At 63.0% G+C, this 68,931-nt stretch overlaps 1 long non-coding RNA gene across 1 annotated transcript; it reads left to right on the top strand.

Annotated features, from left to right (window-relative positions):
- Positions 1-42,626: 42,626 nt before the first annotated feature.
- On the top strand, positions 42,627-45,230 carry LOC123278030 (uncharacterized). Its single transcript, XR_006515280.2, has 5 exons — positions 42,627-43,930; positions 44,014-44,139; positions 44,219-44,340; positions 44,422-44,550; positions 44,632-45,230. It is a non-coding gene; the product is annotated as an uncharacterized lncRNA (long non-coding RNA).
- The last annotated feature ends 23,701 nt before the right edge of the window (positions 45,231-68,931 follow it).

Genomic DNA, 68,931 nt, shown 5'->3' with positions numbered 1-68,931 from the left:
TCCCCTCATCTCAGGGCCCAGCGCCCCCCAGGACCACCTGCCCTCCCTCTCCTGCAGGGAAGGGGCTGGGACGCCACAAGCGTCTATGCTCTCCGGGCTGCATGGGACCAGGCCTGAGCTGCCTACCTCTCAATAAGGAGTGACACTGAGAGGCTGAGATGAGCACTGGGGAGCCCAAGGGCCCCTCATGTGGAGGGCAGGCCCTTTCCCCGGCCCCTCTGCCTCCCTCTCCCAGGGGATGCTCTCTTAGGGGCTTCTCAGTTCCGTGTAGCACCAAGACCACAGATGACACCTCTTGGCTGGCCAGCAGCTGAGAACAGATGGGGAGTCTGAGGCCCAGGAGAAGAAGGGTGTGAGGGGAGCTGGGAGCACTCTGTGGCCCCAGGGAAGCGGCCTGGGGGGCAGCCTGAGGCCTCCGCCAGTGATCCTGAGACCTGAGTCTGGGGCCTGGCCCAGCAATGGCCGCAGGAGCCGATAGACTTCAGTTCCCTCTGCGGTGCCTTCCTCGCCTGGGGAGAGCGGGGCTGGCAGAGCATGGGGGAAGCCAGAGTAAGTCCGGGAAGCGTCTGCTCAGCCCCAGTGTACTGAGTCTGCCTGGGACAGCTGTGCAGCGTTGGCTTCAGGACTGACCTGCGACACACTGAGGAGGGCTGAGGTGGGCTGGTGTGGGGATAGAGGCCTGGGGGTGGTGGGTGGGCCAAGCCCTCAGACCGAGCCTGTCTGGCCCAGGTCCTTGAAGTCCCTCCGGCTGGCCTCCCTGCCTCTGGTCTTGCCCATGCCCTTGCTGGGCAGCCTTCTCTGGCTCCCTCAAATGCAAATGCGGAGGGGCCGTCTGCTCAGCTCCTGCCTCGAGACTTTGGGGCTTTAGCACTGCAGTCCATCACTGCCCCCTGACCCTGGCCAGTCTTTCTTTCTACCCCAAATCACAGCACCCAGGCCAGAAGAGGGAAGGGGCTTGCCACCCACCTGGTACTGTCTCACCCAAGGAGTCTTCGGCAGCCTCTGGGGAGGCCCCCATAGGAATGGGGACCCCGGGGCAGAGGCTGGCCAGTGCTGGGAGGAAAGGACATCTGCTTAGGAACCTGGGCAGTGCCCTGTGGGAAGGCTCTGCAGTGGCAGCTGAGTCTGAAAAGCCCAGGAGTGGTGGGTGAGCCGACCCCCTGGACAGGCCAGCCAGCTCTGGGAGCCCGCCAGAATCTGGGGACAATACCTTGGGGACCCCTCCCTGGTAGAACGACCCTCAACCTTCCCATCTAGCTTCTGGCAGCGCTGCCCTTGCTCAGCAACCTTCTGTAGCTCCCCAGGACCTGGAGGAAAAGGGTCTGCACTTGTCCCTGCTCCACGCACCAGTCAGCCACAGATCCAAGAGCCCATCTCCCCTGCCACTCCCGCCACCCCCTGGAGTGTCATTCTCTCCAGCTGCTCCTGGACAGCTCTCCTGGGCCCCCTCTGAAGGGCCCTGGATGTGGGGACCCTGCTGAGTACATCAGTACCCCACTGCCCTTCCCGGGACCCCCTCCCACATGGCTCCAGCCCTTGCCCCATTACACCTCCTGAACATCCCAGAGTCCTCTTGCCCACTTGGCCCCAGGGCCCCCTGCCTGTCGCTGCCCTGTTTGCCTCTTGATTCTGCCATCACCTGTCCTGCCACCCTCCCTACCGAGGGCCTCCACCCAGCTGTGGGGCCCTCCCCACCCAGCCTCTCCCCTGGCAGCCTCTCCCAGGCTCCTGGCAGCCGCCACACCCCCTTCCTCCCAGGCCTTTCCCAGAGCTGCCTGGTTCCCCTCCTTTCTGCCCCCCAAACTCCACCTCAGGGTGCCCCTGTAGCTTCCTCCCTAAAAGCATGGACTGCCCGGAGCAGCTTGCCTGGGGTCGGGGGCCTCAGTCCCCAGGGGAAAGCTGAGGAGGGGAGGGGTGAGCCCAGGGGGAGGGAGCCCACTGGTCAGAGACCAGTGGCTGCTTATCAGGAAGCCCTGGGTTTGGGGAGCAGCTGAGGGGATGGGCTGGGAGGATCGGGCAGGGCTTCTCATCTTGGGGAGAGACCTGGGGGCCCCCCATTAGCCGGCTCAGCCCGTAAGGCTCGGGCCACAAACCGTCTTCCTCTGTGAGTGGCTGAAATTTCGTTGTCTCCTGCGCCCCCTTGAGGTCAGTGGAGATCATGACACCCACCTTGGACACTGAGGTGGGCCTTCTGGGGGGGTGCAGGTAGGAAGGACCTCGCCCCGCCTCCCCACCGCCCCCCCCCAGGCCGGACCCTCCCTTCTAGTTCCTCTGTCCAGGCTTCCCAGGGGCCTGAGAAGAAGCTGCATCTTTCCTGCCTCCCTTCCCTTCCCGGAGACCAGGACTTTCACCCCTGCAGAGGGAGGCCCCTCGGCTCCTGGGTCCAGCAGACCTGCCACTTAGGCCCAAAGGGAGCCCCCAATTTGACTTCAGCAGGACCCTAACTCTGACCTCAGGTCATGCCCCAGCAGTCCCCTGCCCTGCTCTGGGCTCTCACGTTTGCTAAAGGTTTCGGGGGACACAATGTTCCTCCTGGCCTCACTGGAAGCAGACCCTGGGGTCTTTAGCACTCAATGAATGAACCTCTAAGCCAGGACCCACGAGAGGGGTCCCCCAGGGAGCTGCACCCTCCCAGGACCCCTACTCAGCGGCAGCAGCCCCCACAGAGTCTAGACAGCTGACAGCGATAAGAGAAGGCACAGCCAGGAGGCACAGACTATCCTCCGGCAGCATCCCAGCTCTCCTGGCCTCGTGGCAGGGATGGCCCAGGAGGGGCTGCCCAGCTTGCTGGCCACTCCACCCCAGCCGGCAGGCAGGGCCGCGCCTGGAGGGCCTGGGGCCCCCGGGAGCTCTCTCCATGGGCCCCGGGGCACGGAGTGCAACTCAGAGATCTGCAGATCCAGTCGTGGTTCTTGGGGTTCACTGGGGAGAAAGTGGGAGGACAGGTGTCCCAGGCTCTGATGAGCTGCCGGAAACATGCTGAGAGCTTAGGGGGCAGCGCCTGCAGGAGCAATGGGCAGGGGGCCTTCTGAGAAGCCAGAGGCCAGAGGTGGACTTCCCAGGACAGCTGGTGGCTCACTGTGGGGCAGGAAGAGTGGCTCCGAGCAAAGGCAGAGGGTCTGGCTGGGGTGCTGGTCACAGACGTCCACCTCCTCCAGCCACGAGACGGACAGACATGTGGTTTCCCTGTGGCATGAGGGGTGGGAGGTTCTGGAGGCAAGGACCGCAGCCCCTTCATCTCTTGGGGTCGCCTGTTGTCACCAGAAGAGAAGGGGCCTCAGTCGCCCTCCCACCCAGCCCGCTTCTGGCTCGGAATGCCTTTGGAGAAGGTGCAGAAGGCTGGGTGCTGGCTGGGAGGAGGGGAGAGGCAGGGGTTCCTGGGGAGGTGTGTGAGGTTCCGAGGAGGGGCTGGTGGGAGGCTCAGAGCCCCTCGAGCTGACCCTGGGAAGCAAGGCCATTGGAAGCCTCGTGACCCTCCCGGAAGAGAGGCTCTCTGTCTCCTCCCCAGGCCTGGCCCTGCAGAGGAGACAAGTGCTCAGATCTGGCCAGGCCAGTGCTGGGGTGGAGGAGGGGGCATGCAGGGAGCCCAGCCGGAACCGCAGACAGGCCTGGGGTCTCTCCTTTCCCTTGCCTGCCCGCTATGGGGAGCTGGCCGGGGCTGGGACCAGAGGAGACTTCCTCCAGTTCTCTCTGCAGCCAGCATGCAGCCCCCAGCTTGGAATCCAGGGGTGGCTGAGGTTTGCCTGTCCCACTGTGGGACACAGGACACAGACCCGGGAGGGGGCACCGAGGGAACACGGGGGTGCTGGGAGTGCCTCTGAGCTGGCCAGGACCCCTTGTTTCACTGCTGTCCCCCCCTGAGGCCTGGGAGTGAGTGTGGGGACCCCGATGGAAGCAGAGGCCGTGTTCTCTGAGCAGCTGTGGGGCTCAGGGCTGGGCAAGTGAGCAAGGGATGGGTGCTGGGCTTCTTGAGGCTTCCAGCAGGGAGGGAGGCCAGCGAGTCCTGCTCCGCCCTCAGTGCTGGGCAGTGACCAGAGGCCAGCTCCGCTGCAGGGCTGCCAGGAGGAGCAAGGCCCCAGACAAGGCCCCCTGACACAGGCAAAGGCCCTACTTGCCTCCCAGCGGGCAGAGGGAATCTCCGGGCCTGTGGACACTCTGGTTCCACGGGGCTGGGTGGCAAAGTGGCAATCTGTGCTGGGCTTCCCTGTCCCCCCGTGGTGTGGCCAGCCTCTGCTCCATGGCTGCCCCAAGAAGAGTAGGCCGTGCAGGGGAGATCACCACTGCAACGTGCACCATGAAGGGGCTGCAATCCACTCGCCACCCCATCCTCACCTCCGTGAGGTCCCTGGGGCATGCGGAGGAAAACCCAGAGCCCATCCTGCTAGTGCCGCCCGTGCTCCCAGGGACCTCACATGGTATCTACGACGCGAGCGGCTGGGGTTCCCATGCAGAGGGCTGTCCCATGTAGGCCTGTCCTTGAACACTCTGGGCCTCAGTTTCCCCACAGGCCAGTGTTGGGAACACCTGCCTTGCTGACCTCAGGGGCTTGGAAAGGCTTTGGACAAATAGGCATGGTGGGAAGGCCGGCCCGTGCTGGCCAGCATGCCAGGGTCACCTTCTCTGGAAGGCCCAGGCTCGCCCAGCCCAGGACAAAGGCTGGGAAGTGTGACGTCGGGGGCTCCAGCGTCCTGCTTCCAGACCCTCCTGCCTCCCCTGCAAGGAGACTTTTTTGGTTGGAGGGGAGGTGGGACCATGACCCTCAGACGTGTGAGAAGTGGCTTGGTCATGGCTGGGACCAGAACTGGGGCCTGGATCAGGCCCTGCCTCCCCGCCTCCAGTCCTGGCCATGTCCCAGTCCTCCAAACGCTCAGGATTCAGTCCTTGGTCCGAGTAGTGGCTCTGTCCTGCCCTGGGTCTAGCCAGCCTCGGGGGCTGGGCTGTCCCTCCTCAGATGCCTGGTCCCGTGGCAGAGCCTCAGGGAGGTGAAGGGGACCTGGGGGCACGGCCCTCCAGCCCGGGTTCCAGGCATCGCCCAGGGGTCAGCTGCAAATCACCCGATGGCAGCTGCCACTCACCACTGGAGAAGCCAGCACCCTAGACCTCCTGTCACCCTTGGCTTCTGCAGGTCTTGGAGGGTACCTCCCCACTAGCACCCAGGAGTCCCTCCGTGGCCCTACCGCCCACACACCTCTCCAGGGCCCCATCTGCCCACTGTCAGAGTTGGACTGGCTCACGTGGCTGCAGCCTCGGGCCTTATCTGGCCCCCAGGCCCGGCTGCATCCTCCAGGACCTCCACTCTCCCTCTGGAGCCCCAGCACCTGGCTGACTCCCTGCCAGACCTGCTTTTCCCTCAGAGGTCCCCACTAATTGGGACTTGAAATGGTCAAGAAGCCATTATCTGACTGCGGACCCAGCCCAGCCAGGAGCCCCTTTGGCCTCTGCCTGAGGCGGGGGACCACCTGAGAGGCTGCGGGCTCGTGAGGACCCTCCAGCCCTGAGCCGCACCCTGGTGAGGAGGGACCCACCTGGCTTGGAGCCAGAGTCCCCCAGGAGTCCGCCCGGCCCTCCTCCCTCAGCGCTGCAAGCTCCTCACACCCCAGACCCTCCCCTTGGCGACCCTGGAAGCCCTGAGCCGGTGAAGGGTCCAGAAGCCCTCTGACTTGAGGTAGCTCCCCCATCGGACGCTGTCACTTCCCTGGTGGGCTTGAGCAGTACCCAGGCATCTCTGAATCTGCTATAGGGAGAATAGTGGGGACCCCGGAGTGGCATTTAGAGGGAGGGCCTCCCCACACTTGCCCTGAGGGGTGCTCTGGCTGGACCCCTGACTAGAGGCCGCGAGAGCCCCCAGGGGCCTGCCCCATGTCGGTCCTGCAGAATTCTGCAGCCCTGAGGCCATGGGGACTGAGCAGGCCCCTGGGGCCTCAGGTGGAACTCAAGCCTTGGGGTACTCAACCCTGATATGCAGGCACTAGGGCTGCCAGCCTGAGACCCTCGATGGCACTTCTCCCATCCAAGCCCGGAGCTCCAGCACCCAGATGACAGCCTGCGCCTTCAGGCCGGGGGTCCTCAGTGGCCTGTCCTGGGCTGGCTACTCTCCCTGCCCCATGCATTCTGTCGCGGTCCTGACTCCCTGCTGTGCCCTGTGGACCTCCCCAGTGCTGCCCAAGCCTCAGTTGCCCTCTCTGTGTGGGGGCATCTCCCTCCTCTCCTGCCCTGTCACTTCCTCGTCTCTTGCACCTCCAGGTCCCTCCTGCCCTGTCAGCCCCTCCCTGAGACCCCAGAAGGCCCTGAGGAGTGGACCTGTGCCAGCTGCTCCTCGGCCTCCCCCCACCCCCCAGACCCTCCCTCCCATGGCCCCCGAGGCGGCTTCCTTCTCGGCCCAGCAGGATAAACACAGGAAACAGGATTCATGAGGAAGGGAAGCAGGGCCCCCTGAGAAAGTCTCTCCGGGGCCGGGGTCGGAAATACCTGCCCCTGAGAGAGCGGTCCATGCAGCCTGGACCCCTGACACCCTGTGCTCACCCACACTGCTGGGAGGGGCAGGGTGACTGCGCTCGAGGTTGGGACGCTAGTCAGGAAGGGACGGGGTGCAGGGACATGGGGCCCTGGCTGGGCAAGGTGGAGCCTACTGCAAAGCAGGATAGGAGTGAGGCTTGGGGCGTGTGTGCCCGAGGGGTGACGAGAGCACACAGGAGGTAAAGAGGGGTGACCCCTCCCCAGCGGGACAAATGGCAGCTGTAGGGTGTGGAGGTTGCCGTTCTGCCCGGAGACAGGGACTGGTCCAGGAGGAGGCTGGGGGTCTGCAGCAGGAAGCTGGAGAGGCCTGGGAGAGAAGGGGCTCCCTTCACCACGAGCTGTCCCGAGGGCAGCCGAGGCCCCCTCCTGCCCCTGCCCCAGCTCCTCTGGAGCCTCTGGGACAGCACACAGGGCTGCTGGCTCCCTGCAGCCGGGACTCCAGCGCTGGCCTCCACTCCCATGTTCCTGCTCCCCAAGGCCCAGGGCCCTACGTCCGGCCGAGCGCACCGGCCGCCCTCCATCCATGTGGTAGGTGGGGGACTCTCCCCCAGCCCACGGCAGCTGCTCTTCCCACCCCGGGGCCAGTGTGGCCCTCAGCTGCCCTGGGCTCCTTCTCTCAGCCCCCACCCGCATTGCCTACAGTTTCTCTTGGGTTGGGGTCTGGGCCTCGCGGGTCCTAGAGGCGTGGGCCCAGCCTCACCTGAGTATGAGAGGCCTGGGCACCTCGACTGGCTGCCCAGCCCCCTGAGTCTCCTCCCGGCAGCCCCCAGAGGCCTGGGCCCAGCCCTGGACTGTCCCTGGCGCCCCCCTCCCACCTGCAGGGAGACTATTTGCCCCTCACACCCTGAGAACCCGGTGGGGCCCACCGGTCAGCTGGCCCCCCGGCAGGGACCTCAGTGGCCCTTAGCAGGAGGCAATGGGGGCACTGAGGGGCAGCCATGGTGTTGGGGGAGCTGCAGGCCAGTGTGCCCACTGTCCAAGTGGGAGAGGTGACTGGAAAGTACAGGTCGGAGAAAGAAGAGGGGAGACTGATGGTGAGAGAATGGGGGGAGGAGGTGTGCTCTGGGCAAGAGAGCCCAGCACTGCGTCCTTAAACCCCACACACCCCTTGCCTTGGAGGGGTCCCTGGCCAGTTGCACAGGATACAGACCACGGATGGGGTACCTTTCCACTTTCTGGGGCTCCTGGAAGCTCTGGCCTCAGCCCCTCCTGCCCTGCTTTCCTTGGGGCATCGCACCGGCCGCCTGGCCCTGGCGGGAAGAGCGGGTGCTCCAGGCCGGGCAGCATGAGCCGGGGTGGAGTGGGGGTGGCTCCGCGCAAACCTGCTTGTGGTTTCCACTGGCCCCGCGGGCTGGCCCAAGGCTCAGGCAGGTACACACGCGTGTGTGGGCTTCTGTGGATGTGTGTGGGGCAGGCTCTGCTCCCCTGCCGTCACTTTTTCCCCCTGCCCTAATCCCGGGGCTGTGCTGCTCCAGCCATGCAGGCCCACTTGGCCTGGCGTAGGGGCAGCAAGAGTCGGGGCAAGGGGGAGCAAGTGCGGAAGTGGGGTTTGGGGTGCTACTTTGGGGTGTGGCTTGGAGAGCTCTGGCGCCCAAATGTGGCCAGTGTGGGGTCCCCAGAAAGTCATCTCTGAGGCTGGCCGGAGCTAAAGGCCTCCCTCCGTCGCCAAAGCCGCCTGCTCCCACTGCCGGCCGGCCCGGAGGAGGCCTGGCTCCATCCTCCCCGGCCTCCTCTTCCTTCGAAAGATTTTGAGGGATTTCTTAGAAAGAGCAATTAGAGAGAGCGCAGGCCCGTGAGGTCCAGGAGACTCCAAGGCCGGCCCAGCCCGCTTCCTCCCCGCCAGGAACTCAGGGTCCCAGGGTGCCAAGGACGCAGGCTGCCAGCCTACCCAAACTCCGGCCATCGCCCAGAAGAGAGGAGCTGGCTTCCTCTCTGGCTCGCAAGAGGGGAACCAAGTGCTTGGGGGAACCAGCCTGGGGGAACCAAGGCAGGCCAGCAGGGTCCAAGCTGGCAGACCAGCGTGCCCAGACTAAAGGGGGCTTCATGGCTGCCCCCGCATCGGCAGCCCACATTCTGCACCTCCAGGTCCCCAGCTGACTGTGAGGCTCAGGGCCCGGCCCCAACGGCCTTGGCAGGAGGTAGGTCCTCCTTGGGATAGGCCACTGCCAGCGGTTGACTCCAGCAGTGGGAACTCAGACATCTGGGGGCTTTGGCTTCTCCTAGGTGGCAGAAGCCAGCATGGGGCATACCCCAAAGCTGGAGGGAGCAGGGGGGCATCCTGGAGGAGGGACAAGGGGGAACCTCCATGCCAAAATGTGCTGGGAGAAGGGAGGCCTGCCCCAGAGAGCCTGGGTGTGGGTGAAGGTCTCTGAGCACAGTGGGGCAGGCCTGTCGGGTGGAGGGGCAGGGCCAGGCAGGGTAGCCGGAGTGAGGACCAGTGAGGTTGTGGGGCCGGGGACTGCCCCCTGAAGCTTCCCAGGTGTGGGGTTCCCTTGGGGTGGGGCTGGGAGGGGTTGGCAGGAACAGACAGGAAGCACTCGGAAGCAGGGCAGCCATGGTGCTCCCTGCTCCGCCCCGCTCTCCTCCCGTCCTCTAGCCTTCGAGGACCCAGCCAGGAAAGGGAGTGTGCCCCATGTGTGACATGGCCGGTCTGCAGCTGGACAGGGCTGGACCATCTGCCTGCACCTCACGTCCGCAGGTACCCGTGAAGCCTCACGTGCTCCGGAGCCCGTGGTGCACAGGGTGCTGTGCAGGCCAAGACACCTCCCAGCTCCGACCGCTGGGGTGGTGGACCCAGGGTCCCCAGGCCGCTCCCTTGTGCCGGAAGTTGAACTTCCCTCCTTGGCTGGCAAGACCTCCAGACCCCACTTGTCCCCCGACACCAGCCCTGCAGGTAGAACCCCACCCAGAACAGCACCCCCAAAATCACCACCTTGCCCACACAGCCGCCCTGTGCGAGGGCCTGGTGGGCCTCAGGGTCAACAAGACGGAATTCAGAGGCTGGGCAGACCCTGGCAGAGCTGCCTGCCTCCTGGGGAAGCTGTTTATCACTCGGAGGCTGCAGGGCTGTGGTCAGCGGCCCCTTGCCGGGGGATCCTGTCACCGTCCACCCTCTCTGCTTTCTGCTGGCCCCAGTTTCTTGGCCCCAGAAGGATCCCCAGCCCCCTGTGCAAACCAAAGACCCTGAAACCTGCGTGTGCTCCCCCAGCTGCACGCTGAGCCCCGAGGAGGAGGCCTCACAGGCGAGGCGGCCACTTGAAGAAAACCTGGCAGATGGACCCCTGTGCCCACAGCACACGGGGCACGGGAGATAAGTTATTTCACAGAAGGGTCTGAGCTCCGCATGACACCCCCTACCCCCCGCCTCGCCTCCGGGCATTTCAAGTGAGGTCTTGTTGACACAGCTTTTCAGGAGTGCACCTCAGGCAGACACGGGGCCAGTGTGCCCTGTGCACGGGGCACGGCTGCGGACACAGTGGGCTGTTCAGCAGCCGCCAGGGGAGACACTCCGGCCTGGGCACCTTTGGCAAGGCAGCCACTTCCTGGCGGGGACGTGTCTGGGCACCACACACTCCTGGGCTCTGGGGACTGAAGGAGCTCAGGCCAGGTGGCCCTGCCCAAGACTGTGGCTTCCAGGTGGGCAATGGGGACGGACCCCCACCTTCCTATCCTGGCCTCCCCTGCCCATTCCTGGGGGAGCCTGGGGCTGAGCGTCTGCCCTACAGACTGAGGAGTGAAGACCCAGATGGATGAGGAACAGAGCTGGCTCCCCTCCTTGTTTCCTGGGACCCTCTCTGGGGTGGAGACCCCAGAAGGACTACTAGGAAGGGGCCTGTCCCTGCCCACCCGGGACCCAACCCCCACCGTTTCCCTCCTTGCCGTCTGCCTAGCCTGGGTCTCACCTGCTTGGGGCAGGTAGCTGGTGGGGGACAATCAGCAGCTGTGGTTCTCTGCCCCGCTCCCACTGAAGGCCCTGTGGGACCCCCCCGGAACTCCTCACAATAGTCAGTGCCCCACAAAGCGCCAGGCTGTGTTGGCTCCAGCCCCTCCCCCACATCCCAGCACTGGCCCCTTCGTGGGCCCTGCATCTCTCCCCACTGGGCCTGGCATAATGGGAAGGGCCTCGGGGGCCTCGGGGGCTAGAGAGCTGGGAGGATTTGGGGAAGAGAGGAGAGTAAACCCAAACCTCCATCTTGCCCCGAAGAGGAGGGTGGGGTCTGGGAGCAGCCTTGCAGCCCCAAGGTCGTACCACTCGCACACCGCTTCCTGGGGGCACGGCCAGGGCCGAGTGTGTGCAGCCAGCTCTGTGGCCCCAGCCTGTCTGATGCTGGGGCTGGAACCTCTGGGCTCAGCCGTCACTGGCCTCTGCCCTTCCTGCCCCAAGACCCCTGGCTCACTCTCCTTGCTTCATTGAGAGAAATGTAGGGGCACTGCCAGACCCCAAACTGGAGGCTTGGTGCCCCAAGAAAGGGATGTCTCCTCTCTGCTGGCGCTACACTGCTTGGCTGGACGTCCTCATCCAGCTGGGCTGGCATCCTCCCAGAGAGACTGCAAGCTCCCTGTGGGCAGAGCTACCGCTGGTCCTAAACCAGAGGCTCCTCAGAGCTGGCTGGTGCTCCCGCCTGGCCCTGGGAGCCCCCTGAATCCAACCTCCCAAGACCCCACCCCAGCTGAAGCTCCCCAAAAGGGCTGCAGCTTGGTGGACAAGCCTCCTATCCCCACTCCAAGGTGTATGTCAGGAAGTGACAGACCCCAAGGGTTGAGCCGAACTTTAGCTCTGCTGTGCTGGCTGCCCCCTAGTCCCCCACCCCCCGCCCCCCGCCCCCACAGTGGGCTTAGCTGACGGTCCACTGGCTTGATGAGAGCCCCTGGCCTCTGGTCCCCATCATAGTCAGAGGGCGGTGGGTGGGTATGGCCAGGTGGGGGTGGAGTCCATGGGCTGGGGCAGCTCTGACCGGACTCCGCCCTGGAGGTGGCCTGCCAGCCCCTGCTCTGTTTTCGGGGGCCTCAAGCCAGGGCCCGGGTAACCTGTCTCTGGGGCATCCGTGCTCCCAGCTGCCTGGCGAGTGCCCACGCCAACCACGGTGCCTCAAGGCAGGAGCAGTTTGGCCACCTCTATAAACTCTGCCCATTTTGCACAGTGTCCTGGAAGGAAAACAGGCTGCCCACAAGCGTGTTCTCAGGAGTGCTCAGCCCCAGGAAGCACTGTCCAGGGCGTCTCCCGCAGGAGACACGGGCCCTTGGAGCGAGCCCCAGCCTCTGGAAGCTCACAGGAAGCCGGCCTAGTGGCATCCTCCATTTTGCTGAGCTGTCCTTCCACCTCTCTTCCCCCATGCCGTCCTCGGCCGGGGGCACAGGCTCTGGACAGCAGCCTGGGGTGTGTGCTGGCCGTGCACTGATGGCCGAGCTCCCTGCAGGCCTTTGGCCGGCCGGTGGCCCTTGGGACAGGCCCGCTTGGGCTCGCTCTGGCTGTCCCGGGTGCTGACGGTAGGTAAAGAGAGCAGACACGTTGGGCGGGGCAGGACGGGTCACATTTATTGTCACAGGCCCTTCAGGAGAGCTCGGCAGAGCGCTGTGTGCAAGGTGCTGTCACACTTTCGGGACTCTGAGTAGCCTGGCGAGGCCCAGCACTTCTAAGAGGCTCCACAGCTCAGCCTGATCTTGTGCCAGCGTGTTGCCCGCCAGCTGGCGGATGAGGTCATTGTCCTTCAAGACCTGGCGAGCCCAGCCCTAAAGCCAGGCCTTCATGACGGGGCGCCGAGAGCCAGGTGGGCCACCAGAAGGGCCTGAGGACCCTGGGGATCATCAAGGGGGCAGAAGTCTGCTGGGCGCCCCCACCCTGGAGCTGGGAGAAGGTGCTGCCCCCTTGTCTGCCACTTCAGCTTGTGTGACCTTGAAGGGTCCAACTCCCAGACCCTCCCTGGACGTGGCTTGTGGGGAGGTGGTGATGCCGGGGACCTTGAAACTTCCAGGGTTGAAGCCTGGGAGCTCAAGAGCAGAAAGGAGAGCTGGGCGGCCGAGCTGACCTCTCCGCCCCGGGCCTCGCTGCCCTTCTTGGGGTCTCAGAGTGCCCGGCTGGCGCCTGTAGGGCGGGGTGTCCGCATTCTCTTCCTCTTTGGGAAGAGGACAGGGAAACCAACACCGGGCCTGAAATAGCCGCTGTCCGGTGGCCTGCGTGCCGGCGTAGACAGCCACGCTGATTGGCCTCCCCTTGGTGGGCTTGGGTGCCCTACCGTGAACAGGCCCAAAAAAGGCCGACGGCCCCTCCGAGCGCCCTGCGCCCGGGCTGAGCGGGAGGCTGGCGGTGGGCCACGGCCAGGATCGCTGCGGCAGCTGGGGCTGCCACTCACTGCCAGCGGAGACAGGAGGGGACAGCTGGTAAGAAGGGCCTGAGGACGTCCCCTGGTGAGGGCAGGACTTGAGATGGGGAAGAGGATGCCAGAGCCCACACCTAGGCCGCTGGCCCCCTCCTGGCCCCCACCGTCAGATGAAAGCTGGGGTGGTCCCAGCTGGGCCCAGGGGTGAGCCTGGCCCCCTTGGCTTAGCACGGGGAGGGGCCCCGGGCTCCTCAGAGCAAAGTCGTTGGGGATTCATGGGCAAGGGAGCGCCTCAGCTGCCCGGCACCCCAGTGCCCCGCTCAGACCCGCACACATTCTGTGTGCAGCACCACAGTGACAACCCTGGTCTGAATCCCCAACCTCTTCCCCTCCCAGGCCTGAAAGCTGAAGGCCAGTGGGCAGGTGCGGGGCAGTGGGGAGCCTGGAAAGCGGGGCTGAGCGACGAAACCCAAGCAGACTGCCGCCCCACCGTTCCCTCTTGCCATCCCGTCAGCAGAGCATGCCTCTTGGGGTCTTGGAGTGCCAGTCTCAGCTGTCCCTGATGCTCACATTCCCGGCCTCTTTGGGAAGAGGAGGCGTGAGCTTAGAGGCTGGAAATAGCTGTGCCCTGAAGTGGCCCTCAGGGACACCTGGGCGGTCAGGGGGCTGGCTGCCCCCATCAGGAGGCCCTCCAGAAACACCCTCCCACCCTCTGGCTCTGCCTGTCCCTCGGTCCCCTTCTCGCCCTGCCGAGGGTCTGTGGGCAGGCAGAGGCGGAGTCCCCAGCTAGAGCCCCGGGTGAGGGTCCTGCCTCCTTACTCCTTGCAGATGGTGGGGGCCTCATGGGACACGGGGGCTGCTGCCTGGGCTGGGCAGGCTGGGCTGGGGGCTGGAGGTGGGAGCAAGGAGGGTGGCCAGGGGAGAGCCCAGCACGAGGGGCCACAAGGAGCAGCAACAGCCAATGGGAAGAACATGGCGCCGCGGGCGTCCTCCGGCAGGGGTGGCGGCCCCCTGCCATTTTTTGCACGTGATGTCTCTCTCCTGGAGGCCCTTGGCCTCGCAAGCTCTCACTTGCTAAAGTTTCTCACTTTCCACTGCTTCCCGTGTTTGCTTTCCTTGGTCAGAGACGAGCGAGTGGCCAGGGAGCCCGCTCCGTGCAACTTGGCTCCTTCTGAAAGGAACACTTGGCAGGTCCGCTCTGGGAGCCGTCCTGCCCGGCCTCCCCCTCACCCCGGCCCAGTCCTGCCCCAGTGTTGGCACCCAGTGGGCAGCAGCTTGAGGGGCCCCTGACTGTCATGGTTGCGGGGGGCACCTTGCCTGTTTTCCTGGAAAAGAAACCAAAACAGACATCCTCTCCAGAAGAAGACACAAGAACAAGGTGGTTTTGCCCCGGGAGCTTTGCTGTGTGCTGTCCTCATTAGCTCTGTGGTCTCCCTCTCTGGGCCTCGATTTCCCCATCTGTCAAGTAAGTGGCAGGACTGGCCCCCACCCAGTTCAGGGATGGGAGCCTCTGGTCCTCCAGGGTGCAGATGCCAGCACAGGTCACCCTTCCTCTTCTTCTCTCCAACCACTGTTTGGGGTCCCCTCCTCTTGAAGCCCTCTGCCTGTGAGGACCCAGCTCCGTGTCCATCCACTCACCCCCCTGTGCTGGCCAGCCCTCCCAGCCTGTGTGCCCACACCCAAGCTCAGCTCAGCCCCATTCCTTCTCACTGGTCCTCCGGCCATCCTCTGGGGTGGGCACACAGGGGGCATTTGGGAGGGGCCTGCTCCATGATGGGGCTGACACCTCTCTACCCACTGGTGCCAAGTAAATGTGCACCTGGCCTACAGCTGGTCAGCTGGTCAGCCCGATGGGGCAGCTGCCCTTTATGCTGGGCAGGGGAACCTTCCCGAAGCCGCCTGCCCACTGGACTCCAGGGAGGAGTGTGGGCTCTGCTGCTGGAGCCCCAGCCCGTGCTTCCCAGGACGGCACCCCCATCAGGAGAGGTCAGGGCCCCCATCAGCCGGCAGCCACCTGGGGACAGGAAGGCAGTCTCCCAGAAGCAAGGGGTCAGGGCATCAGAGTGGGGAGGGAAGACAGGGTGTCAGAAGATACCCTGGGGTTCCTCGTGGGGCCCCTTTGGGTGGTGGGGTCATTGTGCCCATCCAGGTGGCGGGGACTGGAGGACAGGGAGGAGGGTGAGAAGATGGGTCACGCCCACCCTGGGAGATGACGGTCCACCCTAGTGCTGCCAGCAGGGATGGGCCGGCTCTCCTGCACCTGATTGTGCTCCGTAGGCAGGCTCAGGGGCACCCTTTCTGGCCCAGGAGGCCGAGTGGGGGAGGAACTCAGGAAGCTCCGAAGATGCACCCCACAGATGCACAGATGGAGTGTGGGTGAGCCGTGGGGTGGCAGGCATGCACAGGATGGGCTGGACCAGTTGTCCACAGACAGGCCGAGGCTTTCTGCCCGCACAGCCCGCCGGAGCCTCCACTCCGGTGGGCATCCCCGGGGTAAGATGGTCTGCAAGAGCAGGGCGGGCAGACCCATAGTCCCCCATGGGCATGAGCAGAGCAGGCAGGGGCTCAGAGCCCCAGGACGCTGCTGCCCTCTTGGTCAGGCCTCTAAAATGTGCCTGTGGCTGAAGACGGGGAGTCTGGGGAGGCAGAGCTCCTCGGGGAAAGGAGCCTCCAGGGGCCTCCACCCTCGCTGGCCCGTGCACACCCGGTGCCCAGGAGGACCCAGTAACAGGCGAGGGGGTGTTGGGGGTCGGGGGGGACTGGGATGACAGAATGACGGAGGGAGGGTGCAGGAATGGGGAGAGGCCATTGGGGATGGAGACGGGGAGGAGGCAGGCAGAGGAGAACAGACGCCCCAGGTCTTGAGAGGTGGCTGGAAGGCCATGCCAGTTGTCTGCTGGAGGCGACCCTGTGGGGGGCGCTGGCCAGGTGGCCCCCAGTCTGAATTGAGCACCCTGGGGAGCCCCCTCCCTCCTCCAAGGGGGTCTCTGCTCAGCCCTGCCACTGACTGGTTGGCCAGCAAGCCCCTGTCCCAGGCCCTCCCCAGAGGCTGCTCGTCCACACGTGCCCACCTTGGGCTCCTGCTGCCGGCATCCTGGACTCCCCGTCCCGCAGGAGCAGGTCCCGGGGTGCAGTCCCAGCTCAGGGCCCCAGGCTGCCTCGTAGGGAGGGGCGGCTGCCCTGGGTAGGGAGAGAGGGGCCCTGTCTGCCTGGTCATGCTGGCAACCCCGCCAGGGGTCCCCAGCCCTGGGAGGGTCCCTGTCTGGAAGGCACATAAAGAAAAATGGAGCCTGGAAATTTTTTCTTTGAAAAAAAATAAAAAAGGAAAACTTGTTCTAAAAGGGGAAAGATTGATGTCCTCCTTCTTTCCCACACTTGGTCTGGGGCCAGAGAGGTGGTTTCAGAAGAAATTCTCCTCTCCCTGTGTTAAACGCAACCAAACACGATTAACGTTTGCAAATCACGCCCGGCCCTTCAGACAGCAGAGCGCAGGAATCCGCCTGCCAGGCCCGGCCAGCACACACAGGCTTCTCATCCTCCGGCCGGGGCTGGGGGCCGGCCTGGGGCCCAGGTGGTGGAGGGCAGGGGTCCTCTAGGGCCCAAGTGTCAAGAGGTGTCCCAGATGAGGGTGCAGCCTGCAGGCAGGGGCCAGGGCCCGCAGGAGCCCAGGGGGAGGATGGCAACTGGGCAGCCACGGTGGGTCAGCTAGCTGGCATTGAGTGACACGCCTGCCCCTCTTGGGGGGCCCTCGACTCCCCAAACACTTGATGAGCTGCCTACCTGCTTGGGAGAGCTGAGAGGCCAGGAAGGGGACCACAGGGTGCTGGGGACGCTCACAGAGTCCCCCTTGTTCCCAGGCCAGGTCAGGAAGCCCCAGTTGTGTCTTGGCCTTAGCCCCGGCCCCAGGCTAGTCAGCCCCCAACAGCATGTTTTGATCTGCAGACGTGGCCCACCATCCTGCGCCGTCCCCATCCCGCAGCATCCCTGCCTCCCCCAAGAGAAGGGAAGAAGCTGCTGCATCGCAGATAGGGGACCAAGGCCAGGCCCTGACCCGGGGGCTGAGGAGCAGGTCTTTGTGCTTTTGCCATGGCTCAGAAGGGTGGCACGTGGGGACGGGGCATTGCTCACTGGAGGGGTGGCCCTCGTCCTGCCTCTTCCACCAAAGGCTAGGTTCTGCCTTCTGGACTTTCTGGCCCCATCCCTTGCTTTTCCTCAGAAAGCACATAAGCACAGGTGTGCACAAATGCACCTGCATACAAACGTGTGCACACGCGTACACACACTCATGTGCATGGATATACATGTGCACATGCAAATATATGAACACCCGCACACACGGCACACATGTGTGCACACGCTGAGGCTCACTCTCCTATCCAGAAGTGTAGACCTTGCCAGCACAGAGTCAGGAGCTTGCAGCCCCCGACCCCCTCTCCGTACTGCTCCACACCCCTCAGGACTGCTCAGACAGAACTGGAGCCTCAGAGAGAGTGTGGAGTCCTCCCAGGACACCCCGTCTTTCCCGGGGCCCCAGGCCCAGTGGTGCAATGGGACAGAACCAGAACCCGGCCCCCATTTAGGGGGCTGCCAGAGCCACGTCCCGAGCTCGGGAGGCCCAGAGGAGTAGCCCCTCTGCCTGTCAGCCCCCCGCAAGAAGGACATTCTTGGACTCTGGGGGCCCAGAACCCTGAGCAGGAGGACCCTGCCACATGGCTGCATGGAACAGAGGCCAGGGGTACCTCCTCCTGCCTCCGGTCGGCTGTCTGGACACAGAGCAGCAGGACCAGCATCCCACAAGGAGGACGGGAAGCAGGTAGAGACGGGGCAGATGAGGAGGAGGATCCCAGGACGTGGTGTCCACTGCCTTCCAACAGCCCGGACAAGCCTCCATCAGTCGTCGAGGGCCACCTGGAGGCCTGACGGTGGCCTCCCCACCAGCTGCTCCGACCGCCCATCACATGGTTAGTCTGGACCCAGGCTGTCTGGCTGCTGGAGGACCAACTTGCAACTTGCAGGGCGGCCAGATTAGCCAATGAAAACACGGGACGCCTGGTAATTTCAGACAAAGGACAAATAATTGTTTGGCATATATATATGCCCTCAAGTGTCCCGAATGTGGCATGGTACTTACTCAACTAAAAACATTAGTTGTTTCCCTGAAATTCAGACTTAACCGGTCACCCTGCGCTCTCTCTGACAGCCCTACGCTGAAGATCAGACAGCGGCCCCCCCATGCGAGTATGGCCGCTTCTCCCATTCCACTTCTGCTCGAATCCGCCCCATTTCAGAGGCTCTGGGCTGGACAGTGCAGATCTAGAACATTGCATACTGGAAAGTTCTATTGGACGGTGCGGGTTTGCGTAGAAGCTTCTGCCTGTAGCCTGAGGGGTGGCCTGGTCTGACCGGAAGGCCTGACTTCTCACCAGTCTGGCCTTTCCGCTGAAGCCCCTCCTCAAGCGGCACCCTTGTCTCCCTGTCTCTGAAGGATGCTCTGCCACTCGGGTCCCGACCTCATCCAGCTGCCTCCAGGACCCTCAGCTCTACTCCTTGCACCCTTCCTAGGTGCCCCCAGGTCCCCGTGTCACAGGCCTCAAAGCTGAGCCAACCATCCCGGCTGTGGCAGGCTCAGCCCACAGCCAGCAAGGCAGGGCTCAGAAATGCTGCAAAGGAGGTGGTCAACAGAGGTGACCACTGTTCTCTGGTCCCTGCCCAGCACTGTCCCCTCGATGCTCTCTCAACATGGGGGGGCGGGGCAGAGGGAAGAGAGGTCACCTGGGGTGGCCACTGATCCTCCTCACGCAGAGCAGGTCCTTGTCAACACTGGCCATGGAGTGATGGGAGGCCAAGGAAGGATGGGAGGGACCAGAGAGCTGTGCTGGGGCCCATCGCAAGGCCCAGGCCATGCAGAGGGCGCCTACTGTGTGCAAGGCCCAGAGCCAGGGCTGCGGGAGGCAGAGCAGAAGCCAGGTGTGAGGTGAGGAGAGCCGGGCATGGGGGTGGTGGCAGGAAGGAGGAGAAGGGGCTTGGAGCCCGTACTGGAAGGCTGCCAGTGCCGGCATCAGCCCTGCCCCTTCCTGCAAGAGCCCTGAGCCCCCCGCCCCGGGGCTCCTCTCACCAGAACCGCAGGGCGTCATTCTTACTTGTGGACGGTACAGGGTGTTGAGCAGGGAGGTGAAGGCCCGGCTGACCCTAGACTACCCCCAGACCAGAGACACACCTGCTGTGCAGCCAGCGGAGGCCACATTAGGCAAAGGCGGCCTGAGCTGCTGGGGTCTGGCTCCCCTGTGCCCACCCCAGGTCCCGTCCTCTGAGCTTCCCCGAGGTTGGAAGCGGTCTCTCAGGTGGGAGTGGGCAGAGAGGTGCGGGACGCCCCTGTGCATTGCTCTGGCCGCATGCGGGAGGCGGTTTTGTTCTCAGGTCCCTGATGGGACACCAGCGCAGCTGGGATCGCCGTGATGGGAACTGAGTCTTGGGGAGCCCCCAGGCCTGCCAGCTGCCTGTGGACACCGGGACGGTCCTGCCTCCAGACCTGGGGTCCTGCCCCACAGAAGGTCAGCAGCAGAGGGTGCCGAATGTGTCTATTCCGCAGTGACGTCCTTTCTCTGTCAGGCTTCGTTTACTCAAGGGGGGCTCTTCTCTGCCTCCGGGAGTGCGGGGCCAGGAAAGGTGGTCCAGGTGGGAGGGAGGGAGCTGGGGACAAACCAAAGGGACCCTGGACATGGGGAGGGCAGCAGAGGTGGGAGAGAGCCCTCGGACAGTCTTGCCCCCGAGAGTTCAGAGCCTGCGAGGTCCCATGGAAAACTCTCTCCTCTTTCGATTTGCTGGGGTAGCAGTGCCAGGCCGCTCGCTCGGCTCTCCCCTCTCCTCTGTGCTTGGGGACGTCTGCCGGTAGCTTGAAAACCTGCCGTTAGGGGAATATTTACGCCACGGTGGTGGGCAAGCCCCACGAATCTGGGCGTCCTTCCTCCTGTGGAGGCAGGTGCAGAGCTTCCCCAGCACACCAGCACTGAAGCCACGTTTCAAAGCCGTCGGCTCCTGTCTTTACAGAACGGCTCAGGACCACGCCGTTCCGGGAGAGGGGATGTTCCCGAAAACCAGAAACTGGCGATTCTTCCCAAGAATTTCATTAAGGGGAAAACATTCGCTTCGAGTTCAACAAGGACAGGAGGTCTGACACGAGGGAGGCAGTCTGTCCCTTCGTCGATGAGTTAGGGGCCGGGACACTCCATAAAAGTCACACTCGAGACTCCCCAGCCCAGGCCGGTCCCCGCTACCTGTCCCTACCTGTCCCGAGGCCGGTGTTTGCTAAGGAGATGGGACAGCTCATGAACCAGCCACACTGCAGGCCCCCCACGCCGTCACTCCGGGCCTGGCACCTCCTCCCCTGCCCCGTTTGTCTGCCTCTGGGGGGGCTCAGGGCCACAGCCATCTGTGGCCTGGAGGGTCAAGTGGAGGACGGGGGCACAGTGTGGAGTGAAAGCCTTCCCTTTGGCAGCTACAGGCCTGACACCCCTCCCCACAGCTGGGTGCCCAAAAGTCAGATGGGGAAACTGAGTCCCATGGGTAAGAGATGTGCCACGTAGAAGGGAGAAGCAAAGAACCACAGCCCCACCTCACTTATGCTCAGGAGGCTGGCCACAGGAGCCATTGGCATCCCGAACCAAGAGCGACGTGCTGGCAGGTGTCTGTCTGGGGTGAGTGCCCTGTGCTCTCTTTTCCCCGGTTCCCTCCTGGGTCACAGAGCTGAGGGGTTTCCGGTCCAGTCCCTGGGTGGGCCGGGCACGGCCAGTGTCTGGGGCAGTCTCCCCCTCCCTGCCTGCCCCCCACTCCTGAGTGCCGAGGGGCACTGCTGCAAATGCCATTATTACCAGGAGCCATTTACTTTGTACACATGCAGGGTTTACAATCCCTTTTATTAGTCATAAAAATGGGAGGTTGAGAAGGCTCCAGCCGTGTGTTGGAACTGGAGCGGCAGCTGTCTCCTCGGCCGGTGAGGGCAGGGGCTGGCGTGATGTCTGCCCCTCGGGCCCTGCGCCTGGGGGGCGGGGGCAGGCGACAGCCCGATGGCAGGCCCCTGAGACTCCTGCCTGCGGGTAGATGACAGGGCCCGAAAAGCCCGCCACATAAGCTTTCTAGGGCAGAGGCCAGGGCCTGTGAGTCTGGGCTATGTCTCCGAGGGGACCCCTCTACTGAGCTCCCTTCCAAGAACATGGATCTCCCTGTTGCCAGGCCCCCCACCTTGCTGTGTCTCACCTCCTGCACCTCCCCTCGCTGGCGCCCGTCCTGGTCCTCCACTCGCAGCCCTAGGGAGAAGCCCAAGGCCCCGAGGCTGGAGAGACGTGCAGCATCACACCGTCTCCAGCCCACCCTGCCACACGTGGGGCTCCTTTGTGCCATCCTGTAGCCCAGATCAAAGTTGGGGCCAGGAACTGCCCCCTGAGCCCCTCTCCCCAACCCCATCAGCAGCCCCCAACCTCAGGAGTGGCTGATGGAAATGAGAACTGGAGGCAGACCCCCGGCGGCCCCGGGTGAGGAGATGCCTTCCTGGTTCCCTCCTCATCCTGGGAGAATGTGACCTTCCCTCTCCTGAGCTGGGCCACTCCGAGCTAGGGACGGCAGGTCTGGGGCTGGAGACAGGACACATAGCCGCATATGATCCACCTGGACCCGGAACGGGAGGGCAGCCCCCGGCCACAGATACGCACAGGGGGCCTTCATCTGGGGCGGCTGGCCTGTCCGACCAGGGGCTGACTGGCCCAGCACCCCTCCTTCCGCAGCCATCCTCTCGTCAGCTCCCCAGACTGAGCCCCAGCTTTTCAACTGCCCAGTACCCTGGCTTCTTTGGGCTCAGGAGGCCAGGGATGGTTCCTGGTAGCCCCAGCAGGTTGTCGGGGGGGGGGAGGGATGGGAGGTTTGTCTTGGCGGCTGGGAGACCTGGATATCCCCATGATGGCTGGTGGCCCCTGGTGGGGACTTCAGGAGGCTTGAGGAAGCCAGGCCAACAGGCTTCTGGGGGGTCCGTGATGAAAGTGACCCCCGTGGGAGCATCCCCTCGAAGCGGTTAACTGCCCTTTCACTGAGGGAGGAAAGGAGGCGGCCCCCTCGGGATGAAGGATTGGGTTCTGGTGCAACTCTGGCAGCACCCAGCCTCCCGGCCCAAGGCACTGGCCGACACTGGCCTCAGAGATCACCAGCGCCAGTCTGATGGGTGAAGAAAGGCTGATGCCGGGAGCCTGGGGGTCGCTGGTCTGGGTCAAGCATCCCCCTAGCCACAGAGGCAGACCACAGATGCCTCCAGGGCTCCTCCTCAGGGGTCTTCACAGGCCGCCACATGTAGAGGCAGTGGAATAGGGCTCAGGGGTCTAGGCCCGCCCAGGCCCGGCGGCATCTTCGCTGCCTGGACCTCCTGCTCAGCACCAGCCCACGGGCCCCGGGTGCACTGCTGTCCCCTGCACACCCACTACCCCCCAAAGGCTCGGGGCCTCAGCTCAGGTCTTGCTGGAGCAGGGCTACCTCCCCCCTCAGACCGGGGTCTCGCCGGGGCAGGGGGCTGCCTCCCCATCACGAGGTAGGTTTCGGTGGGCAGGAGGGGCCGGGGCTTCGGTGTCTGCCCAGTGGCGCCCAGTGGGCGGCCCCCCAGACCCAAGATTCCTGGAGCTGAGGCACGGCCTCCCCCACCGCCGTGGAAATTTAGCCTAATCAATAAGGCCGCCCGCGAAATAAATCACTCGAGGGGCTTAGAGCATGTTTTTGCAGCGGCTGTAATAATAATATTAATAACAATGCCCCTCAGAAACCTGGCAGAGGCTGGACTCTGGGTGGGGGGCGCGCGGAGGGCCACGCTGGCGTCCCTGGGCCTGCAGCGCCCCAGCCCCGGGCCACCCAGCAGGGCCTGCAGCCACCCAGGGCCCGGCCAGCCCCCACCCCCGGGGACACACAGGTTCAGGGGCACGAGGGGGCAGCCCCTGGAGTGCCCTGGCCGCAGCGGGCCAGAGTGGGCAGGAGTGAGCCAGGAGATGGTGAGCGGGGGTGTGGGGGCAGCGAGAGGGGCCAAAGGGAGGGGGTGGGCAGGGGGCATCTGGGGAAGGGTGGGTCGGGAGACAGAGAAACAGGGCTGTGTCCAGGGTTGGGTGTGGAGAGTCTCCACCCACCACACTCTCCCCAGGCTACCTAAGACCAGTGGAGCCCACCGCTTGGTGCTGGGGATGGAGAGGGCCTGGCAAGGCTTGCTGTCTCCCCTCCGTTAGGTGGGGTGTGGAGGAAACCCTGAAAACGTGCCCTGGACCTGGGCGGATGTGCTGGCGGGTAGGAGCAGGGGCCAGGCTCCCGAGGGGTTGGGTGGTCCGTGATGGGAGGGGCCTCAGAAAGGCTGCCCCTGGAGTCTGATGAGCCTCAGTGTGGGGCCGAGGAGGCCGAGTGCTGGCCAGGCTGACAGGCAGCCCTGGGTCGGGGGGAGCTCTGGCTTCAGAGAGTGGCAGCCGAGGGCAGAGGGGAGCCTGGTGTCCCTTCAGGCATCTGTGTGCCCAGCCCAGGATGGCACAAGGAACCGTCCCATGGTGGACCTCCAGGGAGAGGCAGGACCGAGCCTTGCCCGATGGCCACCTCTGCTCCCTGGAGCTGTGGACAAGAAGGCCCAGTTGTCCCTTCTCCGGCCTCCGCCTCTCCTTAGCTGAAGGGTTCTGCCAAGTCATACCGGTGGAATCTCCAGCCTGTCAGCCTTGCAGGAGTCCCTCGGCCCACGTGCCACCCTCTGAAGCCCCCTGTGGGTTCCATCATGGGGCAGCCCAAGGAGGCAGACGGGGGCAACCCCCAAGCTGAGAGCAGAGAGGCCACCAGGGCTGCAGGTCCCCTGGAGACAGTCGGAGAGGAGGCAGGCCCACGGGCAGAGGAGGCAGTCTGGTGGGGTGCCTGGAGAGGTCACTTGAGGACCATGTGTGGGCCCAGGGGACAGTGGGCAGGGGGTCTGGGGGGCAAGGAGAGAGGAGGGTGGGCGGTCGAGCTCCAGGCCAACTAGGGGAGATGGTCCCTGGCTTATTTGCGGGGCCGATTTCTGGGGACCAAAGGGCAACTGCAGAGAGCTGCGCCCCGGGACCCCGCTCCCAGGGGAGGGACCTTTGTCCAGCGCCTGCCACGGGCGGCTGCCCCCTGCGCTGGGAGAGAGTGACTTGGTGGTTGGGGTGGCAATTAAGATATCAAAGCCTCGCCTGACTTCAAAGTGTCGGAGGGCAAAGGTCACGGGCCCCGGTTGCCCTCTGTTTAACCTCAGCCTCAAAAAGAGGGAAAAGGGAAGTGAAGGGGGCAAATAAAGACCCCAGCCTCTCCTCTGCCCCCCGCCCCTCCTCCTCCTGCTGCTGCTGGCCTTCAGCCTGGGAGCCCCGCTCCCCCATGGTGGCCGGGGGCTCGTGCATCCTGGGAGCGCATGGAGCCCTTCCAGACAGGCTGGGCCTCACGTCTGTCCAGCAGAAACTCTGGCCAAGCTGCAGGCTCCCCAGGCACAAGGAGGTGGTCCCACTCCAGGCCCCAGGCCGGTGCTTCTCCCCCAAGGCCCTCACTGGGAAGATGTGGCGGTGGGAACGCTCGGAAAAGGGGTGGGCGGTGCGGCGGGGCTGCTGCGGGGAACGTGGTCACAAAGGCAGCCTGACTACAGACCTTGCACAGAGCCAAGTGGCCCCCACGCAGGGCCGGGCGTCCCCAGCACCACCACAGACCCCCTGTGCAGAGGAGGACAGGCTGAGAAGATCAACGAAGGCCACCCCGTGGGAATGGCCGGAGCGGCCAGATTGCATGGAAAGGCCTGGGGAGAGGGGCCAGGCTGGGAGGCATGGCTCAGGGACTCCGCCCGGTGCTCTGAGTTGGGAAGCTGGCCTCTACCCCCGTTCCCTCAAGGGCACTGGGCTGGAGTGAGGGGCTTTGGGTGCCTTGAAGACATGTGGGGAAGGAGAGCCTGAGGGCCCTGGCCTGGCCCCTGTGCACCCGAGTCTCCTTTGAGAAGAGAGGCGCCTGCTGTCACACACCGGCTCAGGCATGGAATGAATCGGGGAGGAATGTGGACAGCGGAGGGGGATCCGGGGCCGTGTGGTGCCCGGGGCCAGCCCCAGGCAGAGGCGCCAGGCTGGACGCTGCGTGACAGTGGATATCCCCTAAAGCCATCGTGGGCATCCATCTGCTCATCCCAGTCCAACCCTCCAGCCAGGGCGTGGTGGGGATCACAGGCCCACCGTGGCTGCTGCCTGAGGGGGCCTGAGCTCGCCCCTCAGGTGGAAGGAGGAAGAAGAGGGCAGGCGGGGAGGGATACGCATGGTCAGCGAGGCTTCCTGTGGCCGTGGGCCTTCCCCGTGGGCCTCAAGGTCCTTGTCTGTGTAACAAAGGGCCTGACCCCTGGAAGGGCCTCGGGCTCTGAAGGCAGCCCCATCCAGGCCCAGCAAGGCTCCAGCAGGGTGCCAGGATTGGGGACCCCCAGGCCTCCTTCCCCCAGAGCAGGGGGAGCTTAGGGCAAGACTGTGGACGCTGCTTCTGGGTGGTCTGGTGGGCTGCCTGGGCATCAGAGCATGGAGAAACCCTGGGAGGCCGAGGGGCATACTTAGACACCCCAGGGCGGGTTCACCAAGAGCCTTTGAGGGCAGGTGAGCCCTAGAAGGTGAGTCCCATGAGGGGCCCTTTCAACTGCTGGGGGTGGGGGTGATGTGCCAAGAAAATTGAGCAGTCTGGCCAAAAGATGGTAGAGAAACTGAGGCAGAGCAGGACTGTCTCTGTACGGGTCAGCTTGGGCTGCTGTAACAAAGTCCCATAGAAGGGGCAGCTTTAAAACAGACATTCAGTGTCTCCCGGTCCTGGAAGCTGGACGGCCAAGGTCCAGGTGTGGGCAGGGCTGGTTTCCCCTGAGGCCTCTCTCCTTGGCGTGTAGATGCCATCTCCTCCTCGTGTCCTCACAGGGTCGTCCCTCTGTGTGTGTTTGTGCCCTGATCCCCTATTCTTATAAGGACCCCAGTCACATTGGATTAGGGCCCTCCTGATGACCCCATCTTACTTTAATCACCTCTATAAAGACCCCAGGTCTGAATACAGACACATTCTGAGTGCTGGGGGTCAGGACTCCAACACATGAATTTTGGGAGACACAAGCCAGCCCGTCACAGTCACCATTCCAAGAAACATCACCACAAAAGACAGGAGAGGCTGCCACAGGGACACAGGAAGGGGACACAGGGGCATATTTGCAGAGCTTTGGGAAATGGCGGGGCTTGGAAGTGCCCCAAATAGAGAAGGGGTGAGAGATCTCGGCCTCAGGGCTGGGGGTGGTCACCCACTGGCTGGGAAACAAGTCCCACGCTCAAGTGTGCAGGCCATGAGGAGAGGGGAGCAGAGGGGAGGGGCTCCATCACGCCCAGGGGTTCGAGTTGGGGCCATCGCCCGTAGAACGAGGGCCAGGGATGGGGTAGTGGGCCCCAGGGTTTGGGTGGGATGACAACGGCGAGCATTTCCTCATTCAGGGTGATGGATGGAGTTGGGGGCCCCGCGGTGGGAAGCGCAGTGTGGGAAACGGCTTTAGCCAGAGCCGGATGTGAGAGAGGGCCCCGGGGAGGGACCTGGATGGTTGCAGAGCTGGGCTGCACGTGCAGAGACAGCCCCCACCTCCTCGGATCCAGGGGAACACAGACCCCTGACTCACAGTCACGCCAGCATCCCGGCGGGTGGGGACCGGCCCCAGGAGTGGGGCGAGATAGAGTATGTGGCCAGGCCCAGCCTGTCCCCTGCAGCCAGCTCCCTACATCCCCGTCTTTCTGCCTCCCTAATTGTCCCCGCATGAGCTTGGATGAGGGAAGTGAGTTAACACAGAAGTTTCCTCCAAAATAACTCATCAACAAAGCCCAGATGGAAACTCCGCCTCCACGGAGCACTTTGGGATTGGAAATGATTGCTTTCTGGAAATATGTAGTGTGAGAGGTGAGATAAAGGACAGGCTCTGCACGTTCCTTAAGACAGAGACCGTGGAGTCCGCACGCCACCGGCCCTTTCTCCTCAGGTCACTCACCTGCACACATTCCTCCCCGCCTCTCCTCCTGGCTGCCCTAACTCTCCGTGGCATGTCTCAGAGCTTCTGGGCTGCTCAAGGACTGAGGTGGGCTTGCTCTATCCCAGACCAGCCGAGGTACAGAGGCTGGTGACCTCCAGACCATGGTCCTCCTGTCCCCGTGTGATCCAATCTTGACCCCACCATGTTTGCTGCTCATACATGTGCATTTCTGCTGCTGTTACCACTCAGTCGGGGGAAAGGGGGGCTCTGCTCCAGGCCTCTGTGGGACCCAGGCTCCTACCCTCTTGTGGCTCTGCGCTGCTCAGAATGCTGGATATCCTCCCTTTCCACCTGAGGATAGAGGGAAGAGACAAGAGTGGAGGGTCCATGTGGAGATTTTGTTTATTTATTTTTGTGAGGAAGATTGGCCCTGAGCTAACCTCTGTTGCCAATCTTCCTCTTTTTGCTTGAGGGAGATTGTCCCTGAGCTAACATCTATGCCCATCTTCCTCTATTTTGTGTGGCTGCTGCCACAGCATGTCTTGATGAGCGGTGTGTAGGTCCATGCCTGGGCTCCAAACCAACAAACCCTGGGCCGCCAAAGCAGAGCACGAGAATTTGACCACCATGCCACCAGGCCAGCCCTCTTCTGGAGATTTTTATGGGCCAGGGTGGGAGTAGCACAATCACCTCTGTTCACATTTCCCGGGTCAACTCCTTGTGGCCACATGTACCCTGCACGCTGCACGGGGGCTGAAAGACATAGTCCCTAAGACTGGCCCTGGTGGCAGCAGCTTGTCCCTATGCTCTCTGGCCAGCCCTTCTCGCAGCCCCATGATGCAGCTTCCTGGTTTTTGCAGGTGGGCAGACCCCACTTAGGGCTCATGAATGCAGTCGGCCCTCCCTCTGGCTCCAAATTCTCAGATGGGGCCCGGCTCCACTGACAGGGCACCTCCTTTGCAGAGTCTGTGCTCAGGGAGCTCATAGTCTGGGTGGGAGAAAGGACTCAAGTGGGGACAGATAGGTCTCGAGGGCGGGGAGAGGGGAGAAGGGTAAGAAGGAGGCAGCCCCCACCTCAGGAGGCCGCTTTGACAGGGCCTGGGGCTCCAAGGGCAGCCTGAGGCAGCCTGCTCAAATCAGGCCCCGAGAGCCGGGGGCATTGGACAGAGAGGGACCTCGGTGGGGGAAGAATGGAGCGGGCAGGCCCTGGCAGGGACTTTGAGAAGGGAGACAGGACGAGCACCCCATCTCCCGGGTCAGCCCCAAGGGGCGAGCAGGACGAGGGTGGAAAAGCCGAAGAGATGCTAAGCCACAAGCTAACTGTGGACCTTTCTGGCCTCTCCAGCTCCAAACCCCCCGATGTATAGCCTCAGCCTTCAGGAATGTCCTGTCCATGGCGGGAGCTGCCAAGGAGAATGGACAGGGCCCAGGAGCGGGGGCCCAGGCAGGTGGCCGGCGGCTCTGACACTTTCCTGGCCGAGGTCTGCATCCCCCACGGACGCTGCTGTGAGGTTTTGGTGGGCTTATGCATCTGGGGGTGTGGGAGAGTGTCCAGGCCTCTGGCCCATCTGCTCAGGCCCCCACTTGGAGGGCTTGTGTTGAGATGTCTGAAATATTTGTTTTCTAAGGGATTAACATCCAGATGATTCTAGAAGGGGCCAGGAACAATTGCCGTGGCTGGAGCAGGAAGGCCCTTATTCCCTCTTGGACTCTGAACCAGGAAAGCATTATCTGTACCTTGAAAAGATCAGGCCACACTCTTTTCTCTTCTTTAAGCAACAGCCCATCCACTCATTCATTCATTCATCCATTCATTCATTCAACAAACATCTCAGTAAAGACCAGACCCGTGGCCAGAGGCTTAAGATCCCACTTAGTCAAGGACCCCTTCCTTGCCAAGTGGAGAGCAAGGTGGCCACAGCTGTGGGCTCCGCGCTGCCTCGGTCCTGGCATTCATAGCTCTCTCTTCTTCCTGTGCCCTCTCTCACATACACCCCATAAATCCTGGCACCTGTCCCCACAGAACTGGGGGACACACAGAGAGGGATGACCCTGTGAGGACACAGGGCCAGGCCACTCCCTCCATCTACCCCCTCCCTTCTGATCGCCCCCGTAGGGGTCTGGTGGGGAGGGGAGAAGCTTGGCTGCTGTGCAGGGGGTCTCCATCCTTCCTTGGTTGGGCCCACTGCTGTTTGTGGTCACTCGCTGAGATTCAAGATGGCGGTGATCCCTGTGGGTGGAGGACAGGGGTCAAGGAGAAGAAGGCCGCCTGGACCAGCCAGGTGGGGACCAGTCTGCAAGGGTGGGGGAAGACGCCCAGAGGGTGACTTGTCTTGGGGGGGCGTATGGTGGGCTCTGTGTATTGGGGGGTGGTGAGCAGGTCAGGGCCGCCTGCCGACGAGACTGAGCTGTCTGAGGATTCTCCTGCTGGTGTCAGACGGAGCCTGAAGAGGGGTGGCCAGGGGGCCACCTGGAGAAAACTGGGGGCAGGGAGGTTGGGGGACATGGAGGCTCCAGGGTGTGGGAGGAGGTGAAGGGGGTGCCCCCTGTGGGGTCTCTGAGAACAAGAGGGAAATGTCTTGAAGCAAAGGCTGGAAATCAGGGCTGGGAGAGGCAGGAACCCAGGGGTCCTGGGTCCCAGCTTGTAGGCAGGAAGTGGCAATTGTGGGACAGCCCAACAGACACCCCACAAACCAGTGAGGGCCCTCCTGTGGTCCCTGAGCGAGAATCCGGATCTCATGGCAGACATCGACCATCCTCGGCCCAGAAGTAACCGCTGAGCCCTCAGGCCCAGCACAGGGACACAGGGACGCCGGTGCCGAGTAAGGAGGGGAACCAGGCCCACAGGAAGGGGTGGGGGAAGGACCGAGGGCCAGACATTGAAGGGGCAGCCAGGGGTCAGCAGAGGCTGGGCAGACGGGTGGCAGAGGAGCGACGAGAGGCCAGGAGCTGGTTGCACACTGTGGCGACAGTGAGGGGAAGATGGAGCATGGGCGTCCTCGAAGGGGAGGACAGCAAAAGGGACCTCAAGAAACCTTCGGGGCCTCGGGAGACAGGATGAGGTCACCAGAGACACTCGGCTCCCTCAAGCCCCAGCACCCAGACGTCCAGGGGCCCAGGTGGACAGACCCCGGTGTCTGCTGGCCCTCAGGGAGCCCTGTAGGTACTGCCCATGGGAGCCAGGCTCCATCCTCTGCCTTCCTGTCCCCAGCTCTGAACCTCAGGCGGTGAGCGGGTGAGAGCTGGCCAGGCCAGCAGACCACGCCAGGAGCTCAGGCCGGATGAGCAGCCACACAGCCGGCCCCAGGGCCCCTGTCCCCCTCTCCCACTGGCTGCCCAGTGCCCAACACAGGCCATTACTGCCAATGGCCAAAGGGCCTCAAAGGCTCAAGCTTCTCCCCTCTGGGTCAGCCCAGCTTCCAGTAAGGTCTGAACAATACTGAGAGGGTGCTTGCTTTCTCCTCGCTGAGTGTCAGGAGAGCAGAGCCCGAATACAGGGCGGGAATCCTTCCGGGAGCACAGTTGGCCAGTGACCCTGCTTGGAGGCCCCCTGTGACTTAACTGATGGCTCCAGGGGCCCGTGCTTGTGGATCCACCTCCTCAATGCCCCAGGGAACCTGTCCCAGGGCCACCTCTAAATCTTTATGGGGGTGCATCTCCTCTTGCACCTCAGTTCCTGCTAATGCAACTGGTGGGGGTGAAGTGACCTGATTTCTCAGGACCCCGTCATTCCCGTGACTACCCAGCAAGTCGCCACACACTCAGATCTCCCCAGAAGTTCTGCAGGACTGTCCCTCTTTTGTCTTCACCAGATTGCGAGGCCCGACCCCCAGTGTCGTTTCTTTTGGACCCCAGTTAGTGAGTTTGGTTAACTCATGCCCAGCGTGCCTGATGTCCCCCGGCAGAATTCAAGGGAGAGAAGTCCAGGAGAGGAAGAGAACGTGGCAGGAAGGAATGCAACAGGGATGGCGCTGGGGAGCCCGGGCGCATCAGCCGTCCATCGCTACGTGATGACCCTCTCCAAACCCGAGGGCATGAAAACAAGGACCATTCAGGTCACTCGCAGATCTGCAGGTCAGGAACCAGGGCAGCAGTTGGCTAGGGGATGGCTTTGTCCCTGCGTGATTGACTGGACTTGGACACTTGGATGCATTCTCCTGGCATCTGGGCTCGGCTGGCTGTTCCAGGATGGCTTGGCCCCGTGTATGGTGCCTCGGTGCTCCCTCTGGGGCCTCTCTCTCTGCACGACCACCTTGGGCTCCCTCATGGCATGGCCGTCTCATGATAGCGGGATTCTTACAGGATGGCTAGCTCCTCATGGAAACCAAAACCGTGAGGCTTCTTAAAGCTCAGCCTGCGAAAATCACACAGCAACACTTCCGGTGCACGTTGTTGGTCAAAGCGCCCCAGATTCAAGGGGAGGAGACAGACTCCCTCTCCTGACATGAGGAGCCGCAAAGTCGCGTTGCAAAGACCCGGGGAGTGAGGAAGGCTGTGTTTCAGCCATCTTTGTAACTGGTGGACCACAGCATCATAGAGACAGGAGGGCTCAGGCCGTGGGTTGATGACCTGGGTGTGTGCAACAAATTCAGAGAAGTGGACTCAGGGAAGGGGCACCGGAAAAGCTGTCTGTCCAGCAACACGCAACACAGTCTCTCGACTCTGTCTCCCCTTGGGATTGACTATCCCGTCTTATCTCCATTTGGGGAACCGTTTAGGATCCAATTAGAGAAGCAGAACTACCGATCGACGAAAAACAAGGGAATTTTGAAGGGGTTAGACCTTCTGCAGCGATGGAGCTGGTGCACTGCCCACGAGATGCTGCTGCCTCTCGTCTGGGCTGGGCCTGAGGCCAGCAAGGCAGGTGCTCAGGAAAGAAGATGGACAGGAAGAGGAGAGGTCAAGGGCCACCCGGATGCCATGAGGATACACAGGGACTCGACTGGACCATCTGGAGCCTACGTCTGTCTCTCGCCACCTTGTCTGGGTTAAAGAGTGTCCCCTCAAAATCCATGTGCACTCGGGACCCGTGAGTGTGACTTTATTTGGACAAAGGGTCTTTGCAGATGTAATTAAGTAAAGACGAGGTCATACTGGAGTAGGATGGACCCTAAGGCCAATGACTGTGTCCTTATAAGAAGAGGGACTTTTGGACACAAAAACACAGACACAGAGGAGAAGTCATGTGAAGACAGAGGCAGAGACAGGAGTGATGGATGCACAAGCCCAGGAGTGCTGGGAGCCCCAGCAGCTAGAAGAGGCAGGAAGGATCCTCCCCCAGGCTCTTCAGAGGGAGCGTGGCCCTGTGACACCTCAATTTCGCACTCCTGGCCTCTAGAACTATCAGAGAGTCCGTTTCTCTTGGTTCCATCTGCTCAGGTTGTGACAACTTCTCACAGCAGCCGTGGGGGCAGTGAATGCGCACCTCAGAGCCGAGGACTCGGGGACGCCCAGGATGAGCTGGTGGCCTCACCCAGGCAACTGTGCCCGCACCTGGCCCAGGACCCGGGGAGCTGGAGGAGGAGGCGTGGCAGAACCAGGGGAGCCCGGGTGCCAGCATGCTGAGCGCCCGGTGACAACTTGCACAAGCTGGACCAGGCCTGCGCCCTCCTTCTGAACACAACGTGGCCGCTGCTCTCCTCCTACCACCCGGATCTCAGCTGTCTGAGTCAACTCAGGCCACCATCACAAGTCACCATAGACAGGGGACTTGACTGCAGACACTCATTGTCTCCCGGTCCTGGAGGCTGGACGTCCGAGGTCCAGGTGTCGCGGGGCTGGTTCCCCCTGAGGCCTCTCTCCTTGCTGTGTAGACGCCATCTTCTCCCTGTGTCCTCACATGGTCGTCCCTCTGTGCATGTCTGTGTCCTCATCTCCTCCTCTGAGGACACCGGTCATATTTGAATAGAGCCTACCCTAACGACCTCATTTAACCTTCATCACCTCTTTAAAGACCCTCTCTCCAAACACAGTTACAATCTGACGTCCTGAGGGTCAGGACTCCGACATATGGATACTGGGGGACGGAACTCAGCTCACGACATCAGACAATGTCCTCATGCAGCCGATTCACCCCAGATCCGTCCAGGAACAGGAATTTTGGAGGATGCAGCTCCAGCTTTGCTTGGTGGACACAATAGAAAGCAAACTCTAACCCTCACCACAGCTACGCGACCCGCATGCTATGTCGAAGCTCCCAGAATGGAAAGCTGTGAAGAGTGAAGACAAAGACGCCTGCGGGAAGGACCCCTCCGAGCCGCGCTTCAGGGGTCACGGACATCGGCCATTTCTGCAAGTCCCGCGCCCCTCCCCCGGGCGCAGGGCACGGGATTCAGGCCAGCCTGATCCTGCCCCCTGTGTCCAGGATTGTGACATACCCTTGCCAGGTGAGAACTGGATTTCCGGGCCACAGGGTTGATGCAGGGTGGCCATGTGACCTGAGCTCGGCCACGGGCTCCATCTCTGGGGCCTTTGCTGGGACCTGTAGGAAGGAAGGCATCTTTCCACTATCAGGCCACATCCATTTCCTGGGGCGGCTGGAACAGGTGACCACACAACAGGAATTTCTTTTCTCCCGGTTCTGGAGGCCAGAAGCCTGAAATCGTGGTGTCGCTGGGCCGCACTCCCTCCAAAGGCTCTAGGGGAGCACCCGTCCTGCCTCTTCCAGCTCTGGGGGGCTCCTGGGCTTGTGGGGGCCTCACCCTAGTCTCTGCCTCTGCAGTCACCGGACCTCCTCCCTGTGTCTCTTCTTGGCTTTTCTCTTATAAAGATACTGGTCATTGGATTTAGGGCCCACTCCGGTAATCCAGGATGCTCTCGTCTCGAGAACCTTGACAGAATAGAGCTGTGAAGACCCTTCTCCCAGTTAGGCCACATTCACAGGTTTGGGGTCGCCGGATGTGGACACCTATTTTGGGGGACCACCATCAGCTGGCTGCAGATGCTTCAGTGGAGGATTGTAAACCTGGGGCTGCCAGCAGCTGCCGTGTCACGGCCTGGGGACAGATGGCCTTCTGAAAACCAGCATAAGTGAGCATGGGTGCCGAGAGCTGCCAAGGGACATCTGGGTACAGGGGTCTGGGATCCAGCCTGTTCGCTGAGGCCAGTTTGAGAGGAGCTACAGCCACTTGCAGCCGAGTCCTGTTGGGTCCCTGCGTTGGTCACAGTGGGAGGAAGAAAAGGATGAGTGGGCCTGGCTGCCTGGGAGAGGGTCCCGGAGAGACTGTGCAGGTCTCCTTCTGCCCCAGGAGGACCTGTCCAACGTCTCGTCAGGCCACCCCACCAGCAGGACGCCAAGCATGGGAACAAATGGCTTTTTCTGACTGTCAGTCTAGCCCCAGCTTCTAGGATGGACCAGGCCCAGTGGAGCAAGGGGGACAGATTCCAACGCGGCTGGCCTGTTCTTAGTTCGGCCTCTTCGCCTGCTCTTGGCCTCAGAAAGGCCCTGCCAGGCACGAAGCTGGCTCCTTCTCCCCGGGGACACCCTCAGCCCCTCTCGGTGGCAGCCCCCAGCACTCCTCATTGTCCCCCAGGTGCCTCTCCCTTCAGGATCCTACAGCCAGGGCCCAGCCACCTCTGTGTGCCCCCAGTGCCCCGTCCGGAGCAGTCCTGTCAGTCTAGACGGAGGTGCAGCCGCCATGACGGAGAACCCCAAGCAGCCCTCAGCCAGGCCCAGTCGGCTGCTCTCGGCTGCAAAGTCTGAGGGTGGACGTCACAGGGCCAGCCTCCTGCTGTCTTGCTGCTCTGCCCCCTCCACAGAGGTTCCATCTTGGGGTCTGTGATGGGCTGAACTGTGTCCCCCCGCCAAATGCATATGCTGAAGTCCCAACTCCCAGGACCTCAGAATATGACCTTATTTAGAAATAGGGTGGTGACAGAGATAACCGGTGAGGTCCTGGAGTGGGGAGGTCCTTTAATCCAATAAGCTGGCACCCACACAAGAAGAGGAGAGAGACACAGGGGGAGGAATGCCGTGCGAAGACCCAGAGACCCGGGAAGAACCTCTTGCGAAGATGGAGGCAGAGACGAGAGAGATGCCCCACAAGCCGAGGTTTGCGGGCCACCGCCAGACGCGGGAGGCCAGCCTGGAACGGATTCTCCCTCAGAGCCCGCAGAAGGAACCGACCCTGCCCACACCCTCGTTTTGAACTCCTGGCCTCCTTAACCGCGAGAATAAATTCCTGCTGTTCTGATCCACCCAGTTCGTGGGCCTTAGAGATGGGAGCCCTGGGGAACCGGAACTGGGCCCACGCTGGCTGCCCCAGCTCATGCCATCTGTGCACGTCCCCCAGCCAGGGAAGAGGGAACAGAGGCTGGCACCTCTGGACGCGTGGCCAGCAGTCACGCACAGCACCTGTGCTTTTGGTCAGAAATCAGTCACACGGCCACACTTAGCAGCAAGGGAGGCTGGAAAATGTAACAAAACGACACTATAGCCTCTAGAAGCTTCTAACAGAAGCTTCCATTGGTATGTAAGGAGGGGAGCAGAGGGAGGGGACAATTAGCAGTATATGGCATAAGGGGCTAGAACAAATGTCTGGGGGGGTCCACCCACACATCTGTCCCTCGGCCCAGCTGCAGGTGGTACACACTGAGGCCCTTTGAGCGTTCTGGGAGGGCAGCGGCTCTGGGCTCCTGCTGCTCCCTCAGGGCAGGCCGAGGCGGGTCGGACCGTCCCTGGGCACTGGGTTGTTGGGTGTCAGACAAGAAAGTTTGGGTTTGCTTAAAGAAAGCCCTCATGTTTCTGGCGTGAAATGTGCATGCTACATGGCCCTGCCGGAGGCGGTGGGTGCATTTCACAGCCAGGATGTGGAGGAGTGCTGCGGTGGGTCTGACGGGCGCTAGGGACCCAGGCTTCTCCAGGCGGCAGCTGAGGATGAAGAGAGAAGGTTTCTAAGCAGGAGTTGAAGGAAGCAGCGGACAGGGGTCAAGGAGGCATTGGAATGGCCCCCAAGCTTCCGCCGGGACGCAGGTTGCCCTGGCGCCCACACGGACAGCGCGGGGATGGTTTGTGCCATGACAGTTTGTGCCAGCCAGGTGCGGGGCGAGGCAGCAGCTCCAGGCTCAGATGACGGCAAGCGGTCAGCTGGAGTGGACAGGATTGGACCCAGTGCTGGAGAAGGACGGCGGCTTCCCAGGGACCCCAGAGGCCTGGGCCTGGGGGAGTGCGTGACCTTGGCTGGCTCGCTCAGCTTCTCACTGCTGTGTTGCCAGCTCCTTCCTGACTGTGCGCTGGGCACTCAGGTGTGGCATCCTCAGGGTTCCCAGGAGGAAGATGCACAGGCTGGCACGGCACAGCCACACAGGGGCGGCACAGGGGCTGTCTGGGTGCTGAGGAAGCTGGCCAGGTCTCCCTAGGGAGACCTGGAATCTGAGTGGGAGGGGGCTGGATGATGTCTGGAGTAAAGGGCACGGTCAAGGCCCAGAGGTGAGAGGAGCCAGAGTGAAAGAGGGCAGATCCTGGAAGCTTTGGCCAACTACAGTGAGAAGGGAGGGAAGGAAATATGTGTGTGCGTGTATTTGAGAGGTTAATACCCAGGTAGAAAGTTGGTACGCAGGTGAAAGGTTGGTACCCTGGTGGAGGTTGGTACCTGGGGGGAGGATGGTCTCCAGATGGGAAGCTGGGACCTGGATAGGAGGCTGGTACCCAGGTGAGAGGTTGGTCCCCAGGTGGGAAGTTGGTACCCAGGTGGGAGGCTGGTATTCGGGGGGAGGCTGGTACCTGGGGGGAGGCTGTCACTCAGTCCTGCTGATAGATGCAGCCCTGGGGCTGGCAGGATGGAGGGAGAGGGTGGGGGGATGGCCTGGCTATCAGAGGTAGAAGTGATTATCTTGTGACTGATTAGATTTGGAGGGTGAGGGAGAGCCAGCCTCAGGGCGATGAGGCCAGGAGAGCCATTTCTAAGGGAGGAACACTGAGGGAGGCAAGGTTGGGGGAATGGCTGCTGGACTTGGGGCAGGCAGAGCCATGGGCACATGGAGCTGCCAGGGGGATGCCGGGCACTAGATAGGCCTTTGCTTTGAGTGGGAAGGTTTCGCTGGGCCGGGAGTCAGAGGCACAAGTGCTGGGAGCAGCCGTGTGTGGGCAGAGGAGCCCAATGGGGTGACAGCAACAAGCCAGTGCCCGCATCGGCCGGGCACCCCACTCTCCATGGCCCCGTGAGACCTGTGCCAACTGCACTCTTGAGTGTCCCACGGCCTGTGACACTAGTTCATCACCCCATCTGGAACCCTCCGCTCCTCTCCTTGCTGCGCCATGCCTGGCTCTCCACGCGTTGCTCCTGCCTCTGCCTCCCCTCCTGACTCAGTGGTGCTCCTGGAGCTCTGACGGCCGACTTCTCCCTGGCTCCAGGCTGGACCTCTCCACGTTTCCTTCCAGGGCAGTGCGTTCTTGGTGCTCCTGAGGTCCAGAGCAGCCTCTGTGATTATCCAGTCTTATTTCCTCCTGAGCCTAAATGGAGCCCGGGCTCCCCCACCCCCCGCCCCCACCCCAGACTCGGAACTCGGAGCTCCAGGGGCCATTCCCAGCTCCACAGAGACATCTGCAAGACGAGTCAAATTGCCACACTGTACCCTCCAGGCATGGCTTCTGTTCTACAGAGATGCAAATGGTGCATTAGGATGCAAACAGCCTGAGGTCTCAGATCTCTGGCAAATACCTCCCAATCCTCCCCAGGGGACTCAGGGAACAAAAGAGGGTGCCCATCAACCCTCGGGAGTGCATCGATACTGGGAGGACTTCTGCACCCAGCACTACAACCAGTAATGGCGATTACCAACGGGAGAACTGAAGGTCCGCCCGGGAGCCCATACACTGCCGGGAGCCCAATGGCAGGCATGGCACAGCTGACCTGGCTCCTGTGTCACCTGGACCAAACGGAAGGTGACAGCAGACACTTGGAGGCACGAGGGGTCTCCTGTGGCCTGGGGCACACAAGACTGGGAGCTCAGGGGACAGAAGTCAGGGACAGGAGCCCAGGTACAGACGGAGACCCTTCCTACAAGACCCTCAGCAGCACCAGGGGCCTGGGGCTGGCTTGCCGGGCACAGGAGGATTTCGGGGCCAACCCCAGAGCTGGTCCCACAGCCTCAGCAGTGCCGAGTCGGTTGTGGGTGTGTAGACAGCAGCGGCCGCGAGGCGGCAGTGCAGACCCGCACGCCACTGCCCGAGGCGGCTGAGGCCAGGTCCACCGGCGCAACGTCCCAGGTCCACCCGGGTCCGGTACCGCAGTGGTCCACGAGGGTCGTCAGGAGACCGGGCGCTAGTCCGAGCCACCCCACATCAGACGGCCACCCCATCTGAGGCACCCCCGGCCACCACACGGTTGAAGTTGGGGAGATGGGAGGGAATAATTGGGGGCGATAAGGGACTCCCTGTGCCTGGGATGACCCCAGAGTCGGCTTCGGAGGGAGACCCTTCCCACACGGCCTCCCGCAGTGCAGGGTCCTGGGGGCTGCCTTGCCAAGTGCAGGAGGATTTCTGGGTCTTCCCCCTTGGTCTTGGGCCAACCCCGCCCACCCAGCGCACCCCCTGTATGGTGCCAAGTCAGTTGTGGGTGTGGAGAGAGCAGCGGCCGCGAGGCGGCAGTGCAGACCCACACATGACCGCCCGAAGCCACGCGGTCTTGGGTCTACCCCACAGCGTCCCGGGTCCGCTCGGGTCTGGTACCGCAGTGGTCCACGTGGGTCATCAGGGAGATGAGGTGCTTGTCTGAGCCACCCCAGGAGCATGTCGGGCCACATGGCAGCCCCACAGCCACGGATCCCCTTCTGAGGCTGTCAGCGTGGTGCTGTGGGACCCACATCAAGTCTCCAGACACGATGACGGTCAGGAGTGCCGCCAAAACCTGGGACTTTGTGCACCCAGCCCAGAGCACTGACCTCACCAAGGACAGCTGCCCCAAACTGGGCCCTTAATTAAGCCAGTAACTGCCTCCAAGGGGAACACTCAGAGTTCCTCAGATCCTAAGCGGCAGGCATTAACATTTCCATTCAATTCAGGTGTTTGAGATGCTAAAGCTCTGGGCGCGCCGCCTCTCGGTCCTGCTACAGGTGGTCCTGCTGGTTGTCCGAGCGCAGCCACCGATGTGGGGTGCTGCAGACACCCCAGTGTCCTGGGAGATTGTGAAAGGATGGGGATCCCGACAGGGTGAGCGTGCTGTGTGACTGGGGTCCAGCTCCCCGCACTGTGCTCTGGGCTCATCACGAGTGCGTGGAGGGGCATCTCCCAACCAGAGCGCCCTGGGTCTGCCCTGGAGCCCATGCACTGCTGGGAGTGGAATCCCAGCCGCGCCCCAGGACCACGGCCCGTTTCCCCAATGCCAGGGAAACGAGACGGGATACTTGAGAACTGAGGGGTCCCGCGTCTTGGGGTGTGGAGGACGTGATGGGGAGCCTGGGTGATGGAGAGCCAAGCTTGAGAGGAAACCCATCACACGAGACCTCCAGCAGCACAAGGTCCTGGGGCTGACTTGCTGGGCACAGGAGGATTTCGGGGCCCTCCTCCTTGCATGGGGTGCGAACCCCCGAGCTGGTCCCACTGCCTCAGCGGTGCCAAGTTGGTTGTGGGTGTGTAGACAGCAGCGGCCGCGAGGCGGCAGTGCAGACCCACACACCACCGCCCCAGGCGGCTGAGGCCAGGTCTGCCGTCGCGACCGCCTGGGTCCGGTACCGCAGTGGTCCACGAGGGTTGTCAGGGAGACCGGGTGCTAATCCGAGCCACCCCACCTCAGACGGCCACCCCATCTGAGGCACCCCCGGTTGCCACATGGTTGAAGTTGGGGAGATGGGAGGGAATACTTGGGGAAGATAAGAGACACCCTGCCCCCGGCCCCCCGTGCCTGGGATGACCCAGAGTCGTCTTTGGAGGGAGACCCTTCCCACACGGCCTCCCGCAGTGCAGGGTCCTGGGGGCTGCCTTGCCAAGTGCAGGAGGATTTCTGGGTCTTCCCCCTTGGTCTTGGGCCGACCCCGCCCACCCAGCGCACCCCCTGTATGGTGCCAAGTCAGTTGTGGGTGTGGAGAGAGCAGCGGCCGCGAGGCGGCAGTGCAGACCCACACATGACCGCCCGAAGCCACGCGGTCTTGGGTCTACCCCACAGCGTCCCGGGTCCGCCCGGGTCTGGTACCGCAGTGGTCCACGTGGGTCATCAGGGAGATGAGGTGCTTGTCTGAGCCACCCCAGGAGCATGTCGGGCCACATGGCAGCCCCACAGCCATGGATCCCCTTCTGAGGCTGTCAGCGTGGTGCTGTGGGACCCACATCAAGTCTCCAGACACGATGACGGTCATGAGTGCCGCCAAAACCTGGGACTTTGTGCACCCAGCCCAGAGCACGGACCTCACCAAGGACAGCTGCCCCAAACTGGGCCCTTAATTAAGCCAGTAACTGCCTCCAAGGGGAACACTCAGAGTTCCTCAGATCCTAAGCGGCAGGCATTAACATTTCCATTCAATTCAGGTGTTTGAGATGCTAAAGCTCTGGGCGCGCCGCCTCTCGGTCCTGCTACAGGTGGTCCTGCTGGTTGTCCGAGCGCAGCCACCGATGTGGGGTGCTGCAGACACCCCAGTGTCCTGGGAGATTGTGAAAGGATGGGGATCCCGACAGGGTGAGCGTGCTGTGTGACTGGGGTCCAGCTCCCCGCACTGTGCTCTGGGCTCATCACGAGTGCGTGGAGGGGCATCTCCCAACCAGAGCGCCCTGGGTCTGCCCTGGAGCCCATGCACTGCTGGGAGTGGAATCCCAGCCGCGCCCCAGGACCACGGCCCGTTTCCCCAATGCCAGGGAAACGAGACGGGATACTTGAGAACTGAGGGGTCCCGCGTCTTGGGGTGTGGAGGACGTGATGGGGAGCCTGGGTGATGGAGAGCCAAGCTTGAGAGGAAACCCATCACACGAGACCTCCAGCAGCACAAGGTCCTGGGGCTGACTTGCTGGGCACAGGAGGATTTCGGGGCCCTCCTCCTTGCATGGGGTGCGAACCCCCGAGCTGGTCCCACTGCCTCAGCGGTGCCGAGTCAGTTGTGGGTGTGTGGACAGCAGCGGCCGCGAGGCGGCAGTGCAGACCCACACGCCACCGCCCCAGGCAGCTGAGGCCAAGTCCGCCCGCACAATGTCCCAGGTCCGCCCGGGTCCGGTACCGCAGTGGTCCACGAGGGTCGTCAGGAAGACCGGGCGCTAGTTCGAACCACCCCACCTCAGACGGCCACCCCATCTGAGGCACCCCCCGGTCGCCACACGGCTGAAGTTGGGGAGATGGGAGGGAATACTTGGGGGCGATGAGGGACCCCCCCGTGCCTGGGATGACCCAGAGTCGGCTTCGGAGGGAGACCCTTCCCACACGGCCTCCCGCAGCGCAGGGTCCTGGGGGCTGCATTGCCGAGTGCAGGAAGATTTCTGGAGTCTTCTTTCTTTGTCTTGGGCGGACCGCCTGTGTGGCGCCGTCAGTTGTGGGTGTGGAGACAGCGGTGTCCGCGAGGTGGCAGTGCCAACTCAGGCTTCTCCATCCGCAGGAGGCTAAAGTCGGGGTCTGCTTAGGGCTAACTGCGGGGGTCTGCCCCATCCTAACTTGAGGGTCCACCTAAGGCAAGGTCTTGGGTTGCCCCACAGTCAATCTGGAAGTTCATCCATGACAAAGGCTGGGGTGTCGGGTTTGGCAGGCGGGCACCCAGCACTTCATGGTAGGGTCCACGGGAACAGAGGGTCTGCCCCGAGGTCCCCCCTGAGTGCAGTGAAGCCTGGTGAGCTCCAGGTCCCTTGCCTAGGTGCGTCCCCCCATGGTGCCAACACCCGAGATTTGGAGAGTGAACCCTGTGGACTGCAGGGCCCCAACACCCACCATAAGATGAAAGTTGTCACCAGAGGGACAGGATGGCCAAGGGTGGCTGGGGGGACTTGAGGCTCATGTCTTTGTTCTGTTCCTGAATCGGCAGCACCCCAGGCGGGTGGGTGTGTGGGCTGGCGGGGACAGAGCTATGAAGCTGCCTGGCTCAACGCCAGGGTGCGCCTGCGAGCGCAGAGCACAAAGGGTGAGAGCTGCGTCCAGAGAGGGGAACACAGAGGCGAGGGGACCCGCGGCGCCCCAACCACAATGGGAGACGGCCCTGTAGAAGCCACTGTGGCTGCAGCAGTCACCATCAACCAGACGGCTGCCCACTCTGGCCCACTGAGACCCCTGGGTGCTTCCCTCGGCCCCACCTGAGCCCTGACACCCCCCACCCACACACCCCACGCGACTGCTCCCCATGAACTCCCGGACCCTAGGGGCACGGGTGGTCTCAGCCACGCTGGTGGCAGAAAGTGGCTGAGTCCCGCCTGAGCCCCCGGGGGCCCCAGTCAGGATCCCCACTCTGGGCTGAGTGCATGCCCAGTGCTGGCTGTATGGGGAGCGGGAAGCGTGATCTGTGCTGAGGGGACCCGACTGTCTTGACCTGGGGGGAGGGGGAACGTTTGGGACGATGCCAGGCCCTGACTATGGGATGCCAAAGGAGGGGAAGGGAGAAGGCCGTCTTTGGAGAATTCTGGACGGGGGGTTGAGGAAGTGTGCTGGACCTTCCCAGTTGGAGGTGGGCCTTGCAGTGTCCCCCCACCCCCAGCACGGTCCCAGCTCCCATTGGCTGGCAGAATAGGGCGGGAATTCTGGGCGGGGCCACCCCAGTTAGAAAAAGCCCGGGTTAGGGCCGGGAGCAGGGAGCGGGTGGGGGGAGGTGGGGAGATGGGGGGGTCTGGGGGAAACTGGGGAGGAGGGGGAGCCGAGGGGTAACCAGGGAAGCGTGGGGTACGGGGGCAACCAGGGGAAGATGGGGCTGGGGTACAGGGAAGCTTGCATGGGCCAAGGATCACCTTGGAAACCCGGAGTCTGGCAGGAGCGACGAGGGGCTGAGGGGCTGGCTTGGGCAGGGTTGGCAGGCACCTGGGAGCGTGGCGGGAGTGTGGCGTGGGCTCCCAGGTGTCCGGGAGGAAGGGTGACATCGGCATGGGTGTGACGGGCCAAGCTGGGTGTGCAGAGGAAAGAAGGGGGAGCCAGACATTCATCCCGGTCAATTTTGGTTTTCAGGACGTGGCGGCTGGTGGACGAGGGGGAGCTGGAGAGGGGTTCGCCCCCGGGCCTGGGGCAGTGGAGGTGTAGCTGCAACCGTGGGCAGGTGAGTCCTCTTCTCCTCTCTGGGCCTTGCTTCGCTGGCCTTCTGCAAGAAGGAGGTTTGGGGAGCAAGGACTGGTGAGGAGAAGCGGCTGACCTCCCGACAGAAGGGCGGGAAGAAAGCAGGGTGGTTAGAACAGGTGACATCGTCTCGGGGGGAGCTGAGACTGAGCAGGCTGGGGGGGCTGTGGGCCCGTCCCAGGTGGAAAGAGCATTTCAGGAGGGCAGGACGGAAGATGAGGTGGGGCTGCCAGCAAGGGAAGTGCAAAGGCCACCACCTCCAGGGAGGTGACAGGTGGCCGCAGGGATCCAGCACGTGTGGGGCGTTCCAGGCCCGGGTCGGACAGGACGAGAAGGGGGATTCAGGATACAAAGGGTCCCCAGCCGCTACCACATCTCACCCACCGCAATTCATTTAGTAGCAGGTACAGGAGCGGCTCTGGCACGGGCCTCCCAGGCCCGTGCCAGAGCCTTGAGGGCCGGAGAGCGGGAAAGAAGGTGCAGTGCGCGGGGAACCCGCGGCAGGACGTCACCCGGAGGGAGTTGCGGCCGCAGGTACAGGGCTCCGGAGTGATTTCGGCAGCAAGGAGGCTGCTGGGGGCCCAGCCTGCGGACGCGCCGTTCCCACGCGGCACTGCGGCCCAGGGGCTGGCGCGGAGAGGGCCCACAGTGCACTCAGTGACACTGTATGCCTTCACCGCTCAGCCCCTGGGACTGGCACGGCAGACAGGACAGCACCCAGGGGGGTCAAGGGCGCTGGCGAGACCAGACTAGGCAAGACGGGCGGGGTGGAGTGAGTGCGATTTCTGGGGGGAGGAGGTTGGGGCGCAGGCAGGGGTGAGGAGCGAGCGGGGCCTGGACTCCGGAGCCCGCGGCCAAGGCGGGCCTGTGCGGGCGGCGATGGAGCAGTGATCGGTGCCTCTGCACTCGGACTGGAGGCGAGGGTGAGTGTCCAGCCCACCAGCCCTCCTGACCCCCACTTGCTGCCTCTGCCCCCTCAGCCAACGCCTGTCCATTTTCTCCACAGCCAGGTCTCCAGTGGGGGTGGATGTGCCCGCCAGCCACCGAAGGCGGGTGCCAGGATGTGCTCAGAAAGACATGACATGGTCCGGTGTGACGGTGAGGATGGATGTGACGGTATCCAGCCTTCCTGGTAAGTGCAGGTACAGGGCGCGGCCCCCCAGGCCACCCAGTGCACCTGGCCTCACTCATGACCAGCCTTTCTCCCATAGAACATCTTCGGCTGGCCCCAGGGGTGCTGCGACACCCGGCAGGTCTCTGTTCCTTTACTTTCCTGAAGGAGTCAACACACTACTGCTGCTCTCTGGACCCCAAGAACCCTCAAGATGACAAGGTGAGATGCCCCCCCTGCTGCACATGGGGTGGTGGGCACGGGGCCAAGGAGCTGGGGCGCTCACTCTCTCCCGACCCACAGAAATGGTGCTACCCAGCTCATGCCTGGGCCTTGGAACCCGGACTTCTTCAAGTCCCTCTAGCTCTGACTCAAGAATATGCTGCATTCTGGAACCACTACACTACTTGACTCAGGAATCAGCTCTGGAAGGTGAGCGTGGGCACCTCTTCCAGAAGCTTCCCCAACCCCGCCCGTCCTGCCCCCACTTACATGTCCTGTTGCCCCCTGCAGGTTAAGCTAAAGGAACCAGATGGACCTGCCGCCAACACCACCGGAAGTGAGCAGCACCCACGGCTGCCCCACCCCCACCTGGGGACTCGTCTTCGTCTTCATGGCCACCCCTGCGGGGCTGGAGACCACCGCCAGCCCCCCACGCCCCTCACCACCATCTGCCTCCTCTCCCTGCTCTTCTTCATCCTTTCCTTTTGAATTTTCACTTCTTTTTCTTCTCTGTCCTTTGCTCAGGAGACTCAGAGCATCCGTGACTCTGTTTCCCCCGTCCCCCTGAATTCAATTTGCACTAAGTCATTTGCACTGGTTGGGGTTACGGACCCGCCTTGAGTCTCTGAGCGAGTATGCAAGAAAACTGCCGAGTGTGCTGGGCCTCCTTCGGCCTGTGCCGCGCCCTCGCCCCCCTGTCGTCCATCTCAATCTGGGGGTGACTGGGTGCGGCCGCGTGTGTGAGGCCCCGCCCTCCCCTCGCCTAGTCTGGAAGCTCCGACCATCTGGAGCAAACCTTGAAGCATTCCATTGTCCTTCTCGCTTTGCGCCCCCCCTCACCAGGGCTCCACCAGGAGTCCTGGACTCATCAATAAATACAGTTACAGCAATTTGTCTCTGGAATTGAGTTCTTTGCCTGGGGGGTGATCGGGGAGGGTGGAGGGACATGAAAAGGGCATATGGGACAGGGAAGGGACATGAGGGATGACAAGGGGCTATAGGATGGGGAGGACATATGGAGTGGGGTAAGGCCCACATGGAGACCGGGAGGGGGACTGTGGGACCCCAGAGTCCTTGCAAGGAGAAGTGGGGGTGGGGGTGGGGAGGTGGGGGGTGGGGGGAATGGCAAAGGGAGTCCTCAGCCATGAGAGCTCGGGCCATGAGAGCTCAGGCACCACAGAAGTCTCCCCAAAGTCTGTCCAGCCACCCAAAGTACTTCCTGGACAACACCCCTAGGCACCCCTGAGCCCTTGGCCCAGACCCAGCAGGCCTGGTGTGGGGGATCAGCCTGTGGAATCATCCTAGGGGGGCGGGCTTGAAATGCAGGAGCGACACGCAGCCCAGGCCAGGCAGCAGCGCTGGGGGCAGGGCCAGCCACACCACCGAGGACACCGGGGAGCCCATGGCCCCCGGCCACTGTCATCAACAGCCTTGCTATTGCAAAGCGCTCCTGTGGGCCTCAAACTCAGGGGGTCTAGAGACGTCCCCTTCCCATACACACTCTGCTGTGGTGAGAGCTGGGGGTACGCACAGAGGGCAGCAAGGAAGAGACGCAAGAGAGTCTACTTGGCTGCCGTGAGGGGCGTGGGGAGGGGTGCCCAGCAGGGGTGAGCTTCCCAATAGGCAGGTGAGAGTGGAGCAGAGGTGAAAGGGGGTAAGGGGGATAGAAAGGGGTGAGGCAGGAGGGGGATGGAGGTGGTGGGGGGCGAGGACCATGATGGGTGAAGAGGTGAGGGAGGCGGGGAAATGAGGAGATGGGGGGTGAAGGGGCTGAAGGGAGGACACAGGATGGAGGGGGGCAAGGGTACACAAGAGTGAGAAGGTGAGGGGAACCGGGGGGACGGGGGGCCCCATGGTCAGAGTCTTGCCGCTGAAGCCCCCAGGACCGTGTCCTACAGGCGCCTGGCCTTGGGTTTGCTCCCGGGTACAAGCGCAGTCCCCATGTGGGATCGTGGTTGGCGTCCCCATACAAGACAGCAGCCAAGTGGCCTCGGTGTCTCTGAACCCCCAGCCCCTGGCCCCCTAGCTCCTTGGAGACTGGCTGTGCAGATGCTGGGAACATGAGGGAGCAGCTCTTGGAAATAAGGCTGGGATCCTGGCCCTTCCCAGTGCTCAGAGCAGCCAGGAAACGCAGGAAATGCCTGGCCTGCTGATGAAGACCAGAGAGCAGAGGCCTGGAGACTCGCCCCTGCGCCGGGGCCTTCCCCACGCCCCGGCCCGCGTGGACTCCCTGCCCTGACTCCGGGCCCACAGTGCGACGCCGTCCCCACAGCCTCACCTCCTGTGGACTCCCCACTGTCCCCCTGTGTCTGGGCTCCCCTCTGGGTCCTCCACCCCTCCTGACAGTACAGAGGACATGGGACTTCCGGTGCTACAATGGGGACAGTCCTGGCTAGCTGGGTGGGTGGGCACCACAGCATGCAGTTAGGCTAAGGTGTTTTCCCAAGACTGGGCAGATGGCACCCCTGGGTCCCCTGAGAGCCTCCTGCCATCTCCTGGAGCTCCCACAGTCGGTGGGCAGCGCACATGGGCAGGCCGCATCCATCTCCAGGCCGCCGGCTGGTTTGACTCACCCAAGTGGGTTTTGCCGGTGGGATGAAGGAACCCATCCATTAGGTGTCAAGAGTCAGGTCTATAAACGGCCTTTATTATAAACATCCGTGTCTGCGGGAGCTTTGCAAAGCTGGGCCTCGGAAGATGAAAGGCCGGCTTCCCGGGGGGTGGCTGGATGGCCATGTGGGTACCGCAGGTGGCCAGAGGGGCTCTGAGGGCAGCCAGGGCGTGGGGGTGGAAGGAGGGAGAGAAGACTCTGGAGGCATCTTCTGGGGAGCACAGAAGACCCCGCCCACTTCCACAGGCATCAGGGCCCAGTAAAGGGTGGGTAACGCTTCTTGGGACCCCCAAGGTCAGTGGGGCCAGGTCCTCGGGGTGCTGTGGCCTTCTCCTGGTCACCCCCACACTTTCAATCTGGGACTTCCAACCGGGGGCCGGAGGCCAATGGAAAGCAAGTTCGTCTGGTCTGGAATGCCGGTGTGTGGGGTTGGTCCTCTCCACACCCACCTAGGGGGGACCACACAGAGCCCCTGGTGCCCCCACTCTGTCTCCCCAGGTCTGCCCGTGGACATACCTGCACCCTGGGCCCCTTGGAATGCTCAGGGCAGGGTGTACGCTGGGGGTTCAGGGGCAGCGCCTCCGGGAGGGAGCCCGAGGGTCTGAGGGGCCCAGGACAGAGCAGGAGAGGTTGGGGGAGGCAAGTGGGGGCCAGAAGCCACAGGCCAGAGCCGGCTCTGCTGACAGGTCGCAAACCCCGCGCCTCGCCCAGGCTGGGAGACAGAGGTGGCCTGGCCCCGCCCGCGGAGCCCCTCCATGGAGCTGGGGACCGCCAGGTTGGAATGTGTTTACCTTTGGCCCAACCCGATTTCCTGCTTTTTAGAAAAGAGGCTTAGAGAAGGTTGTTAGACAGGCTCCTGGCGCCCCCGCCCCCAGAGGCACTTTTCGAAGGCCCCTGTGCCGCTGAAGCATCCGGAAGCAGAAAGGGGCTTGAGTTTCACCCCCAGACCCGGCTGCGCCGGGTGGCGCGGGGGCAGAAGTCAAGGGGAGACCCCTGCTAGGCGCTCAGCACCAAGCTGCAGGGTCTTCACACTGGGGCCATCCCTCAGCCCTGCTTCTGCAGAGGGTGTGGGCTGAGCGATTTCCCACTCACTGAGTTTGGAGAAAACAGAACTTAGTGTGTGTGTGTGTGTGTCCCTGTGTGTGTCCCTGTGTGTCCACATGTGTCCCTCTGTGTGTCCATGCGTGTGACCCTGTGTGTCCACTTGTGTGTCCCTCTGTGTGTCCATGCGTGTGACCCTGTGTGTCCACTTGTGTGTCCCTGTGTGTCCCTGTGTGTGTCCACATGTGTCCCTCTGTGTGTCCATGCGTGTGACCCTGTGTGTCCACTTGTGTGTCCCTGTGTGTGTCCATGTGTGTGTCCCTGTGTGTGTCCACATGTGTCCCTCTGTGTGTCCATGCGTGTGACCCTGTGTGTCCACTTGTGTGTCCCTGTGTGTGTCCATGTGTGTGTTCCTGAGTGTCCACATGTGTGTCCCTGTGTGCACACATCGCTCAGCGTGTCCCCGTGGACCTGCGAGGAGTGGGCCGGCCGGTCCAGCTGAGTGCTCATGGGTGTGCAGCCCTGCCCTCCCGGCCGTGTGTGTCCACAGTGGTATGGTTGCGGCTGTAAGTGAGGGTGTCTAACCGCACTGTTGTGCTGAAGGCATGCCTGTGGGCCCTGTCCTGTTGGGGGTGTTCTTCAGGGCCTGCTGGCTTTTGTGTGGCCTGGTGCCCTGTGGGGCCAGTGTCCCCTGGAGGGTGGACATCTGAGCCCGGCCGTGTGTCTTGGGCCTCTGTGTGGGGCCTGGATTGAAGGACCTGGGAGCCCACATTCAGACAGGGATTACGGACAGCTGAGGGATGGGATGGAGTCAGGACACTTGCGATACCACCGAATGGGGATAGAAAAATTCTGACAATACAAAAGGAAGGGAAATCCCTTAAGTGGGCTTGGGGTCTGACTGCGGGGCACCCTAGGAAGTCACCAAACAGGGCTGGCCCCTCGCCCCACCCAGGCTCCCAGGAAGACTCGCGGTCTTCCTCCTCCAGAGCGCAGGGGCAGTGGTCCACGTGGCCCTCACTAGCGAGGAAGCAGGCCACTGGGCTGCCGGTCAGCGCCGAGACCGGACGCCCGGCCCAGCTATGAATGGTTTCTTTCCTTCTCTGTTCTGCCTCCCTCTTGTCTTCAGGGTCCAAGCATGTGCGTTGTACCTGACAGGCCCCAAAGAGCCAAGGCCCCCAGCAGAGACTGTGTGGGCCCCACAAGGGAAATAGAAGGTTCTAGAAGGAGTGTGGCCTCCCCGAAGGCTATGGTGGCCACTCTAGGCCACAGCCCAGGCCGCCCTTGTCGCTCCTTCCTTGCCCCTCTCCTCTCTCCTTCCCTCTTCCCGTACATTCCCCAGCCTGCACCTGGTGACACCGTTGGCCCTTCTCCAGGGGTGAGGGGAGCCAGCAGGGCCCCTTCCTGGAAGCCCACCTGCAGGCTGGCCTGCTGGGAAGGGGCCTGCTCCTCAGCAGCCCCCGCCCGCTGGAGCCGTTTCCTGGAAGCGGTCACTGTGGATATTCTGTTCCTTGTCAGCACCGTGCTCGCAGAAAGCAGACACTGAGCCCTTGTCCTCCGGGAGCCCGCGCTCCATCACCGAACACCTGGCCGGACACAGGCGGGCAGCCGGGTCCGCGGGGAGTGGCGCAGGCCTGTGGCTGGACCAGTAAACAAACAGGGGCGCCAAGCACAGGGGCCCCTCGTCCCCGCGGCTGCTCCACGCCTCCGTACGATAGATAGCACGCACCAAGGCCCAGTGGGGGCCCATCCTGCAGGGCTGGGAGGCAGCTGTAGGTACAGAGCTGAGAAGGGAACAGGGGGGCCCATGCAGACCCCCGGGCCGTGGGGGAGGCAGGCTGTGGGCTCCCAGGCTTTACAGAAACCACCCATCTGCCTGGATGGAAGGCTGGGTGGGAGAGCCCAGGGAGTGGGGGCCAGATGAGCATGAGCGGGAAGTCAGGCACAGAAGCTGGACAAAAGCGTTTACCCTGAGCCAGCTAGGCAGAGAAGCCCCCCAACGGTTTTGAAGGGTGGGGTGGGGGTAATCTGATGGCTGGTATGCAGCCCAGAGGCTGGGGAGGGGGAAGGAGACGGCGCTGAGACGGGAAGACCGTCCCCCGCGCTCAGGCATTCAAGCAAGGAATGGAAGGAGGGAGGACGGACGGCTGGGATGCCTGGAACAGCGCGGCCACCAGCACTGACAGAGACCTCACTCTGAGGGCACAGAGCTGTCTGGGGTGGTCCCTGGCCCAGGCGAGCTGTTCAGTGGGGGGTGTCTGGCAGGATGCGGGCTGCTGGGAGCCGAGCTGAGAAGGGAACAGGGTGCAGGAGGCACAGATCGGGGAGCACAGCTCATGCAGAGACAGCCCAGGGCGTGGCCTTGGGGAGCCATGATTGCCAGGGGGCCATGGAAGATGGAGGAGTGGCCAGTGGGGTTAAGGGGTGGTGGGGGACAGGGCTTGGGGCCACAAGTCAGAGGGACAGTGTGGGACCGGGGTAGGAGACCTCCCCCCCAGCCTGTCCCCTGCCTCTTGCATGCAGTCAGTGGGGCTGGGTGGGACGTGTAGGAGCCCGGCCCAGGGAAAAGCAGGGGTCCCTTGGGTTTATTCAGGAGGCTTTCAGATCATGCCCCGTGCGTGGCAGGGCCCACGGAACTCAGAGAAGCACACACGGAGCCCCCCACGGGCTCCCCATTGGCTGGTGGTGACATCACTCCTGTGTCAACACCCGGCAGCTTCCCGGCCAGCGGGGTTGATGGAGCGGGACTGGACCCACCCAGCCTCCGCCCCGCGCCCCACCCCTGGCCCACACACTGGCCCACTGTTCTGGGGTCTGGGGGTGGAGGCCACGCCATGGCGTCCTAGTGCTGTCTGCTCCTCCACCCACCCCCAAGTCCCTGGCTCCCCCACCAGAGAGCACGGGGAGCTGCAGGCCGGGCCTCCACCTCCTCCTCCCTCTGGAAGGGGCCTGGAGGCACTGGGGCCCAGGACTGCGGCTTTAGGGGGCACAGAGCAGCCTCTGGGATGGGTCTCAGGCCAGAGTTGCAGAGGGGGCTCCAGTGGGTCCCTCCAAACATAGAGGGCCAGCCCCCTACAGACCTCAGAAAAGCCAGAAGGGGCCTCCCTTCCTGCCCGCAAGCTCTGGCTGACAGCTGTCCTGAGACTGTAGGCCACTGGTCAGAGGGGAGGACGTGAAGAGCAGCCTTAGTGACATCCCTGGGAGCAGGGACGCTCATGCCAGGCCTCCCAGGGTCTCCTCTGGGGGAAGGTCTGCCCCCTGCAGCCAGGTCCCACAGGCCCCCACCTCCGGGAGAGTGGTGGGAGGTCCTGGAAGGGGCCAAGGCAGGACGTGGCCCGGGACCCTTGCTTCCTAGAACCCCTGTATGTGATGGGAACCCAGGAGGGGCTGCTCCTCCACAGAGGGCCCCAATCTCTGCCAGGCTATAGGGACCCTGGAGAGGCCCAAAGCCTGGAGGCCTGGCGTCAGGAATAGGCACTTGCGAACATCAGTGTGTGCTCCTCCACCAGGGTCCATCGGCTGGCCTGCTCGGGGCTCTGCTTTTAAGTTTTTGCCACCATGAGGGATGGTTGGCCTAGAATGGTGAAGGAGGCCTGAGCAGGAGGGTCTGGGCTCAGGGGCTGTCCCCTCCTGGGACCTCTCTCCTAGGGGATGGAGACCCTTAGGGTGCCACAAGAGACCGTGGGTCCCTCTGCATGGTCTGGGCCAGGCCCGAGAGCCCCCAGCCTGTGGGTTGTGGACGAGGAGGGGGAGAAGAGGGGAGGGGAGCTGATGGCTGCCCTAACCCTTGTTCCCATCCTTAGCTCTGTGTTCATCGACCTCTATCACCAAGGACAGGCAGTGATGAAGGAGAGCACAGAGCCCCCTGGGCCTCCAGGGGGGCCCCTGCTGGCTGCCGCTACCCCAGGCCAAGTTCCCCTTGGCTGCCTGCGTCATCAACCTCTGTCTCCAAGGAGAGGGGTGATGAAGGAGAGGACAGAGCCCCCTGGGCCTCCAGGAGGGCCCCTGCTGGCTGCCGCTACCCCAGGCCAAGTTCCCCTTGGCTGCCTGCATCCTGCCTGCATTTCTGCTGTGTCCCCTCCCTCCCACAGCCCTACTGGAGCTGATCTCCTGCCCAGACCTCAGACCCCAACCCCTGCCCATGCCTTCATCTCATTGCTGGCCCCACAGGTGGTCCCCACTGGTCAGAGCTGCAGCCATGTCTGCCTTGCCCCCAGTATCACTCCCCTCACCCAGGGACCCCCAGAAGCAAAGCCCCCCCCCCCAGAGCCACAGGCCTGGAGCCCTGGGTCCCCGTTGTCCCCCGTGCAAGGGTGAACGAACCTCACCCTGGGACGTGGGGCAGAGGGCATGTGTGCCAAGAGTGGCCCCCAAGGGACACGTGGCTGTTTGCAGTTCAGGAGGCAGCAGAGATAAAGCGGCTGTTTTCCCAGTGGGCACTGAGCCAGAGGGGGCCGGGGGGCAGCCGGGGTCGAGGCCAGGCTGCTGCCTCAGACTCCCTTCCCAGACTGCTTGTCTGCAGCCTGTCCCCCCTTCTGCACGGAGCATGGGGCCCTGGGCGGGGGGGACCATTGCACAACCAGTCCCCTGTGTTCCTCAGCCCTGCCAGATCAGTGCAATGGCGGGACGAGGCTTAGCACCCCGTCGCCCTCTCTCAGATGAGACAGTCGCTCCCCTATCTGTTCCCCAGACTCCCCACCCCGAGCAGGCGGCCAAAAGTGTCCCAGGGGTATCAGCCTCCGGCATGTGGGATCCCATCATGCGACAACCTAATAAAGGCCAAATTTCATGGGACCTGTGATTTGGGTGGGCACCGCCCCAGCCCCAGGGGCCCTGCCAGGCGGAGACGAGGCGGATGGAGGCCAGCGATAACTCGCAGACAGCAGGAGGGAGGCTGGAAAAAGAGGATTAAGGGTTTACATTATATGCACGTCATGGGGAGAAGGGAGGAGGGCTGGCTGGGAAGGACATTGGGGTGGGATCTACGGGAAATGGAATTTCAGATGCTTCTCTCTTACCCACCCTGGGGCCTCTGAGGGCACTGCAGGGGGACCCCTGAGAAGCCCCCCAGGCTTCCTGTTTGGAGCTGGGTGTTGGTTCCAACCAAGCAGGCTGGACGCCATGCTTGGCCTTGGTCAGGGAGCCCAGGGTCGGGTAGGAAGAGGCTAGCCAGCCCGGAGCGAGCCCACGGGTCAGGAAAGCACAGACATGCCGGGTCCCCCATCTTCCCTCACGGAGGGGGCTGTCACCCAGCAACGAGCATTCCCTCTGGCTCAGGCCCCATGCAGCTCCAGGTTCTGCCTGCCCCTGGCACCCCTCATGTACCCCCTCAGGTCCCTGAAACCCTGCCATCATCTGGGTGGCCCTCAGTTCCCGCTGCCCACACTGCCCTGAGGGTACCCCCCTTTCTGGCCAGGGTCTGTTGCCATGCACTTAAGGCAGGGGGCAGGCTGTGCATTATCTCTTCTGACTTTTCCCCAAGTCGGCACCAGGAGCTCCGGCCTCTCCAGCAGCCCTGTTTGTGCTCACTGAGTGTCTCAGAAAAGGGGTGAAGGGGGTGTCCTGCAGAGGCAGCCTGTTCCTCACCCCGCCACCCCAGGAGCCTTGCCCTCAAACAGAAAATAGGGAAAGAGTGAGGAGTGAGGACCAGGGAAGGAAAGGCCTTCGGGGGCGCTGGGGAATGTTCCAGAAAGAGAGACTTCCTTGTGAAAGACCGGAAGCCTTCCAGCTGACCCTCTGCCCCAAGGACTCAGCTCCCAGTGGGTGGAGGCCGCCCACCTGCCGGCCGGTTGGGCAACTGCTGATCTGGCTTCTTGACCTCCTGGCCCCCGGCCTGCACCCCTCTCGTCCCTACACACATACGTCCCCCCTTTTATTTGTTCATTTTAACACTTGAGCTCAACAACTGTCAGGGGACTGGCAGCAGCCAGAACCGGCCAGCCTGACCCCTGACAACTGTCCCCCACAGCCACCCCCCAGCAGTGGCCATTTGGCCTGAGTCCTCGGTCCCTCCTGACTTTGGCGTTTTCAGACTGGGGGTACCCAGGGTGCTCTGGGTGGAGGGGCTGCAGGGTGGCCTTGGGAAGCTTCCTGGAAGAAGGGACACAAAATCCCAAATCTGGGGTGCTCTGGCCTCCAGCTGCCAGGAAGGGAGTGTGCTCTGGCCTCAGGGTCCCCTCCACCAGAACCGTACGGGGACTCAGCGGGCACATCTCTACTGAAAGGAACATTTGAGGGATATCAACGGGCCACTGGGCAGTGCTCGCCCTGGGGAGCTGAGGAAACTGAGGCATAGAGAGGTGGAAGGGTGTCCCCGAGCTCCTGCAGCCCACTCCGGGGACCACCCAGGACATGGGTCCAGGCAGCCAGCTCAGACCCCACGGTCTTTACCATCCTCTGACTTGGTGTGCACTTTTGCAGGGAGTGGGGGCAACCAGAGATCCCCAAGGCAGAGCAGCCCACCCTCCACGGGGGGATGTCCGCCAACAAGAAGACAGCCCTAGAGTGTGAGGGCCAGGTGATGGGGTAGACACAAAGAAACAGGACGAACTTTCCGGAAGGTGAAAGGCTTCTGGGGCTGAAGCTGCAGAGGGCCTGTCTCTGGGTCTAGTCCCCCCCCCCCCCCACCACCACCACCCACTCCCCAGCCCAGGCAGAGAGTGCAGGACAGAGAGGTGCAGTGTGCACAGGGTCTGGGACGCCCCCCGCCCTGGGGGCGAAGTCCCAGGACACTGACCTCAGAGCGCAAACAAGGCTGGGCTGGCGGGGCTGGCGGGGCTGGGCCCACCCGGTGGGGAGATGGGGAGGGGGGCACGGGGCAGGGGCCAGTGGTCAGGGTCCACTGCAGGAAGTGGGGTAAAGGGCACCAGGCCTGCTCGGGGGCTGAGCAAATGGCCCCTTGGCCGGCCTCATGAATTTCCAGGCCTTCATGCGGCATCCAGCCTGAGGGTCCCCTTTGTGAGAGGGTCCCCTCTTGCTGCCTGTACCCCCTACACCATCTTTACAAGATCATGGTGGAGCAGATGTTCTGTGTAGGGTGGGACCAGGTGGGGGCTGCTCCATGTGACACTTGCCCAGGAAGACCCTTTCTCTCTGAGGGTGACCCAGCCCTCGGGGGGTGTTCCTGGGACAAGGGTGGAGTGTCAACCTCCTGGGAACACACGTATGAGCCTGCTCTCCAAGTGTCCCCAGGCTCCTTTTCAGAGGGGCGGCAGCCTTGCACCCAGCCTCCCAGCCCCTGTGCACAGGCGGGGTCCCTGCTGAGCCTGGGGTCGGGGGCAGACAGATGCAGGGCACAAAGCACATGGTACTCCTGTCTGCGCACAGTGCCAGGGGCCACGGAGGCCCCCATAAAGGATGCTGCCCCAGGCACCTTCCAAGGGGAGCCGAGCCCAGGCACGGGCAGGGGCGTGGGATGTGCCCCAAAGCCAGCTCGCTCTTCCTCCCACTCACCCAGCCACAGCCAGGACAAGAGAAGGGGGTGCGTGGAGCAGCAGGGCAATCTCACCCCTGCTTCTAGACACTTCTCAGGGCCACCATCAGAGCTCCAAGCCTCAGGCTGGCTGGGGTCTAGACACCCCTCCCAGACTCACACCCCAAGTCCTTGCTCACGGCTGCCTGTGGACCTATGGGGGCACACACTCTGTGAGCAGAGGCAGCGTGCAGGTGGGACAGAGCTCCCGCACCCCCTGCTCCTGACATGCCCCCCAAAGGTCATCCTCAGGCCTGGGCTCAGATGACTCCTGCGAAAGGTGGGGCTGGGTTTTGTGAAAGTGCCACATAGCCTTAGCAGGGGCCATAGTGGGAGTGGGAAGACCGGAAGCTGCACGACCCCAGGAAGCCCCAGAACCTTCAGGTTCCAGGGCCTTGGGTGTGGGGTCCGGGGAGGGAGAGGCCCCTTGCCTTCACTGCAAAGAGCAAAGGTGGAAGGGTGAGGGGCCCCTGCCTCCCAGAGCCCCAGGTGTGCAGGGGACAGGGCAGAGGGCTCATGCTGGAATCTCCCCAGACGCTGCACGCAGCCCCTGGGCAGCGAGATCCGGCTGGACCCGGCCCTGCCCTGGGGACAGAGTCAGCCACGGAGGAAGGCAGCCTCTTGACCTGAGAGCCAGCCCAGGCGGCCACTTCCCAGCCCAGGGTGGCAACAGGGGTGCCAGGCCTCCAGATCCTTCTGGCCAGGGAAGACCTTGCCCCAGTGGGCATGGTGAGGGCTGCTCAGGGAGGCCAGAGGCCACTGCAGCCCGGAAGCCCCCCGGTCACCTGGCCCCCAGGCGCTCCCCGCCCACCACTCCCTGAGGATCCAGAGCAGTCAGAGAAGCCCAGCAGCAGTGTTTATTTTCAAATGACATTTTCTAAGAAAAACAGCCTCCCCAAATGCTTGACCCTGAGTCTGGAATGTGGAGAGGCAAGCAGCTGAGCCCCTCCCCAGGCCCTGCACAGCCCCCGGGTGGGGGTAGGGGCTGGGGGGCATCCTGGGGGCCCTCGGCCGTGTGTGGTCAGGGCGTGGAACCCAGCTCTCTGCTCTGTCCCAGGTCTCGCTGTGTCCCCGGCAGGGCACTGACCCCCCTGCGGCCCCACAGCAGGGATAGCTGAGCTTGGCTTGGCGTTCTCAGACAAGTCCTTGCGTGCGGCACACGCCATACCCCAGGGGCAGCCCCGTGCTTCTGCTCCCCACGGGCTCCCAGCCTGTGTCCGCCTGGCCTGCAGCCTGCCCCAACCCTCTCTGCCCTCCTCTGAGCCCCTCCCGCCTCCATGAAGCCCTCCAGGGAAGTTTCTGGTGGGCAGTAGGCAAGCCCGCATCCCCACCCCACCCGCAGTGAGGGTCCGGGGCGCCCTCCTGCCCGCAGGCCTTCAGGCAGAGACTGGATCAGTGGATCCCGCTGGCAGGTTCCTGGGGGCAGCTGGCTCTGTGGTTCCTGCCCTAGAGGATTCCTGGAGCCCGTGCCCTGCCATGTGCCTGCTGGTCCTTGCTCCCCTGACAGCAAGCGGCCCTGTGCATGACCTCCACCTGGAGCCCGGAGGGCTGGTCAGGAGGCTGACTGGGTGGCAGTGAGTCAGTGAGGTGGCCTGGGGCTGCTCCTGACTCAGGTGCTGACCCAGCTCTGGAACCTGCTTTCCAAAATCTTGCCTCATGCTTTCACCTGACCACTCGGGCCCCTTCTGTCCCTGGGGCGCCCGGCTCTCCCTGGAGGAGGCCCTAGCTTGCCCACTGTCAGCAGAGATGGCAGAGAAACCCCAGGGGCTCCTCTCCCGGCCTGTCAGCTCCTGCGCTGCCCGGGCACCAGGTGCGGGAGCCATGGATGTGCTGCCACCAACCACCAAGTTGCCACCTGGCAGCAGGCCTTCCCTTCCCCCGCGGAAGGGACTGGTCCTGGGGTCCCTGACAGCCCACTGCAGAGGGGAGGAGGCGCGGGCTCTGCCCCCAAACCCGTGGCTTCCTGTTTCACAGCCCACAAAGCACTAAAGGCCGGCAGGTCCTGGGACTTCAAAGGCCCCAGGAAGCTCATTGTATCGAATTAAGTGTAAATGAACCAGGGGCATGTGGCTCGCATTTCCCACAATTACGCCTGCTCTGGGAGGGCTCCTGGGATGAAGATGGGCAGGAAGGGAGCCTGGGACGGTGGCGCCGGCCCGGAACCGACATCCACCACTGCCCCCGGCCCCTGAGGGAGCAGCGGGAAGTCCAGGTTGGGGCATAAAGAAGACCCTCAAGGTGGACCCCACTTTGACTTCCCAAAGAGAGTGGACCAAGGACCAAGACTTGGATGGAGACTGCCCACAGGCCGGGTTCCCTCCGCCTGCCGGGTGGGCAGCACTAAATTTTCTGAGGCCCAGTGCCCTCAGAGGTCAAGGACGGCATCAGGACCCTCTCTGTTTGAAAGCAGCGGCCCAGCACTCACAGGCTGCCCGGGGTGCATGGGGCCCATGGCAGACCAAGAGACAAAGAGCCAGGAGCTCCAGAAAGAGGGGGTGGACAGGCGAAGGCAGCTGTGGGAGCCCCAGGGCCACCAACAGACCCTGCCAGCTCCCCTCGTCAGCAGGGCTGGCACTCCTCGGGGGTGGGAACACCAGGGCACTGCCACTTTTCCCAGGCACCGCCGAGAAGTTTCCAGGAGAGAGTGAGGAAAGAGCTTGGGGGGGAGCAGTGGGTTGGGGGAGCAGGGGGTGGGCAGAGAGATGAGGCAACTGAGGGGCGTCCAGAAGTCAATGACCCAGGAGATTAACTTCTTGGGTCTCTGCACACAGTGTCTCAACTGCAAAGTTGGCTGAGCAAACCCTGGGAGCCAAGGGTCGCGAAAGGCGATTGGTGCGGCCCCTGCGGCCCCCTTTCCGCCCACCTCCGGCAAGCCCTGTTTTCCTGGTCAAAATCCAACTTACAGTTTACCCTCTTTGGGATCCAAAGTTCCAGGAAGCCCACTGGTCCCAGCACCCCTCTCTACACACCCCCCCACCCCCAGGCACTCCAGCCCGGCCCAGGCCCACTCCCTCCCCCCCTGGGGACAGAGACCCTTGCAGTGTCCCCGCTTCCTGGGGGCATGTCTCTGCCCTGGCATCAGAGCCCTTCCCTGCGTGGGCAGCCTAATTTTCTGCTTCTTTGGTGCTGCAAACTGACTTGGATCTGAGCAGGAACAGCTGTAATCTCACCATCCCAAACATGCCTCTGCTGGGCCCAGGGGTGACTTGGTTTCCCTAAGGTCACCAGAGCCCTGGGCCCCTGCTCAGTTGACTTTGGTGCAGAGGGCCTCCCTTGCGAAGGCCCTGACACCCCAGAAAAGGTTAGACTGGGAGGGAGAGTTCGGGCCGGTAGGGGCTGGAAGGAACCGGTCCAGCCAAGCTGGCGAGCAGGGGTGGGAGGGAGGGGCAGCACGGGGGATGGAGGAGGCGCCCCCAGCCCCCATCGGCCCCTCCGAGCAGCTGCTTGGCTTATCCGGGCTCATTCCCCCTGGTGTGAATATCCACCATAATCAATCACGGAGGGTTTAGCCCAGGGGCTGGGGCAAACCTGTCAGCCGGCTCCAAGCTGCAGGGACAGCTGCTGTTCTAGAGGGTTCCCAGGGGCCAGACCCACCAGACAGCAGCCTCAGCCCCCTTCCCCTGAGGGGCGCCCCCACTGAGCACCCAAACTGGAAAGGCTTGGGCCCCAGAGATCAGGGGTGAGAGAGAAGATGGAGCTGGTGCAAGAGGTGGCCAGCAGGTTGCAGGCTTTGGCTTCAGAGGAGCCCCCATCTTGTGAGCTCATGACCTCCTGACCCCCCTCATCTGTCTCAGAGCACCATGTAGGCTGTGGGTGCAGGTTAGAGCTAGCATCTAGTTCCCCTACCAGCCCGGGTCCGAGGTCTTTGATGAGATGCTGGAAGGAGGGGGCAGGCTGACGGATGGGGACAGCTGCTCCCCCAGCCTCGCCCGCACAGACAGGGCTCCCTTCTCATGCTGGAGCCCCCGGCTGCCCATCCGTCACGGCCACCCAGGACCGTGCGTCCATGCTCCGTTTCTCCTAATCCCCCTGCCGGCTTCTTCCCAAGTCTCCAAGCAGTTGGACACATTTTCCAAATTCTCGGGCCACTGCCGCTTCCTCCTCAAATTCCTCGCCCCCCTCTGCCCCATCCCCGCCATGGGAAAGGGCCACCGCTGCCCAACACATGCTCTGCCTGGGGCCGGGCGGGCAGAGGAGCAGCTGGCCGGGCCCGGCAGCTGTGAGGTGTGGGGGTGCCAAGGAGAAGAGCCCAGATTACAGGGGCGTCATGGGAAAGCTGAGAGGGAATGCTACCCAGAGCCCCTCCCGCTGGCGGCCCTGTTCCGCTCCCCCTCTGCATTTCTGGCCTCCCAGTGGCCCTGGAGGGAGGCAGATGGGGCTCTCAACCGAGACCACTGTGTCCAGCTGGCCACAGGCTCTGCCAGGAATGTCCATCTGCCCGGGCCGAATACCCGGCTCAGAGTGCGTGAGGGTACCAGCTCACCCAGCCCTGATGCCTGCTTACTGGGACATAGGACGGGGCCCAGTCAACCCGACACACACAGCAGTCAGGCTCTGCAGACGGAACCTAGGGGGTCCCCAGAGAAGGGGGCTTCCCACAGAGCACAGCTCCTCCTGGAAGGGGCAAGAGTGAGGGCTGGTGGCAGGACGGGGGTGGGGGGCAGCCATGGGCAGGCACGCACAGGTCAGGCGCTGGCGGGGACTGTGACCCCCACGCCCACCTCGTCATGTCCAGGAGGCCCAGGGGACAGACTGTCCATGAGCACAACTCAAAGATTGACAGCAGTCGCCAGCGTGACCATGGGGTGATCGGCCCCGCAGACAGAGGACAGGTTTTTTGCTGATAACAGGGGGCTCTCTCCACCCCTGGGGAGTGGCAAGGGTGACCTGACTGTAGACATTCCTCCCCTCGGACATTCCTCAGGCCACCCTGGTCTCAACTGGTCCAAAATTGCACAACCAGCGCTTTTTCTCTGGATGGTGGCCAGGAGTGGGCTGCACCCATGCTCAGGTCTTCCTGCCATGGCCAGGGGCCCCTCCTGGGACCTTGATCCTGGGCCTCCCCGCATGATGGCCAGCCTGCCCTGCTTGGCTCTGGCCCTTCCTCCTCGTGTGTCTGAAGTGCCCCTCTTCAAAAGTCAGCCCCTCTTTCCTTTTTCCCTTCCCCTTCCCATAATAAACATTAGAAAATTCTCTCTCCTGCCAGCTGAGATGGGACCCCAGGGCAGCGTAGCCCGAGATATCCACCTGAGCTGTCTGTGGGCTCCTTCCTGGGCCGGGCCACCTGAAAACTCACATCCCGTGACTCTGCCGACCCCTCTCTGTGCACAGGGGGCCTTCTCCCTCTGCCTTTTTGAACTCTCCAGTCTCTAAACGTTCCCTGACTCCTTCTGCCATCCACCCTCCAGGCCCGCTGGATGCCCAGGCACTTTCCTGGAGCATGCACTCAGTGTATCCCGGGGGGGACACGCTGACGCCACCCACAGCTCATGTGCTGTCCCACACTGTGTGCCCCATGTCTCCCTCACTGGTGGCTGCAGCTGGCCTGGGCCAACTCTCAGCCACTCTACACAGGAATGGGACCAGGCAAGCCAGAGGTGGTGGGTCAGGACAGCGAGGGGTCAGGGGTCGGAGGAGAGGGGACAGTCTCCTTGGGGAGGACAGGGCTGGGCATGCAGATGAGGGATCACAGGCAGGCGCAGACGTCCCAGAGGCCAGCTAGCAGCGTGCCACTTTGCCTCCCAAAGCCTCTGCTAGGAGTTGCTGCCCAGTGGGTGGAAGACGGCAAGGGGGACGTTTTCTGTCTTGGCGACTGCAGTTGCTCCTGAGCTCATTCTTTCTGTGGAAGCTTGAGCGGTTTTGTTTTCTTGGTGTAAAATACATCTCACGCAGAATCTGCCATCTTAACCACTTGTCAGGCCACATTGCAGTGCACCAGCCACATTCCAATGGCTGTGCAGCGGTCACAACCTCTCTGGAACGCCTCATCTTCCCAGATGGACGCTCCTGGGACTTGCTGGGCTCCTTGGCCCTTATCCCTGGAGGGCAGATGGACGGGGAGGCAGCCCCTTGTCACAGGGTGGGCATCTGAGGCACAGACTTGTCGAGTGGTCTCCCAACAAAAAGCTTGTGACAGCAGGGTGCTGGGCAGACAGACAAGGAAGCTGGTGGGGAGGCCGGTGTCCCCGTGGCAGGCAGCTGAGTGGACCCACTAGCCAGACGAGGCCCTGGCCTTGCCGCCCACCTGCCGTCCGGAGAGTCGGCGGCACAGCAAAGGGGGGCCTCACCTTCCAGCCTCTGGTTGTCATTAGCTGCTCCTGGGCGGGAGGTGGGCCCTGCAGCCAGGGGGGATCGAGGCTCACGCGGGGCCACCTGGACCTGATTATGGTTAAGTGGTCTGCTCTGAGCGTGCGGGACGAGAGGAGGAAGAACTGCCCGCCCCGCCCCCACCGCTCCGCTGGCACTTTGGGGCTCGGAACAGAGTAGAACTGAGCAGGGCCGAACCCAGAGGCAGCAGGAGGATGGAGCGGAAGGACGAAGGATGGGAGTAGGGGCCTGGGGGTCCAGAGGTCAGATCCTGGTCCTTTCCTGTCACCTGGGGGTCCCTCTGTCCTTCCCAAAGGTGACCTTGGGCATTTGCAGTCAAGGCCATCAGCAGTGCACTGCTGCTGACAGGTGGGAGGGTCAGAGAACAGTTCCCACCAGCCCCACCCCGGGAAGGACCTCCATGGCTCTCCCCCATTTCCACCAACCCCAGGAAGCCTCCAGCAAGTGGTGGAGCCAGGAGGGTGCTAAGGGGAACCTGGACCAGCAACCCGTGGCCTGATGTCCCCAAGATGCTCAAGAACCCAGCTCTGTAGCTGTAGGAGCTCTGGGGTCCACAGGGACCCCCTCTAAGTACATTCCAGGAAGCATCCCAGCTTACAGAGGCTGACTGGGCCCCGTGTGGGGAGGGGAGAGGATCTGGGGTCGGGCCCCAGGCACGGGCCAGAATGAGGCTTGCAGTTCCTGCCCCACATGGAGCAGAGGCCTCCAAGGAAAACGGTCAGGGTTCCGGGCAGGGGGCAGCTGGCCAGGCACAGTCCTGGGACCCTAGGGACCGGTTTGGTGCCCATGGTTTGGGTCCTGCATGCATCCCCATCGGTTCATCCCAGAGCCCGGAGGAGGAGCCCGGCGCCTTCCTGGCTGACCACAGGAATGTGCAAGATGGCTGCTCGGGAGAGGCCGGCCGGGCGGGGCCGCGGGGCAGGCGGGGCGGCCTCCGGGCAGGCTGACCTGAGCGATGGGAGCGCGTCCGGGTCCTTGGTGTCACCATCTCCGTGTTTTTACCCACTGAGCAAATATACACTAAATGAAGCACAAATGAGCACGGCCAAAGGAACGGTCAATTCTGTCCTTTCTTCTTAATCCCTTTGGCTTAGGGTTTCCCCGGCCTGGACAGCCTGTCCGAGGGGAAGGCTGCCCAAGGGCACACGGGCATCCGTCCGGGGACATTCAGACAGTGACCAATCCCCGGCCGCCCTGGCGTGCGCCCTGCACCGTGGGCCTTTTCCCAGCCGGCCGGTGGGGGAGCAGCCACTGTGGGTCCCCGAGTCTCGGTGAGACGCTCAAGGATGGACTGTGATGGAGACCGGCATGTGGCCGTGTCTGTGGGTGAAGGAGGAGCACAGGCTGGGCCGGAGGACATCTTTGCTGTCCCCTCGGCCAAGGCATGAAAAGCAGCCCTCTGCCCCGAGCTCCCAGCACCAACCTGGAGACCACCCTGGGCCGGAGCCCAGCGCAGACACCGTCGCGTCTTGGCCGCCCAGCTCGGGACAGGTCAGTTCCCAGACATCCGGGCTGGAGCTAGTCCTTGAAGAGTCTCAGGGCCCAGCCTGGACTCAGGAGGGCCGAGTGAGGGCCCACCATGGGCTCTGAGGATGCGACTCAGGGCTGGCTGGGGGCACCCGCCCTGAAGGGGATGATGCCTCCCCTCTGCAACCGTTTGCCGGAGGAGATTCCCAGAGTCCAGCTCTGTGGGCTGCAGGGTACCCAGAGCCCCACTTGGACATGGCCAGCCCTCCTACCAGCCCCCCACCCGGGACCCCAGCATCTGACCGTCCAGCCGTGGCCCCAGGGAGGAGCTCGCCTCCACCCCAAATCAGGAAGTGTCCCCAATCCCATCTAATTGCAGCCTATTCCTTCCAACCTTAAGTTCCCAGGAGATGGAGAGCAGAGCCTGGCCCTCCCAGAGGCCCCTTGAGTCCCAGGAGGGTGCCCCTCTGAACAGATAAGCACACTTGCTCCCAGCTCCCCCAGCTCCCGCTGGACGAGTAACCTGCTGCCGTGGGCCCTGCTTGTGGCCTAAGTGACCTTTGGGATAATCGGACCTCATCAGGAAAGAGCCCCTGTGCCCCTTGCCCTAATCCTCTGGCTCCCAATCCCATTGGGCTGGGGGCTTTGACTTAAGCAAACAATTAGTGCAGGCTAGGCCAATGCCCCAGGAATCCTGCCCTCCCCCCATTGGGGTCTTCAACTCAACAACAATGCTTTGCATTTTTCTGGGGCTTTCTCCAGACCCCCTGCGGCCCCAACCCAGTGGAGTTGGGATGATGGGGCTGCTAGCCCATCACTCAGGAGGATGGAAGCCCAGAGGAGAGAGCGGCCATGGCCCAGCAAGTTGGGGTCCATGGTGGACTGGATGGGGTCCAGCCTTCCTCACCCTGGGAAGTACTGGACTCCATCCCAGTCAATGGAGGGTCCTGGGAATGGAGCAGGGATGGGTGAATGGCCCTGGGTTTCTATAAGGTTCTTCCATGTCTTCTGATTGAGTCACTCAATGCCACTTGGCTGGGTGGGGCTTCCTCTTGGTCCCCTTCACCTGGGCACCCACCTCTGGCTGTGGGCAGAGCACTCACCACTACCCTCAGCCCAGTGAGGGGGGCGCCCAGCGAGTTCTGGAGACCACGGTCTCTCCAGGACCCCTTCTGTCTCTCTGCTCCTTGTGTCACCCAGAGATGCCCCAGCCTCCCAGTGGGGTAGCCACAAGGGAGAATGTGGCCCCAGGACCCCCAGCCCCTCCATACACATGGCACACTGCTTGTCCCCCTCCACAATCTCCAAAATGTAGACATTTGTCTTCTCTGGCTTGGTCTCTGTGCTGGAGGGGAGCTCCTGCCTGCCCGCCTGCCCACTGCCCAGCCAGCCTGCACTGGGGCTGTGGGGTGGCCAAGGGTGCCCAGGAGCACCTGTGGACCTGACAAAATGGCGGCCTGTCTGGCTTCCCTCAGCAAGAAAGAGAGAGGAAGCTGTTTGGCCAATAGACTCTGTGGCAGTCTCTCTCCAGGCCCCTGTCCAACTTCTGTGGCTCTCTCTGTCTCCCAAAGAGTGGCCATCAGGACTCCCTCCTTAGCTCCACTCCCGGCTCCCATGCGGCTCCATCCAGGAGCTCTTTCCTTCTTTCTCAAGACCCTGCCCATCCATCCTCCTTGCTCCCTCCCCAGGATGCTTTCTCTTTTTCTAAATGTCCACTCTCTCCCCACTGAAGACCCTCCATCCTTCCCAAGTTCTCTCTCACCTGCCGCCAGCTCTCACCCCATTCCCCTGACAACCTTCTCTCTCTCGCCTGTGTCCCGTCCTGGAACCTTCCATCTCCTTCCTGGTCCCGTCTCCCACAGCAGCGAGAGGGTCAGCCAGTGAGACCAGACTCAGAGGGACTTTGGGCCATGGAGATCGTGGCCTGGGGATGTTGCTGACTGGCTCCCAAGGAGGTCCAGGAGGGGTGGCCATGCAGGTGGTTGGGGGTCCAGGGGAGCAGAGGGTCTCTGCTGGAACGGCTGGAGGAAGAGCTGTATCCTGGGGCAGGCAGAGCCTGCCTTGGGCCGGGGGAGGTCTTGCCTTTGGAGCCGGGCAGGGCCATGTCTGGCCTGGGCAAGCAAGCGGCTGCCCCATCGGTACCTGAGCTTCCTGGTCTGAAACGGAGCAGCTGAGTGCGGGGGCTGCTGCGGGAAACCACAGCCCGGCCCCGGAGTCTGCACGTCACAGCAGTGGGGAATGCGCGTTGCTGCTTGCCTTACGCTGTGATGGTGGGGACCACCCTGGCGCCTCATCCCAGGTCTCGCGGACTGGATAGAGGCCCACAAAAATGTGGGGCCTGGGGACCCAGAAACAACCCAATGACCAGGTGAAGATGGCTGAGGTTCCTCGAACGGGGTTCCCCCTCCCAAGACACGCGCTGGCCAGCCCAGCGTCGGGATGCAGCCCCCTGGGGCTGTGGCCGCCCCTGGGGCCCAGGCAGCTCTGGGGTGCCCTCCTCCCAGGGCTCGCCTGCTCTCTCCACAGTGGGAGCGTGGCTGGCCGGAAGAGGAAGTGAGGCCAGCTGGGCGGGGAGCAGAGGGTGCCCTGGGCACTTTGCTCCCCGCTGGGGATCAGGAAGGGTCTGGGGCAGGCAGGAAATGTGGGAGAGACAAGAGATCCAGAGGAGGAGTCTCAAGGAGGGGAGGTAGCATGGCGGGGAGCGTGCACGAGAGAAAATGGCCGTGCTCCTGGCATGCAGCGGGCCCTGGGTGGCCGTCCCCACAGAGGCGGGCCACACACTGCCGGACCAGGCTCTGCCCGCTGCCCGTGGGGTTTGCAGAAAGTGCTGATCTGACGAGCCCATGGGCCAGGCTCAGAGGGGCCAGGAAGGAGCTTTTGCCCGGCTTGGGCACTGCTGACCCATCTCTCATTTCCAGGGCACCGGAGCCACCAAATCTGCCGGCTCTGTGCCCAGGGACGGATCGCCTGCACACTCCAGGCTGGGCGGTCGGCTGTCACCAGGGAGAGTTAAACATTCATTCCTCGTCCGGTGCCCCCGTCTGGGTCCCTTGCTCCCGCCTTCCCATGGCCTTCTCCAAGACCCTTGACGGCGCACCTCTCCCCTGGGAGCGGAGGAGGAAAGCGGATGGAGCCGCCAGACCCTGCCGGCCCCCAAGGGCACCTTCCCACGCACCCCACCCTGCCCTGCATTTCCTCTGCCCTCTGGTTCTCACGGGGCCCCACTCCTCACGGAGGAAGGTTGACCTCGGGGCTAACTAGCTCCCGCCAGCTCTGGGATGACCGGGGCCATGCTGGGCAGTCCTAACCAGCCAGAGGCTGCAGGGAGGGGGTCTCTGAGGAGACAAGAGGGCAGCCAAGACGCCAACTCCAAGGGTCTGCCCAGCAGGAGGATGGTGGCGGGCAGTGAGGAGAACCAGGTGTGCGGCCGCTGCCCTCTCTGGTGCTGGCCAGTACTCCCTGGGGGTGTGCATGGGGAGGGCTGGGACGTGAGACGAAGAAGGAAGACCCAGAGCCACAGGGCCACGGTCGGCCAGGCCAGGCACGGGGGTCCGCCAGGGATCCCGAGAGAGAAAAGGAAGGAAGAATTAAGAGGGGAATGGGGCCTGAGGCAGGCTGGATGGCTCCAGAATTTGGTGTGGGGCAGGAAGCTGGACTCAGGGGGATTTTTTGGTGTGCTGGCCTCATGCGGGGCCTCGGAGAGGTCACAAGGCAAAAAGAGAGGGTCTCAGACCTGAGCCTAATAAGTTCCCAAGGAAAGTGTGATGGGAGGTGAAGGGAAGGGCCAGAGAGGGATCCTGGGCTGTGGAGCAGGAGGACAGAGGACCAGGGCCCAGGAGTGTCAGGAAGCCGCTGCATCTCCCCAGGATGGATGGTCACAGAGCGGAGCTGCAGGGACTCGAGGGGGCTGCGTGGACCTGGAAGGTGGAGGGGCCCTGGGGTGGGAGGGGTTGACTCGGGGCTCGGGGGGAGGTGTGCTCCTCACAGGCAGCAGAAGTAAAGCCAGGAGTGGGCACAATATTTGGGAGGGGCAGGAGCATGGGCCCATGAGAGCGAGGCCACGTGGGCCTGGCCAGCCTTTGGGAGCAGTCAGCAGGACTCTGTGCCCGGCTGGATTTGGGGCGTGGGGGCACAGGCTGGCACGCTGGGACAACTGAGAATGAGAGGAGGGCCAGCTATGCCCCAAGTGAGGTGGGACTGAGGTGAGCAGTGCCGACAGCCCCCCCGCCTGCCACCCCGCCCCCACCTCCGGCCTGCCGCCCGCTTGGGGCCTTCTGGATTACATCAGGTGTCACAGCAATCTGACTGTGACATAATGAGGCAGGCCGGGGTCAGCGGGGTGACCCCTCATGGCCCCGATGTTTGGAAATCACCAAATCAAAATGATACAACAGTCAAACTCGAGACTGGATTTTCCAAGCAGGCCCCTTCAATTACTGAAAGACACTATTGGTCAGGCCCTTCCGATTAGCACGTCCCAGAGATGGTAACGCAGCCTGGACCTGGGACCACCTGAGGGCACGAGCAGTCCCCAGCCACAGCTCCACACGGCTCACCTCTCCTGGGGCAGAGGGGTGGCTGGGACAGCTGGCCGCCCGCGCCCCAGCAGATGTGAGCAGGGCTGCCAGGAGCGGCCGCATGAGACAAAGAACAATGTATGATGGAGTGCTAAACGCAGTGTGACCCCGTGCCAAGGCTCGGCACCCGCCATGAGGTCGAGGGGCCGGGCAGCTGGTAGGACTGGGGTGGCCAGAGGGGGTCTGGCCTGAGCCTAGCGGAGCCCCAGCGAGGAGGCTCACGTGGACGGAGTCCATAACTCACAGCTCAGGGTCAGGGAGAAGGGAGGCCTTCACAGCGGCTTGGGGAGCGGGTGCCCCAAGGACGGCGCGTCCTTCCCGCCCCCAAGTTCAAAGTCTTACGTGAGCAGACCTAACATTCTTTTCATCCCTCCCCTCCAGGTGTTATCTGGAAAAAAAATACTTTTCAAAGTACATGCTGAAAACTTCAGTACGAAAATTTAATGTCAGGAACCCCATAATCTGTTTCCCAGAGATAAGACAAAGCCGTGCTAGGAGGGCGAACCGATCGCTGTAACCCAGAGAGTGGACGGGGGCAGAAGGCAGGGCCTGGGGCCCTGCTCGGGCTGGGGAGGGGGTGACACTGCCGGGCGGCTGCGGGTTCCAGGGAGGCATCCATACTGTGGGCGCTCTTGAACTTTCTGGAATTGTGTGTCACCCGCCAGCCCTTTGGGGTTGACCGGCCTCTCCAGCGTTGGAACCGGACATTTCTGTTACTATGGAGGTCCCAGTGTCCCCACGATGCCTGTGGCCCCTCCTCAAGACCCTAATTTAGGTCTCAAGGTTCCCGGCCAGCGGGGAGGGTTCAGGTTGCCGACAGCTGAGCCGGGAAGGACGGCTCGGCCATCACCGCGCACGACCTTTCCGAGCAGTGTCCGGCTCTCTCCTGGCCAGCAGCGCCGCCCCTGGGGGGCACGCTGTGTGCACATTTATTCTTCCAGGCCCTGGTCCTCTGGGGGACACGGTTCCCCGCTTGAGGCCCTGGTGCTGGGTCCACACTAGCTGTCAGCCCTCAGGGGCTGAGTCTGGATGTGGGAGCTTGGGGTTCTGAACCGCCTGGTCGGCCCTGGTGCCAGCTTCAGGGGCGCAAGGGAGGT

The sequence above is a fragment of the Equus asinus genome, chromosome 17 (genome assembly GCF_041296235.1).
Source record: "Equus asinus isolate D_3611 breed Donkey chromosome 17, EquAss-T2T_v2, whole genome shotgun sequence".
Classification (NCBI taxonomy): domain Eukaryota; kingdom Metazoa; phylum Chordata; class Mammalia; order Perissodactyla; family Equidae; genus Equus; species Equus asinus.
The sequence above is the reverse complement of the archived record's forward strand: the minus strand, read 5'-3'. Positions and strand labels throughout refer to the sequence as shown.